We start from the raw sequence: 71,375 nt of genomic DNA, 5'->3' as shown, positions 1-71,375 counted from the left end.
CAATTATAAAAAAATGTTTTTCTTTGAACTCTTTCTGGCCTTTATAGTTTTTATTGAGATAACCCAGTATGTCTCATTTTTTTTAAAGACACTGCAGTACTAGGAGCTTTGGGCTGTATCTCTTGTGAATTATAAAGCAATTTGCTATTATAAAAAAAAAAAAAAAAAAGACTGCATCTTTGGAGATACGCTATAATAAGCAACCCTGTGTCTGCACTTAATCCTCATTTCTTGGTAGAAATAGATTAAATTTTACTGCATTTTCATTTGCTGGATTTACACTAGTTTAAATTATCAAAGTAATAAAAAGTTATTACCAGGTGTAATCATCCAGTAATATTTGATTCATTGTGGAATGCACACAACCATTGGCATTCCTATCATAAATGATGATAGTGCTGCAAGAACTATTTTAAGGGACAATATTTTAATTTCTTGCTTTCAGCCTATTCCCATTATTCAAAACAGTGAGTATTATCTTGGAAGTTCCAAAGAAATATTTTAATCTTAAAGTTTACATTGTTTCCCTTTGATGGTCATTCTTCCCAGCCCCCTCCACCAGGTTTCTAATGGAGCAATAACTTCATATGGAATTTGTTAACTTGCCTATGCACCTGCAGCAGTGATGATGTTACCAACTCACCACAGCCCTGGGAAATGGGTTTATTAATACAGTAGAAGCTGTCTTATCTGGCATGTTGGGGGAATGGAGGGTGCCGGTAAGTGAAAAATGCTGGTGAAGTAAGAGGGAGGGAGTTTGGGTGCGGGAGGGAGTGTGGGGCTGAGGTGCAAGCTCTGGGAGGGGGTTCAGGGCAGCAGGTTGGGGCGCAGGATCTGTGGTGCACTCACCTACACAGAGGCATGGCAGGCGGCTCTGTGCGCTGCCTCTGCCTGCAGGCGCTACCCCCGGGGCTCCCATTGGCCATGGTTCCCAGACAATGGGAGCTGCGGAGCTAGCACTCGAGGCAGGGCGGGGGCGTGTGGAGCTGCCTGCCACGCCTCCAGCTAGGAGCAGCCGGGACAGGTTGCTGCTTGCGGGGAGTGACCCAGAGGTGAGCGCCCCCCAGCTCCAGCACCCCCTCCCACGCCCCAACCCGCTGCCCTGAGCCCCCTCCCAGAGCTTGCGCCCCAGCTCTGCACTCCCTCCTGCACCCAAACTCCCTCCCTCTTAGTTCACCAGCATTTTTCATTTACCGGCACCCCCCATTCCCCCAACATGCCAGAGCCCGCACTCCACATCCCCTCCCACACTCCAACCCTCTGCTGGCCCAGTGCCAACTGGACTATAAACTGGAATTTCCATGAAGATCAGAAATGCCGGTTTATAGAGCTTTCTGCTTGGTGAAGTGCCAGATAAAACAGCTTTTACTGTACTGTATTATACTTGTGCTCCCTCTACTGGCTCTACTGCAGAAAACGCTATCATGATTTAAAAACAAATACTGCTAATGGCCAATTGAGGTGCTAGTACTTTAAATTTTGTTGAAGTGTTTCTGGAAAGTGATCTTGAGCAAGTCACATAATGTTTGTGTGGTTTGATTTCCCCACCTGTAAAATGGAAATAATAATTACCCACATTTGTAAAGCATCTTAAGATCAGTGAATGAAAGAATTCAGAGTAACAGCCGTGTTAGTCTGTATCCGCAAAAAGAAGAACAGGAGTACTTGTGGCACCTTAGAGACTAACAAATTTATTAGAGCATAAGCTTTCGTGGACTACAGCCCACTTCTTCGGATGCATATAGAATGGAACATATATATTCTATATGCATCCGAAGAAGTGGGCTGTAGTCCACGAAAGCTTATGCTCTAATAAATTTGTTAGTCTCTAAGGTGCCACAAGTACTCCTGTTCTTCTTTTTGAATGAAAGAAGTTATACAGTGCTAAGTGTTGCTTTGTCAGCAGCAAAGTGGAGCTATAATTTCAACAAAATGTCAGACAGGGAATGTCATCCAACTCGCAATCACAGACACTCTGGCAACCATTTTAGTCACTAAAGTACAGCAAGTGTTGCATAATGGCAAGTTCTATCATTGCTCTGCTCTTCCTCTGTTCTTGTCCGTAGGAAGGGAATTGGGAGTTTACAAGACTTTTAGGGAGAAGGAAGGAACAATGTGACGTGTATGCTAACATTAAACCCAGCATCCTGACACCTATACATTGGGATAACAATACTTGCCTAACAATGAGGGCTATATGGAGTAACTTTTATTTAAAAGTATTTTGAGACCCTCTACAAAATTCACGTTTATAAGAAAGATTCTCAAGTTGGACAGGTCTAAAATGTCCTTTATTTAAAGGGATTTGTAAAAAATTAGCTACAGAAGATTAAAATAATTACTTGTAATTACAGTTTATGGGGGTGGGGCATTTTCTGTTTATTTTTAAAACAAAACTCACCTGGAAAAATGACTGCATCAAATTCACCAACTTTCAGTTCAGCCAGATCTTCAATGTTGCCTCTTGCTAGTCTGGCACTTTCAACTAACACATTTCTCTTCTCTTCTGTTGGACTTCCTCTGAAATGATCCACTACATGCATCTGCTCTATGTTAGGTGCAAATATCCTTACCTAAAATATAGATACAGAACAAAATAGGTTGTATATAGAAACAAATTAAGTCTAGGAAAACATATTGTAGCTGCAAAGCTACAGGGATCATATCAATTCAACAACTTCACTAACAAACTAGAGACACTTACCCAAGAATGTTGGATTGGGAGAGAGACATGTCTGAGAATCAGACCACAAAAGCCAGCATGCTAGGTGGGGAAACACCTAAAATAGCCAATGGGTGATGCCAAGGACAGGGGTGTGTCCAAAACCCCAACCCTTTCACAAAGGTACTGGGCTTCAGGGAGCTGTCTCTCTCTGTTTGTGATCCACAGTTGGGAATCCTTTCCCAGAGACGGGCAGCTTAGGTGCCTGCCTCACTCCACACCAAATGGCAGGAGGAGGAAGAGAAGAAGGAGAAGTGGTCGTGGTGCCCAATTTATAACTTTTAACCCAGTGGTTAGAACAGTCACCTGTCATTGGACCACAGAGAATGGCTCTATAGCTGAGTGGTTAGGGCACCCACTTTTAAGAGGTGGGGGGACCCAGAGTCTAGTCTAGTCTTCGCACGGCTTCCTGCAGCTTCTATTGTCCGGGAATGGCGAACCGCGGCCACTGGGAGCTGCGGGGAGCCGTGCCTGCAGGCAGTCAACATAAACAAAATGTCTCGTGGCCCGCCAGCGGATTACCCTGATGGGCTGTGTGCCGAAGGTTGCCGACCCCTGTATTAGAGAAAATTTTTTAAAAATGTTTCTAGAAAGAGCAATTTTATTGGCTGATATTTTTCTGCTTTTCTCTGTCTGAAAATGTGCTTTCTACCTCACAGTCATAGCTCACTGCCACAGGAATTGCATTTTCATCCAGCAGCCTATCTTTTTGTTGAAAGATTAAAGAAGAAGAACAAAATGGTTTTAAAAGAACACATTTCTTCAACAAGCCTTTAGAAGTCAACATGAAAAACCATGAAGCCTCAAAAAAGTGACATATTTTTACATAACTGCTATTTACACCTTTGATCGGTTGCATTTATTGCATTTTGTACAACCGTGACAAATATCTAATTTTTAGTCCATTAATTGGTCTCAAATCTGTACCCAGGCCCCTGATTGTGATGGACTCCCAATGCTGTTGCCTAGGCCAGGTACTTTGTTATCTGTTATGCACAACTGAGATGGGGCCATTCTTTGCTGTCTGAATACAGCAGTGGGACCCAGGCACAAAATTTGGATCAGGTTCAAATGGCTCCCAATAAATCTGACTTAGCCCAAGATAAAGGCTAGCAGCAAAAATTGGATCCAAAGGGGGGGGAAGCAGGTATTTGGATCAGAGTTTTTAAACGCAGGCCCACCTCTACTTTTCACTCTCTTTCTGTCCCTGGGCTGGGAAGGGGGCCATGAGAGGAGGAGGCAGGTGGCAGACAGGGGGACTTTCACTGCAGTCCCCTGGCTCACCACAGCTGAGCGTCTGCAGCGTGCAGGGAAGGGTCCCTGTGCCAAAGGCCCCAGCCAGAAGTTACTTTGGACTGAGACACGAAGGGTCCCACCCGAGCTGCAGCAGCAGCAACTACCCCGGAGCTCCCGTGGGGATCAGGCCCCGCCAAGGGGCGGCGGCCGTTCCGGCGTAGCGGCCTGCAGCCCGGCCTCCCCCGCTGCGGGGCTGCTCCAGAGCCGGGGACCTGGCCCGGACAGCGCGGCTCCGCTCTCACCTGCGCTCCGCCCCTGCTGAGGTGAACCAGGGCGGCCGAGGCCTCGTGCACCTCGCTGCCATCAAACACCCCGCAGCCGGCCAGCACCAGGGCCACCCGCTTCCCCATGCCTCGCTCGGTCAGGGCTGCCCGGCTGCCTGCTCCGCGCCGCCAGCCACCCGCGCCTACTGCAGGCCGCTTCGGGAACTGCGGGCGCCGGAAACCTGGGACGACACGCCCGGCGGTGCAGGCAGCAGGTCCCGTGTACACACGCTGCTGCCCGATGGCCCTTGTGTTAAGCACTGCAGGGGCCCCCTCCAATCCGAGTCTCAGGGGCTGCGGGGACGGGCAGGGAGCGGGGATTTGTTGATTTGGAGTCAAGTCAATAGGAAAGGACCAACCATAATGTCCGTAAAGGGACTAAGCCTGTAAAGTGCTTCACCCGCTTCTGATTGTAATCACATTATCGTTTGTATTCCTGAAGCAGCTAGCAACGCCAAAGAGCAGGGCCCCATCGTGCCAGGCGCTGCGTAGAAAAGTAGCAAAGAAGCTGGTCCCCTACCCTAGAGAACGTATCATCTACATGTCATGCAGTGCTCAACAGATGGCCCTTAACACTGTTATTGGCGCTGTACGGTCTCTATCTCATGTTACACAAACTTGTTCCCTGAGACAAATTATGAGTATCCAGCTGCAGTTGATGCTCAGTAAATATGCATAAGCCAATTTTTCAAAGGGCTTCCAGTTTTCATGCACACACAATCCATGTTCATATTATGGCCCTGATCCTGCAGAGATTTATGCTCATACTGATTTCAATGGGACTACACAGTGCTTCAATTAAGCATGTACAGGAAACTTTACAGGATTAAGTCCTATATGTGCAAAACTGGGTCTTTCCAGTTATAAATCAAGTACCTGACTGCCTGATCTGCTACGGGACAAATGGGTTTTGCATGTGAAAGAGTGAGTTTTGTAAATGAGAAATCCTTTAGAAATATGCCCATAAAGTTCTTTTCCTGGTTACAAAATTAGAATTAAGGCAGGATGCAACCTGGTTTATAGTATTTAACCCTGAGCTAGGGTTACCATATAGCAGTCCTGGAAAAAGAGGACACTCCAAGGGCCCTCGGCCCTGTCCCAACTCCGCCCCTTCCCCAAAGTCCCCGCCACAACTCTGCCTCCTCCCCTGAATGCTGCTCCCCCCTGCTCCTCCCCCCCCCTGCTTCCCGCAAATCAAATGTTCGCGGGAAGCCTGAAACAGGCAGGCAGGCAGCAGGTAAGCTGGGGCAGCGGCGTGAGGAGGCGCGGCCCAGTCCGGCCCCCTGGCCAAGCGGCTCCCTCCGGCCAAGAGGCTCTGGCCCCGGCGGCTCCGGCCTGGCTTGGATCGGGCCCTGGCTGGGGCGCTGGCCCCGGCCAAGCACCCCTGGTCCCGGCCCTAGCGACTCCAGCTCGGCTCGGGTCCTGGGGCACAGCCCTGGCCCCAGGTGAGTGGCTCCGGCCCAGCCCCGGCCCTGGCCAAGCGGTGCCGGCCGGTGGCCAAGCACCCCCAGCCCTGGTCGCTCCGGCCCGGCCCAGTTCGGTCCTGGTTCCGGCTGAGCGGCTCCAGCCTGGCCACCGGCCAAGCACCCCCAGCCCCACCAGCCCTGGATGCAACCTGGTTTATAGTCTTTAACCCTGAGCTAGGCTGCCCAGCGGCCCTTGTGTTAAGCGCTGCAGGGGCCCCCTCCAATCCGAGCCTCAGGGGCTGCGGGGACGGGCAGGGAGCGGGGAGTCGGCGGCCGAGCACCCCCAGCCCCGGTCCCAGCAGCTCCGGCCGGGCTCGGCTCGGGCCCCAGTTCCGGCCGAGCGGCTCTGGCCCGGCCCCTGCCGGCGGCCAAGCACCCCCAGCCCCGGTTCCAGTGGCTCCGGCCCAGCTCAGGCCCCGGTTCCGGCTGCTGCGCTGGGGAGAGCGGCGGGAGCCGGGAAAGTTGGAGCCCGGGGAGGAGGCGGTGCCCTTACCATGCCTCCCTATTTTCCCGGACATTTTCCCGCTTTTTGGAAATTCCTCCCGGACGGGGATTTGAGGACCAAAAAGCCAGACATGTCCAGGAAAATCCGGACGTATGGTAACCCTATCCTGAGCCTCCATAGTGCTGGTGTCCGACGTGATGTCACTTTTCATTAAGATGATGCTGGCAGATTTAAATATTATACCTTTAATTACAGACTTTGTAGTCAAATTAAATTTCCATTCTACACGTGGCAACAAATAATTCTTACCATATGATTTTTCCACCTGCTGTGATGGAGTGAAAATAGAGAATAAATCCAGCTTTTTGTAAGAAAAAAAGAAATTATGCTCTCTTTTCCATTGCATTTATGTTCACACTTATAGAATAACTCTATCGGTATGATAAACTATTACCTGAATCAACTTAAATGTATGACTGGAAGGAGGTAATTAAACTCATAAAAGGATTGATCAGTATTGTCAACTAATGGGTTCTTTTTGTAGCCTATAGGAAATTTGCCTATAAATTAAATCATCTTTTCTTTGGCAGACATACTTTTCATGGTAAATCAACACACTTGTCCAAAGCATTCCAATCCTCCTGACCATGTTCTTATAATATTAAATAAAACTATGTATATAATAATGTGCATGATCCATGCACTGTAAATAGATCTCATTTTTTTACTTTTCTTTCTTTGTTTGGCTTATCACAATATACACAAAACGCTAAAGGATTTGTATTTTGATTAGCATGAGCAGTTTACATTACTACAATATGTACATGTAATATGTACATACTCAGGTGCTTTTCAGTGTGGCTCCACTACCAAAAACATAGATTCCTAATTTCAGTTCAGTTTGAGTTAATATAAATTGTCACTGGCAACTAGGACTGAATAGCTCCGGAATACCTGTTCCTTTGGTTCTATATGAGAAACACTTCCATCTTTATTTATTCTGCATTCCTTGTCCAACCTTCTCAATACAGTGGGGTGGTAGCACCACTAGAGTTAAGGCTGAGAACTTTTAACAATTTTTAGCCAGTTTTCCTAGGTGCTGTAAAATCCATATTATTATTTGGATTGTCTTGAAAATTGTGGTGCATCTTGAGGTCTGGGGTAGGGCTAGTGGCCCAAATTAGAGGTTATTTCTGAGATACAGCTCCAAGGTAAAACAAATTTGAGGCTCTCAAAACCAGGAATTACACAACAACTCCATGCCATAACCTTAACTCTGCCCTGCTGGAGCAATGCCCCAACCTGCCCCTGTCAGACATCCTTCTAGATATGAAGCACTGTGCAGACATAACACATAGGAGAAACTGTCAGACTGTGCCCTCACTAAGGCAAAAGTTGTCTGTAGAGTGGGCTTTGCAAACACCAGCTGGATATGCCTGGACTAATGTTGACGACTTCACCTACTCTTCACAAACCACCCAAGAGTCACCAGATGTTATGACTCCTTGACCATTGTCCTAAGGATTCCTTTTGGAACAACACCTGCACTTACACTTCTGCATCATAGTGCACTGTCAGGTGTGCTTCGAGGCTGCTACAATCCCCGTGGCAAGAATAGACTATTTTGCTCCCCTTCTTGCACAACCAACATAACTCAGCACAGAAACAAGAGGTTCATGACCCCTTTGGCTGCAGATGCACTTCTCATATCACTGTGGCAGGTAACCTGCTCCAGGTAATCCCTTTACCAGTCAATGCAGCTGTCCCTAACACAGTGAAGGGCCATTGGAATGCATGCAGAAGAATGAGAGAATACAATTCTGTAGGACACACCATACCACATAAAACAGCACATTTACTTAGTCATTCTTCACATCTGCTTATTATAGGGGATCCCTACCTGAAATATACCGGTACTTACAGTATACATCATTTAAGAACAGATTCTCAAAGGTAATTAGGCCTCTAAAGATGCAGATAGGTGTCTAGTGGAATTGTCAAAAACACTTAAGAAGGTTAAGCACTAACCCACTTAGGTGCTTTTGAAAATCCCAGTAGGTGTATATCTGCTTCTTTAGGCTACCTTTGAAAATCTGACCCTTCATCTCTTTATGCCTCAATTCTCCTCACCATTAGGATAATAATACTTTCCAACTCCTTGTCCATCTTGTCATATGTATTGTAAGCTTTTTGAGGCAGGGATTGTCTCTTACTATCTTGATACAGTGCCCAGTGCAATGCAATCTCAATTGGGGCCTTTAGAAGCTACTATAATATAAATAATAATACAAATAATATATTGAACTCACATTGCACTTTTCCTCCAAGTGTCTCGAAGCATTTACAAACATTAATGCAATACTCTCAACATCCTTCCGGGGCAGATAAATATTGCCACAGACTTCTTGCATGATCCTTGGGCAAGAACATCACTTAATCTCTCTGTGTATCAGTTTATCATCTATATAATGGAGTACTCTTACCTCCCATGGCCTCTCTTGACAGTTTAGATTGTAATCTCTTCACAGCAGGGACTCTCCCTCATTATCTGTATGCAGGGGACCTATCACAAAGAGACCCTGATCTTAGTTGGGCCATCTAGGCACTGCAGTAATACCAATGATAAATAACAAAATTACGGTAATATTTTACATGTGGGGAAACTGAAGCAAAGATTGGTTAAGGCTAACATTTTAAAACTTTTCTGCCCAGTTTCACATCTAAATCAGTAGTTGGATACCAGAATGAAAATAGGGCAGTATTCAAAGGAGTTGAGCTACTGTAGTTCCCATTGACTAAAGTGATAGCACCTCTCAAAATCAAGAATTCTTTCAGATGCTGAATCTGGGCTTATATTTCCCATCTTGTCTAGTCTCTTGTACTCCCCAATGGAGTTGTGTGTTTTGTTTAGTTTCTTTCTGTTCATTGGCAGCAATCCTGAAGAGTGTGCTTTAGAACAAGTCTTTTTTTAGACTTTCTGCTACTGGTATATCTTTACAGCTATCCAGCTATGTCCCTGACTACTGTAAATAAACTAGAAAGGGCTTGGTGTTGCATGATCGGGTAAGAGACTTCCCATCCTCTTTTATGTGATGGTATAATTTATTCTGGATTTATTTTACTGATTTTTCATGTTACTAAAAATATAAGACAGAAACATAGGTTTGACTTTTCCTCACCTAGCCTCCAAAGTTCTCTTTTGTGCACACATGCAACCTTATTTGCATATGCAAATACTGAATTCTGTAGTTCAGTAAAATAGGGTCACCCCAAACTGTATGTACATTTAGAGGCTAGGGACTGAAAACTTAGCACACAGCACAGTGCTAGGATTTTGGATCAGCAGCAACAAGCTGTCAAGACTCTGGCATGAAGAAGTGCGGACACCATAGAAAATGTGAGAGACTGGGAAAATGCAGAATGTGTATTATAGTGAAGAACAGTGAAATTTTGTTTTAGCCTAAAATTGTGTGCCCTGAGCATGCAAACATGGAGCCTTTTTTTAACAACATGCTTTCCGTGTTCTCTCATTTCTTTACAAACTATTTATTTAGTTAAGAAGTAATAACAGGTTTTATAAATCATTGCCATGTAACTATCAGAAACAAAACAAAACAATCACAAGAGTGACCTTATTTTTTGTTTCAAGAAACATTATTTTATAATATAATCATCTAATCTATTTAATGGGGTGTTACCATATTACAGAGTGAGCCTCTTTACCCCATGCATGATGTGTTGTTTCTGCTGATTTTATTAAATCGAGTGAAACTATTGACTCTACTCATATCAAATCAGGCATGTCTATCAAAGGTTAATATTTTAAAAAGTTGGACAGTTGTGTTGGGGTTTTTTTAAAGTAAAATGTACTTTTAGTACTGAAAAAATGGTAAACACATATCTAAGCATCTATTTGTCCTCTGTCTATTTTGCTGGGTATGTAACCACTGCAATAGTTTTTCTATAACAACCACCTCACATATGTTTTGGAACCATTCTTCTAGTTTTGGACTATTTATTTCCAATGAGAGCCTGTCACAAGTGCTCTCATTTCTTTTATCTGGCGACTTGAAGTCTCAGTCCTTCATTAAATCATTCACTTGGGAATAGTAATAACAAGCACCAAATGCAAACAGGCACATCTTATTTCCTTTGCTATATTACTTCAGTATTATAAGTGAAAATGTGTTGTAATCTGCATGGTTCTTGGAATCTTAGATCTGCTTTTATATAGCTGTAGAAGCTGTTGTGTATTTTCCCGAAATGAATCCAACTGAGCTTTGAATTAACTCCCATGGAACAATCTCTAAATAGGTCACTGTTTCAGTATAAGATGATGGGAGCAGTCAAACTACTGGCTATCAGATTCATCAGCTGTGATCCAGCTACACTCATAACTTTCTGATTGGATGACATATTGTCTGTTTATATGCTGACAGATGTGTACTTGAACATAAGTATCATGCAGAGATGTTTTTGCAAAGGCAGTTTTAATAACATAGCAGCTGTTGCTTCGTTATCAAGAGTCTCTTCTCTGTGACTATTAATGCATTTTTTCCCCCTGCGGCTTTATACGGTCACACCTCATCTAAGGATTCAGTTGCTGCAGAAGTTCTATCTTGCCTCTTTCTTTCTTTTTATTCCTTATAGCCTCTGGTCCTCTGTCATGCAGAAATGGGAAAGGTGCTGGTTTGTATTGATAAGTCACAGAACATCGATTAGAATTTCTTCAACAAAATTTTTAAATGTTATTAAGACACTTCCAGAGACTGAGATCAAAAGAGCAGTCTAACAAGCTCCCAGAAGCTGATCTCTATAGCTGCTCCCAGCCCTTCTGCATTGCTTGTCTGCTGACAGAGGACCTGATTCCACTCCATTTAAGTCAAAGGGAGTTGCATGGGGCCCTCAGTTAGGTTCAGACTAATTAACTAGACTCAGCTGCAGACTCAGCAATAGCCATTAACGTTGTAGTTCTTGGATTAAAATATTGTGTAAAGTACATACATGAAAAGGCAGAGCATGTAACTGTCAATGTTGTCTTGGACCTGACTTCAGTGCATTCTGTGCAACAATCCTGCTGCTGGGTAAGACTTTCAGTAGTCTTGCCATCTTATAGCTGTCTTTTAAGAACACCCTCAGCAGCTGTGTCTACTTAATTTTAATGTTACACTTGGTTATTATTTTGATTTGTAGACAATCCATGCTCACTTACTGTAGGGCAGAATGGCCTAGTAGATAAATCATTGGACTGAGACTCAATCAGGAGACTAGTTTTTTTAAATTTCTAGCTCTGCCAGTGACCCATTGTATGAGCTTGGGCATCTCACCTCTGTGCCTCAGTTTCCTCATCTGCAAAATGGGGGTGATGATGCCTACACCTTCCTTTGTAAAGCACTTTAAGATCTACAGAGAAAAGTGCGATACAAAAGCTAGGAATTAGTACATTCAATCAAAATATATGCCTTTCTGGACAAAGGAGTTAACATTTAATATTACAATACTAAATGCAAGGTAGGAAACAAATCTGAATAAAATAACAATTTATTTATAGCATCTAGCTACGAAAACAGGAGTTCCACAATAAAACACACACAGATACAAAGATTAAAAACATAAGATTAAAACACTAACAGTAAAATTGGTATCAACCTAAATATATCTGTATAAAACCAGAAATAAAATCAATGTGCCATGATGACGGCCTTCTGAAATCTGAACATTTTACAGAGGCACAGGATCGATCTGGGGACCAGTTACAGGATACAGACCCTTTCACCTCTAATTTGCTGATTTAAATTTAGCCCAAATTAGTAGCCATTCTAAATTGTCACCATCTAATGGTGCTTTGTGGTCTATGTGAAGAGATTTGGTAGTGTCCCTGTGGGTCCTGATGGACAAGGGTCCATTTTACAACACCACTGCAAGCATCACCAATTGGCAGTTTTACTAAAGAAGCCAAGGTCTGAAATGGCCTGGCCACTGAACTCAGGCTCGTGAGGCCTGCAGTTCACCCAGGCATTTCTGCAGACTCTAGAATGGGCAAAACTAGAGTCACTGTGGGCTTGTCTGCAGCTTTTACTGACAAGGCTGTGTTGAAGGGGCAGTTGGGGGGAGAGAGGGTACGAGGGGGCCCTGGCTGGGGCAGTTGTGGGGGCATGGGGGTCTGGCTGGTGAAGTGGGATGGAGGAAGCACATGGGGCCCTGGCTGGGGCAGTTGGGGGCGGGGCGCACAGGGGCCTTGGCTGTGACAGTTGGGGATGGGGGAAGTGCACGGGGGCCCTGGCTGTGACAGTTGGGGATGGGGGAAGTGCACGGGGGCCCTGACTGGGGCAGTTGGGGATGGGGGAAGTGCACGGGGGCCCTGGCTGGGGCAGTTGGGGATGGGGGAAGTGCATGGGGGCCCTGGCTGGGGCAGTTGGGGATGGGGGAAGCGCACGGAGGCCCTGGCTGGAACAGTTGGGGGGGGCACACCGGGGCCCTGGCTGGGGCAATTGGAGATGGGGGAAGCGTACAGGGGCCCTGGCTGGGGCAGTTGGGGGGGGCACACCGGGGCCCTGGCTGGGGCAGTTGGAGATGGGGAAGCGCATGGGGGCCCTGGCTGGGGCAGTTGGGGGCGGGGCGCACAGGGGCCTTGGCTGTGACAGTTGGGGATGGGGGAAGTGCACGGGGGCCCTGGCTGGGGCAGTTGGGGATGGGGGAAGCGCATGGGGGCCATGGTGGGGACAGCTGGGGATGGGGGAAGCACACGGTGGCCCTGGGTGGGGCAGCTGGGGAGATGGGGGGGGGGCATGTCTTTTGTTTTTATTTTTTCACTATCAATGCTGGTTCATACAGTGCCCCACCACCGACGAGCACTTATCCCTGATGAGGGCTAGTCTACACTGGCGACGTTAAAGCGCTGCCGCGGCAGTGCTTTAATGTGGCTTGTGTGGTCGGGGCAGAGCGCTGGGGGAGAGCTCTCCCAGTGCTCTAAAAAAACCACCTCCATGAGAGGCGTAGCTACCAGCGCTGGGAGCACGGCCAACACTGGCACTTTATAGCACTGAAACTTGCTGCGCTCAGGGGTGGTTTTTTTCCTCACACCCTTGAGCAAGAAAGTTGCAGCGCTGTAAATTGCCAGTGTAGACACTTGCCTGCTTGGCTCGGTCTGAGGCGGTAGGCCAGGGGCATCGCCGGTAAGGGTCAACAAGCTGTTTGCATGTAATCTGCGCTAGGTGCAGCATCGCCTCGTCTCCGCGGGTGGCTCTTCCCAACTTGCTGGGTCTTACGCACATGCCCGTTCAGAGCCTGCCTCCTGTGAGCGGCCCCAGGTGAGTTAGGAGCCTGAGACAAGCAGCTGGAGCCGGAAGTACTGGGGCGGAGCAAGCCTGCAGGTGCGTTTGGGCTCCTGGCCTCTTCCGACCAGGAAAACATCCTCAGCCTTTCGCATGAGAGAGGGAATCACTACTGCTTTGCAGCCCCGCATTGGCTCTGTGCAGCTGCTGCTGCTTCGCTGATATGCAGCCGCTGCTGCTGCCTTGCTGATATGCACCCTTCAATGTGAATTTTTAGCTATTTAATGGAGGGCAAAATCTGGTACCAGCCAACCCTGTTCCCTGTTATTCTGTACTTCTTGCTATTTTGGCTTAACCTCCAATTAACCTCCCCCCTCTCAAATGAGAAGGGGTGAGATTGGCCAGACACTTAATTTGCTATTGAGCCCCATGTGCCTTCACCCCAACTGCCCCTGCCAGGGCCCCACATGCCTCCTCCACCCCACTTTCCCAGCCAGACCCCCATGTCCACCTGCCAGACCCTTATGTGCCTCCACCCCAACTGCCCCAGCCAAGGCCCCATGCACCCCCAACTGCCCTCCCAGACCTCCATGTGCGTCCACTAGGGTTACCAACTTTCTAATTGCACAAAACTGAACACCCTAGCCCCGCCCCTCCCTGAGGCCACGCCCCCTGCACCAAGGCCCTTCCCCCTGCTCACTACATTACCCCTCCCCTACTTCCGCCCCCACTCCCACTTGCTTTCACTGGGCTGGTGTAGGGGGTGGAGAGGCAGGAGGGCTCTAACTGAGGGTGCGGGATCCAGGGTGGGGCCAGAAATGAGGGTTTCAGGGTGCGGGAAGGGGCTCCAGTCTGGGGTAGGGGTGGGGAGGGCTCCGTCTGGGGGTGCAGGCTCTGGGATAGAGCCAGGGACGAGGGGTTTGGGGTGCAGGAGGGGACTCCAAGCTGGGGGGTGGGGAAGAGGAGTTCAGAGTGTGGGAGGGTGATCTGGGTTTGAGGAGGCTCAGGGCTGGAGCAGGAGCGCAGGCTTACCTCCAGCAGCTTTAGGTCAGTGGCGCAGCAGGGGGGCTAAGGCAGGCTTCCTGTCTGTCCTGACTTCGCGCTGCGCCTGGAAGCAGCCAGCCGGTCCGGCTCTTAGGCAGAGGGGCGTGGGCCGCTCTGTGCGCTGCTCTCCCCCGCAGGCACCACCACCATAGTTCCTGCCCAATAGGAGTGTGGAGCTGGTGCGTGGGGCGGGGGCAGCGCGCAGAGCCCTGTGGCCCCCTGCGTAGGAGCCGGACCTGCTGCTGGCAGCTTCCAGGGCACAGTGCGGAGCCAGGACAGGTAGGGACTAGCCTGCCTTTGCGCCGCAGCACCGCCAACCAGACTTCTAACAGCCCAGCACCCCTGCCAGGGCCACCATAAACCCCCCAATGCCCAGCCAGACCCCCACATGTAATCCCCCCAGTGCGCTGCACTGTCCGTCCCCCAGGCTCCCCCTGCATTGCCTCAAAATGTAGATACCCCACCTACAGCCTTCATTAGACCAAGATTCTGCCCCCCCCCCCCTTCCCGCCCCCCCCCCCAACCGGGTCCTTTAGCCCCCCCCCCGGGATTTCCCCCATCACATTGCCTGGGCCTCCATATCCCCTCCCCCGCCCCACTCACTCTCTGAGGTCCCCCTTAGGCGACACCTCTCAGTGCCCCTCCCCACACAATCCCCCTCAAGTGTCCCCCCTCGCAGCCCCCGCTGGTGCAGGTGCACCACCACCAGAGATGCACCCCAACACCAAGAAAGAGGGACCCACACACAGCTGAGCTTTTAATAAAATACAAAATTATTATTATTATTAATAATAATAAAATAATAGTAATAAAGCGGCGCCCGGCCGACGCAAGGTACAGCCATAATACAACCAGACCCCCCCCCCCGGCTGGTGCATCACACCACCAGCCTGGATGCCCAAAGACTGACCAACAAGTTGGCAGGGGCACGGTGCCACTCCCCCCGCCCCCCGCTCTGCTCAGTCTGCTACCTCCCCGCCCAGTCCCCAAACCACAGCCCCGCCCCCCGACTTAGTCAGCCAGCCACGTGGTGGAGACGGGTAGCGGGCGGCAGCCTGAGCCTGGAGGAAGGAAAGGAACCCGAAAAAGAAAGGAAAATCGAGGCAGTGTAATTCCCCCGCCCTTGCCAGGGCTGAGTCACGGAGCCCATGTGACGGGCAGACTCCAGTCAGCTGCTTCATCCCCACCCGGGACAGCTTACTGTGGTCAGGCGTCCGGACCAGCGGCCAGGGGCTGTCGGCGGGGGCTGCGCTGAGGGATGAGGGTCGGTTGCCACCGGGAGCTGCTGTTGCTGCTGCTAGTGGTTGGGATGCCTGCCTCCCTTGCAGGATCCCAGCCCCAGCAACAACGCAAGTGGCCTGTGCCTTACAGGTGAGTTAGTAGCCTGCACAGGAAGCAAGGCTGGCTCACTGTGTGTGTGTGTATATATATCACTCCCACTTTGGGGTTTTAGACACTTAATTCAGAGCCTCTTTCCCTCTCCTCTTTGGGTGAGTGTGTGTAAACCAGAGATCATGTTAAAGCTTCCTTGTTCAGGGGATCACACGGTTAAAAAGGCCTAGGTTGAGTGTCAGCCTGCAGCACTACAGTGACCCCTGGATTTGATTGCAGAAGTGGCTAATCATAGATACACAGCCAGGAGGAGTCTCGGTCCAAGTAGCTCTTTTTGAAATCAAAGGGCTGACTTGTATCAGTAGGGACTATACAAGTGAGTAACATTTTGCAAGTTGCAGTTTTGGTCAAAGCCTTAAAAAACTTAAGAATGGCCATACTGGGTCAGACCAATGGTCCATCTAGCCCAGCATCCTGTCCTCCGACAGTGGCTGGTGTCAGGTGCTTCAGAGGGAATGAGCTAGTTGGGCTAGATCAGGGGTCGGCAACCTCTGGCACGCGGCTCGCCAGGGTAAGCACCCTGGTGGGGCGGGCCAGTTTGTTTGCCTGCCGGTTCGGCCGATCGCGGCTCCCACTGGCCGCGGTTTGCCACTCCAGGCCAATGGGGGTGGCAGGAAGCCGCGGTCAGCACATACCTCGCCCGCGCCGCTTCCCGCAGCCCCCATTGGCCTGGGACGACGAACCACAGCCAGTGGGAGCCGCGATCAGCTGAACCTGCCGATGTGGCAGGTAAACAAACTGGCCCAGCCCGCCAGGGTGCTTACCCTGGCGAGCCGCGTGCCAGAGGTTGCCGACCCCTGGGCTAGATGGACCATTGGTCTGATCCAGTATGGCCATTCTTATGTTTTTCTGTACAGCACATTATAAATCAAGCCATCTCTGAACTGTTTAAGCATAGAAACTGCAACTACTTCCCTTTTTCTGCCTATAAAAGGTAGCTTCTTAAACAAATACAAAAAACCAGGGGCAGTCTCTGAAAACAGGTTTCACAATTCCAGGAAGTCATTGGGCTTCACTGGTTTGAGTTGGCAAAAAGTTTTGTGAAATATTGTGTAACTAATTAAGATGGCTTTTTTGGTTTTTGCTTTCAAAATTCCAGTCCAGATTAGGAAGTTTGTAATGAGTCAAGAGCAAGCCTGAAAATTGCAGAGTGATGAAAGACGTTGAGGTCGCCATTGATTTCTTTTCTACAATGATTTTCCATCTTCTAAGGGTGTTGTTTAAGTGCCCTAAAAATTGGAGCATCTGTGTCAGGACTCCTTGAACCATTTTAGTAATTTTTTTACTAGTTCTAGTACATTATTAAATCTAGTTTGCCAAAGGACTGTTTAAGTGAGACACCTGCTTTTTTCTGATACCTGTTTTAGTTTGGTAGACTCCATCCTCACATTTCATTATTATACATAATGAGATGTTAATAGTGATAATAATAATTAAAGTTTGGGACTTCTTTTTTAAGTCATTCAGAGTAATTCCTTGTTTGTCAGTGGCATCATATCAAATTCTCAGTTTACAAGAGGATAGGTCCTGTATTCTTGACCTGGAATCTGAAAATCAAGCTGTGTTCTTTCTAACTGGTGGATCTTGGCCACAAACAGTAATAAGTGCCATAATTTTATAATTTAATTCTTATTGTAGTAAGCAGGAGGTGCCTGAGGCCTCAGAAAATCAGGTCAAAATATTTTGTAATTGTAACTTAGTTAACGGTCGTTATTGATGCATGAACCGATATAGAATCCTGTTCTATGGTTGTATGGAATTAACAGAAGTTAATTATGCCATAGAATATTTTTCTTTAATTTAAATTAAAATTAAATATTCAGTGTTATAAAGTGAGAAGATAAGATTCTGAATACACGCAGGGAGCTGATCTGTTGAAGGTGATATTTTTGCATAGCCATTTTTTGTTTTTCCTAGGTTGGCCTTTGAGCATCTGCAGCCGTTTTTGGTGAACCAAATATGTTAAATGTTTTCACACACGTGCTCTCTCTCTCTCTAATGCATGTAAGCTAATTAACTTTATTAAAGGTAGATACATAAGATTCCAGTCCTGCAAACACACATGCTTAACTTTAATGCCAGGAGTTGTCTCACTGATTTCATTGTATTAAGCTATATGCAGTCCACAGAACAAATTTTAATCTGGTTGATTTTTTTTTTATTTTAAATTAACAAATACGAAAGCCTCAAAGAAACTCTGCAATCAAAATTACAGTGGAAGAATATTTAGGACTCAATTTTGTATTTCTTTCCCTTCCTCTATAGCTGGAGCTTACTACTGAACACAGATGAAATTCTATGTCTGGTAGGAAGTTTCAATCCTGCTCCATAGCCTGTACATTTAATAAACAAATGGAATTGTGCATGTGATTGTAGGAGGATTTTGGGAGAAGGGATAGTAATACAAGTAGAAGTTTTGTCTGGCTTATGTGGGGAAGGACTTGCAGGAGGGGGTAGAGAGGGTTGTTAACTGTTACATCTAGTGAGTGTATGGGGGATGGACGTGGCAGTGTGTTCCTAGTATCAAAGACTGATTACTGAATGCTAGAAAGGAAACAAAACACATAGTAACTGAGGGATTGTTCCTCCATCCACTGAAGTCAGTGGGGGTTTGCCGTTGACTTCAGTGGGCGCAGAATTAGGCCCTATAATTTCAAACTTGTTGAAACAAAACCAACCCTTATAAAGCATATAGAGGCCTGATCATCTCATATCTTTATTGAAATAAGCATATTTAATATCTTGCTCTTGTAAGAGGGGGGAGAATATTTAAGTTGTGTGTTTGGATGCTGTTTATAATTTAATGTGAGGAGGAACAGGACCTAAGTGAAATATAGTGAATGAGTTAGAGTAGAATTTGAAGGTCGTTGGAGAACTTTTGCAGTGGAGAAATCATGGTTTTATGTTCTATATTGATAGTACTGTACATGTAGAGTCTGTTTTTTCAGTTATTTTGAAAACAAGGTATGATTACCTAGAATGAGGTTTAATGGGAGAGCTGAAAATCTCTGGAAGAAATGTGTGGATTTCAGATTCTTAGGCCTTCTTTATATGTGGGAAATTGACTGGCATCATTATTCCAGAATAGCTGTTGTGGTATAATTTAGCTGTTCCAAAATAACTCCCTTTTATCGACACTCTGCTTCAGAATAAAAGTGATCTAATTTCTGAATAATTACTCCACTTTGTGAGGAGAGTAATTATTTTGGAGTAAAGTCACTTTTATTCCAGAATAGTGTCTAAAGGGGTGCTATTCTGGAATACTTATTGCTGAATGGTTATTCCAGAATAGCTATTTCCTATGTAGAAAAGCCCTTGCGACCAAATTTTGAAACAGATTTTAAACCAACCTCTAATCTTGTGACCACAGTGAAGTGTGTGCAAGTTACTTGGGAGTGCAAGTACATTACAGTGCAATTAACATTGTTTCCCACATTAGACATCTAAATGTTATTATTTGCACTCACATATTGAAGATGCAATTTTAAGCCTCAGTCCTACAAACATGCACCTGAGTAATCCCATTAACTCATTTGTGTACGTGTTTTCAGGGTTGGGGTCTTATGACTTTTAAAGGTGCTGCACACCCATAGCTCCCATTGACTTGAAGGGGAGCTCTAGGTATTCAGAACTTCTAAAAATCAGGCCATTAGAGGCTGTTTTGGAAAGTGGCTCTTAAAATAAGTGTCTTTGTGGCATCCTACCTTTCCTCCGAAGCTACACAGAAAGTTTTCCATGCTTTTGTTTTTAAACGTAGGCGTTTTGATTACCGTCCGAAAACAGATCCCTATTGTCAAGCTCGTTACACTTTCTGTCCTACTGGCTGTCCCATTCCAGCAATGAAGGATGAGGATGTCATTGAAGTCTATCGATTACAAGCTCCAGTGTGGGAATTCAAATATGGGGATCTGCTTGGACATTTGGTAAGGTGATGTTTTCATTTAACAAAAATGTATTAGTTTCAAATCAGTTAAATTTAGCAGCAAATGTCAACAGTAGGACTTCATTCATTATAATATTTAAGCATAGTTGTGTGGAATATTGGAGGCTATGGGCTAGAAAACTGCTAACCTTGAAACAAGAGTTATGGGAATAATTCAAGACAGATTAGGAAAAGAACATGATGTGGTATTTTTGCCCTTACATACCAAGGATTGGAAATGTATTGTGTGTACGTTAACTTGTATTTATTTGCATTTTTGCATTGACTTTAACATCACTTACAAAGAACACTTTGAATTGGTCCTTTATGACAAAATATCTGGCTAGTGTGTAGGAAAGATCTTGTTAATCTTATACATCTACAGCTTTGTTTTTTAAAATGAAGAAGTAAGATCTCACAGTAAACAAAGTCTGATTTGAATTAAATTTTGTATGAACATGGATATCTGTCTGATCTGAAAAACAAGCTGCCCTGTGGATCACTCACTGACAGTGTTGCCAACTCTTTCGACTTCTATTACAAGTCTCACAATATATGGTGTTTCTCTTAAAGCCTCAGCTCCTGGAATCATGTGAATGCAACAGAATCTCAGCTGCTTTTTTTTAAAGTAAATATCTAGCCGTCATGGTTGCAGAGGGAAGCTTAAATGTGTGCACCCTAGAGCAGTGGTTCTCAAACTAGGTCCGCCGCTTGTTCAGGGAAACCCCCTGGCGGGACGGGCCGGTTTGTTTACCTGTCGCGTCCGCAGGTTTGGCTGATTGCGGCTCCCGTTTGCCGCTGCAGGAAGCGGCGTGGGCCGAGGGATGTGCTGGCCACCCTTCCTGCAGCCCCCATTGGCCTGGAGTGACGAACCGCGGCCAGTGGGAGCCGTGATCGGCCAAACCTGCGGACACGGCAGGTAAACAAACCGGCCCGGCCCGCCAGGGGCTTTCCCGTTTTACAGAACCCTATTTTCTAAACTACTGTACAATAGGTAAGTAATGCAAAGTGAAGTTGGCCCTACAAAACTGTTTTTCTTTGTGTTCATGACCTTTCCTCAGAATATTATGCATGATGCTGTTGGCTTCAAGAGCTCTCTAACTGGCAAAAACTACACAATGGAATGGTATGAACTCTTCCAGCTTGGGAATTGCACATTTCCACATCTCCGGCCTGACATGGATGCACCATTCTGGTGTAATCAGGGAGCTGCATGCTTTTATGAAGGAATAGATGATGTACACTGGAAGGAAAATGGGACCTTGGTTCTGGTGACCACTATATCAGGTAGATTTCAGAATCCTGTGGTGAGACTAATACCATAATGTACTAAGACAGGATCACATTCATGTCAGACAGTATCTTTCCGCTTACTTTTTGTGAGTCATTTGCAATGCAGAGTGATTAAAGCTGTTAATTTGAAATTGAAATATTACTCTTCTAATTTTCTTAATATAGGAAGTGATATGGTAATACTGTCCTTTGAACAAGCCATGCTAAAAAGATGCTGTTAAGTGAGAATTGCTTGGTATGTCACATGAGCACCTCTGCAAGAATAGTGGAGTGTAAAAATAGCCTCTTTTTATGCACTTGCGCTGGAACACAACCTCCTGCTGTGAAGTGACAGATGAATTTTTAAATGGAAAAAATTGAGAGAATTGTGTTGTGCTCTTGAACTGATAAGTAGGACATAACAGGAAATGCTCTCAAGAACAGCTACAGTCACTCATCTTTTTTTTTTTTTCCAACTGTTTTATCATAAAACTGCAAATAATCCCATTAGCAGTAATAGGCCTATCTATCACATATTGCAGGACAAGTGGTGTATTTATTATACTTAGTCTTTTTGTATAGCTCACCAAAATAGCTTCTTGGTTCAATCTACCCCATTATGGGCTCATCACAGCTCCTCAATGTGAAACTGAAATGCTAGAATAAATACTGAACAAATTGCATGCAAAGCTCATACAAGAATCTGCTGCCTTTTAAATAACATGTATAGAAGTATTCAGTATGTTCATCTAGCCTGCTAAGGCTCTGGCACACTCTACAGGCTGCTTTCCTTTCTAAGCAGCGAAAATCAGATTAAAACTACAGACCTATGTGTTTAAAATGCTAATGTGATGTGTTATTCTACCTAAGTTCCCTTCCATTTTCATCAGTTTGGCACCTCAACCTTTGAGTCTGCAGATTCCATCTGACTGATGCTGCTAAGAAATAAAAAGCAGCCCATATAACGTGACAGAGCCGTAACTTATTAAATACGTGGGCCTCCTCCATATTGATCAGACGTCCACACCAGTTCTTTCAGATCTGTTGGTAGCCTCTGGTACTGTTGATCATAATGTATTTTTGACCTTTCCTGTGGGTCCTAGCAGGAGTGGTTAGAATATTACTTGTGAGGTACTTTCCTCTTGGGGAGATGCTATAGTGTAGTTTTGGCAGGTTGCTCATTTTCCCAAGGGACTTTTGTGAAGTGTAATCCTTGACTCCATTCCATTTTCCCTGTTCTCTGGCACATATGTGAATCTGCTTGGGGAGAAAGTCAGATGGTTTGGGTTGTACTGCTGCAGCATGTTGATGACACTCATACATCTTTGACCTGAATCTCTCTTACCCTGTGTCTTGTATAATCATATGTACATGTGCAAATTGGGTGTAGATAGGAATTGCCAGACAGGATCAGGTCCATGGTCTATCTACTCCAATTTCCTATCTCTGACAATGGTCAGCAACAGGTGCTTCAGAAGCAGGTGCAAAAAACCTACAGTAGGGAGATGTGGGATAATCTGCCCCTCCTCCCCCGCCCATTGATGGCCTCTTACTTCCTAATTCAGGGATTGGCAACCTTTGGCACGTGGCTCGCCAGGGTAAGCACCCTCGTGGGCCGGGCCAGTTTGTTTACCTGCCGCGTTCACTGGTTCAGCCGATTGTGGCTCCCACTGGCCACGGTTCGCCGTCCCAGGCCAATGGGGGCTGCAGGAAGCTGCGCGGGCCGAGGGATATATTCCTTCTGAGACTCTGCTATTGTTTCCTTATGCCATATCTAAAGATTTAACTGCCTTTACTTTTGACTTTAGGGCATTTTTGACTAGTCTCCTCCTTTTTATTGAAATATTCCTTTCTAAAGTGTAGTGTAATTATGTTGGGTTTTGGTACCTGACTTCCCCATTGGATGTTGAATCTAATTGTATTGTGATCATTACTACTTAGTGCAGGGGAGGGCAAACTATGGCCCGCGGTCCGGATCCAGCCCATCAGGGCTTTCAATCCATCCTGCGGGACTGCCAGCCCCGTGGCGCAGCAAGGCTAAGCCAGGCTCCCTGCCTGCCCTGGCTCTGTGCCGCTCCCGGAAGCGGCCGACACCACGTCCCTGTGGTCCCTGGAGGAGGGGGGGCCGAGGGCTCTGCGCAGGCACTGCCCCCCGCAGCTCCCATTGGCCGGGAACGGGGAACAGTGGCCAATGGGAGCTTCGGGGGTGGTACCTGCAGGCGAGGGCAGCGTGCAGTTAAGCCCCACCCCCAGGAGCCACTTCCGGGAGTGATGCGGGGTCAGAGCAGGCAGGGAGCCTGTCTTAGCCCCGCTGTGCGCCGCTGCCACCCCGGAGTCGCTCAAGGTAAGCGGTACTGGGCTGGAACCTGCACCCCAAACCCCTCCTGCACCCCAACCCCCTGCCTTGAGCCCCGTCCTGCACCCCAGATGCTACCGGTGTGGTGCTCTGCTTTCTCCTGTTGATATCACTCGGCTGCGTGCGTGTGTTCCCTCTGTGTGCTGCCCCAGCTCTGTGCAGATAGCTGACCCAGCAGAGCCGAAGAGAACCCCCAATAACCACAGAGTCTAGTAAGATGCAAAGCCACGTCGAGTAGGTTTATTGCGATCTCGGACACAATGGCAGTTCCCTGTAGATTACTTAGTCTACCGGGCATACTACGAGAAAGTGCCTCTTGGCAAGGACCCAGCTCAGTGGCGGGACTTTCCACTGCCCCCGTGGCTGGACAAAGACACCACCCCAGGGATACATTCTTATACACAGGTATAAACAGGTTACACATCACTCCTGACGTATTGAGGTGCAACCCCTCTACGTAGCAAGGTACAACCCCTCTACTTAGTAAGGTGCCGCCTCTCACTTCGTACATGTTGGTTCAATCAAAACAACTCTATCCATCATTTTACCCTTTTGCCCCTGTCATTGGGATGGGTTGGCTTGTTCCTTGAGTGTGGAATGTACAAGTATGCGAATGTTCTGATATCTGGTGTTCAGTACCTTTTAGGTCTGTCTCTTTTTGCAGCATCATCCCTTTCCTTGCCAGCTTCTGTGAGCAGGGCCTGCCTCTGGCTCACGGCTTAACTTTGCTTTATGTTAGCAAAGTCATGACCATTACTTTAGTTCAGGCCTTAGGCCTCACACCGGGCCTCTGATACCAAGGTTTATATCTCAGGGCCTCCTCTTACTACAACCTGTCCTGAGTCCCCTGCCACACCCCTCCTGTACCACAACCCCCTACCCTGAGTCCCATTCCCCCCAACTCCCCCCCGCACCATATGCAGAACATTGCAGAATTTTAATTTTTTGGTGCAGAATTCCCTCAAGAGTACCAGGGTTCTGTGTGGCACAATCTGGGTGCAGGCAGCTCGGTGCGGGGTTCTGGATGCAGGTGGAATGGGACTCTGTAGGGGAGTCCAGGTGAAGGTGATTAGGGCTCAGTGTGTGTGTGGGGGGGAAGAGAGTGGCGCTTAGTGTGGGGGGGGTCAGGGTGCAGCTGTTCAGTGGGATGACCTGGACCCCCGCACCCAGACACACACACACCCAGAGCTTCCTGCAGCCAGGGGAAGTTTCTGGGGTTTGATCTGACCTAGACCCGGCTGCTCCGTGCAGGGAAGGGGGAACTGCATCTCCGTCCTTCCCCCACCTCCTCCCCCAGTTGAGACTAATGTCCCTGGGCGGCCAGGACATCCCAGATCCCCCCTTCTCCCAGTGACAGATCAGAGGCATCTGAGCTTCCAGGGAGGGATGAGTGAGTACTGGTGCAGCTTCTTTTTGCTTCCCCACAGAAACTATTTTCTGCAAGGAAGCAAAGAGAATCTGTGTGTGTGTGTGTGTGTGTGTGTGTGTGGATTTTTCTGCTGCGCCGCAGTTGTGCAGAACTTCCCCAGGACTATCAGTTCTTTCAACGTTTCTTCACAGATCAGGTTTTCTAAACCTTTTATCGTTTTCGTTGCTCTCTTTGGATTTTCTTCAATTTGTACATATCTATCTAAAGTGTGCTGCGCAAAACTGGAAGCAGTACTCCAGCTGAGGCCCCACCAGAGCTGAGTAGAATGGAACAATTACCTTCCAGGTCTTGTATATGACACCTTGTTAATATGTCCCAAAATTACATAATCTTTTTTTTGCAATTGTCCCATTGTTGATTTATATTCAGTTGTGATATAGTATAATCTCCAGCTCCTTGTCTGCCGTGTTATTGCCTACCCAGTTATTCCTCATTTTTGTATTTGTGAATTTGAATTGTGAAGTTTAGTACTTTGCACTTGTTTTTTTAGATAATTCCATCTTATTGATTTCAGACCAATTCTGCAATCTATCAGTATCATTTTTGAATTCTAATCCAGTCCTCCAAAATATTTACAACCCTTCCCCCTTGGTGCCAGCCACAAATTTTATAAGCATAATCTCCACTCCATCATCCAAATCATTAATGAAAATATTGAATAGTGTCAGACCCAGGACAGACCTCTGTAGGACCTTCTTGTAGGTTTTGGTCTTGATGACCTTGGGGCCCAATCCTGCAAAAACTAAGCAAATCAGCACTACCAAGAGTCTGCAGTTTTGGGCTCCTAACACCACAGAATTTCTTGTGCAATTGTGGCTTTCTGGTATTTTCACTGTGATAGGAGAATGCTCTGGAAATCACTTTCTTCCTTGCTCTGACGACAGTGTGTGTTGACCTTCAGAAAATACTGCATGGCACTTTTACTCCCTGAGACCTTAACTTAGTAAGAAACGTGTGTGGGTTGAATTTCTTCAGAGGGTAGGTTTGAACGTTTTTTGAGTAGCTTGTGCCAGTTTTGGTGATTTTACATTTTGTAATATTTGAAAATAATTTTAAAGGGGCACAGAGTTGTTAGTAAGGACATGTGTTTTGAAACATTAAAAAAGTAAAGAAGATAATTTTATAATTTCAATTGCATGCCCAGTTCGTGCATAATCTTTTAATAAGTTGTTTGTTGCAGCCAGTGTTTTTTATTTAACGATAAAAATCCCAGTCTTGTGTAGAGAAGGAAACGCTATCCCACGATATATACTGCAGTACACTCCAAGAATATGAAGTGTAATTAAAATTCCTCTCTGTGCAGCATACAATGGCAGGGTGGTTGTTAATACAGGATTTATGACTTGCTGTATTATGAACCTGAACATAGGCAGTTCCAAAAATTCAACCAACAGTGATAAAAGAATAGGATTGTTTTTGTTGTTTTTAATTGCAGCTATGGAGCCCCAGTTATGCCCCAGGAGGACCCCATTGCTATAGGTGCTGTACAGACACAGTACAAAAAGACAGTTCCTGCCCCAAAGAGCTTCCAATCTAAGTACAAACAGGAGAAAACAGGTGGATACAGACAGATGGGAGTACAAGGAAACAATGAGACAATATTGGTCAGTATGATAGGCAGTGGTCTCAGCAAACTGTTGTCAAGTTTGGGGCAAAGGTGCTTTTTTAAAGGAAGGATTTGAAGGAGAACAATGAAGTGGCTTTTTGGGTGTGTATGGGGAGCCCCTCTGAAACAGTGAGGGGCAGCATGGGAGAAAGCACAGGTGCTTATTTGAAAATTTAACAAGTAAGTGATGGATGCTGGCATCGTGGGCCAATTAGAGACTAGTGAATGACAGATGGCTAGGTAGAGTAGGGATAGACAGTTCAAGGCTTTACAAGTGAAAATCAGCAGCTTATATTTGATGCAATAGAGAAAGGGGATGCAGTGGAGGGATGGAAGAGAGAGGTGATGTCATCAAGGAACAGGCTAGGAAAAGGATCTTTTGAATAGATATGAGAAAGGCAAGACTGCAGCGGCAGCCGATTTAGCACAGTAGTGAAGACAAGCCCTTAGAGTTGTGTAAGGCATGTGACTTGGCACCATGTGACATTTTGATTAAAAACTAGAATGATATAAAATTAATGGGGCACACGTTAAATTGATTAGAAATTGTCTAGTTGATAGGTCTCAAAATATAATTATAAGCAGGAAATCATCATTGAGTGGGTCTGTTTCCAATTGGATACCACAGGGATAGGTTCATGGCCCTACACTATTTAATATTTTTATCAGTTACCTGGAAGAAAACATAAAATCATCACTGATAAAGTTTGTAGATGACACAAAAATAGCGGGAGTGATAAATAATGAAGACAGGTCACTGATTCAGACTGATCTGAATTGCTTAGTAAGGTGCGTGCAAGCAAATAATGTGTGTTTTAATATGGCTAAATGTAAATGTATACATCTAGGAACAAAGAATGGAGGCCGTACTTACATGATGAGGGAAGCGGTGACACTGGAAAAGATTTGGGGTCATGGTGGATAAACAGCTGAATGTGAGCTCCCCGTGTGATGCTGTGACCAAAAGAGCTAATGCAATCCTAAGATGAATAAATAGTGGAACCACTATTTTTATAACCCTATATTTTATCTCTGTCTATATCCCTGTATTCTATCTCTGTATTTGGCACTGGTCTGATCACTACTGGAATACTGTGTCCAGTTCTGGCACCCACAATTCAAGAAGGATGTCGACAAATTGGAGAGTTCAGAGAAGAGCCATGAGAATGATTAAAGGATTAGAAAACCTGCCTGATAGTAATAGACTCAAAAAGGTCAATCTATTTAGCTTAACAAAGAGAAAGTTAAGGGATGACAGGGGGAATAAATGTTTAATAACAGGCTCTTCAGTCTAGCAGAGAGAGGTGTAACATAATCCAATGGTTGGAAGTTTAAGTTAGACAATTTCAGACTGGAAATAAGGTGTAAATTTTTAACAGTGATGGTAATTAATAAGGCTAAGATTTTGTTATGAATATTTTTAGTAAAACTCACAGACAGGTCAGGGGCAATGAAGAAAAATTCACAGAAGCCCATGATCTGTCCCCTGACTGTTACTAAAAATATCCATGATAAAATGGGAAGGGGCTGGGCAGCTGTAGGGTGGCTAGGAGCTCTGGGACCCCACCACCCGTGGGGCAGAGAGCTGCAGGGTCCCCCTGTCCCCTCCCCAGCAGCGGGAAGCTGCGGGGTGCCCCCGCTGCCCATGGCGGCTCAGAGCTTGGGGACCCACTGCCTCAGGTGGTGAGAGTACCTCACAGCTCCCTGCCGCTGCGGGAGGCAGCAGGACCTTGCAGCTCCCAGACGTCAGGGCTGAAGTCATAGAGGTCTTTGGAAGTCAAGGATTCCATGACTTCTACAACCTCCATGACAAAATCATAGCTTTAGTAATTAACCATTGGAACAATTTACCAAGGGTTGTGGTGGATTCTCCAGCACTGGCCATTTTTAAATGACGTTTGGATGTTTTTCTAAAAGGCATGCTCATCGTGAATTATTTTGGGAAAGTTCTGTGGCCTGTGTTATACACGAGGTCAAACTAGATGATCACAAGGGTCCCTTCTAGCCTTGTAATCTATGAATTGTATGGATTTGCCAGTATTGTTTTCCATAATGCTTATGGACATATCCTATTTCTATTTTTTACAGGAACAATGTTTAACCAAATGGCAAAATGGGTACAATATGACAACGAAACTGGGATATACTATGAAACCTGGACAGTTCGAGCAAGTCCTGACAAGCATGCGGTAGTGTGGTTTGAATCTTATGAATGCTCGAAATTTATATTAAGAACATATCAGAAGTTGGCCGATTTAGGGGCTGTATTTAATAAGATACAAACAAATTATACCAGCATTACTTTGTTTACCGGAGAACCCATTTATTTGGGGAATGAAACATCTATTTTTGGACCTCTAGGAAACAAGACAGTGGCTGCAGCCATAAGAGATTTCTACTATCCATTCAAATCTCATCAGTCTATTGAAGAGTTCTTCTTAAATGTCTTAAAAATAGTAGATCAGGTTGTCTTAAACCACCAGTTTTACCTCTTTTACAACTTAGACTACTGGCTTTTACCTATAAAGTTTCCTTACATCAAAATAACTTATGAAGAGATCCCTTTACCTAATGAAGACAATACATGGGTTGGTTTGTAATTATTTCATTAGGTGTAGGTTCTGTGGATATTCATTGACTGTTCTGCCCTGCCTTGGGTGAAGAAAGAGTCCCCTTTCTTGCTAGCTGCATTACAGCCCCAGAATTCTCAAGGGGTTTGGACCTGTCATTGGCCACATGGTTGCAAGTCATCTGCTTCTTCTTAAAGAGGGGAGTCTACAGGAGCTGGTTACCAGCAGACACAGTGGCTTGCTAGCTTGACTCCATCAAAAATGTACCTTCTACCCATTGGAACACTGTACATTTCATATTTGATGGAACTGGGACCAGTTGTCCTGGAACATGATGAAGTCAGCAGACATGGAAATGGGTTGAGAGTTGTTGGTAGATTACAGCTGTCATGCTGATGACTCCTTTGTTAGAAGGTGGTGGCGGTGGTGTTGTTTATTTTTGTTTTGCTTTTGGACAGCCTGACACCTTACCAGAATTACTAAACAAAGCACAGATAAGGCTGGCTCCCCTCAGATCCAACTTAAGTCTCTTACACAAATTAAAGAAGGATTGGAACTGACTAGCCAACACAAATCATGCTAGGGCCCATAGTCAACATGGTTTCTGTAAAGGGAAATCGTGTCTTACTAATCTATTAGAGTTCTTTGAAGGGATCAACAAACATGTGGACAAGGGGGATCCACTGGACAGAGTGTACTTAGATTTCCAGAAAGCCTTTGACAAGGTCCCTCACCAAAGGCTCTTATGTAAATTAAGCTGTCATGGGATAAAAGGGAAGGTCCTTTCATGGATTAAGAACTGGTTAAAAGACAGGAAACAAAGGGTAGGAATTAATGGTAAATTCTCAGAATGGAGAGGGGTAACTAGTGGTGATCCCCAAGGGTCAGTCCTTGGACCAAACCTATTCAACTTATTGATAAATGATCTGGAGAAAGGGGGTAAACAGTGAGGTGGCAAAGTTTGCAGATGAGATGAAACTGCTCAAGATAGTTAAGACCAAAGCAGACTGTGACGAACTTCGAAAAGATCTCACAAAACTAAGTGATTGGGCAACAAAATGACAAATGAAATTTAATGTAGATAAATGTAAAGTAATGCACATTGGAAAAAATAACCCTAACTATACATAGAATATGATGGGGGCTAATTTAGCTACAAGTCAGGAAAAAGATCTTGGAGTTATCGTGGATAGTTCTCTGAAGATGTCCACGCAGTGTGCAGAGGCAGTCAAAAAAGCAAACAGGATGTTAGGAATGTTAGGAATCATTAAAAAGGGGATAGAGAATAAGACTGAGAATATATTATTGCCCTTATATAAAATCGATGGTACGCCCAGATCTCGAATACTGCGTACAGATGTGGTTTCATCTCAAAAAAGATATACTGGCACTAGAAAAGGTTCAGAAAAGGGCAACTAAAATGATTAGGGGTTTGGAACGGGTCCCATCTGAGGAGAGATTAAAGAGGCTAGGACTCTTCAGCTTGGAAAAGAGGAGACTAAAGGGGGATATGATAGAGGTATATAAAATCATGAGTGATGTGGAGAAAGTGGATAAGGAAAAGTTATTTACTTATTCCCATAATACAAGAACTAGGGGTCACCAAATGAAATTAATAGGCAGCAGGTTTAAAACAAATACAAGGAAGTTCTTTTTCATGCAGCGCACAGTCAACTTGTGGAACTCCTTACCTGAGGAAGTTGTGAAGGCTAGGACTATAACAGCATTTAAAAGAGAAAACTGGATAAATTCATGGTGGTTAAGTCCATTAATGGCTATTAGCTAGGATGGGTAAGGAATGGTGTCCCTAGCCTCTGTTTGTCAGAGGATGGAGATGGATGGCAGGAGAGAGATCACTTGATCATTGCCTGTTAGGTCCACTCCCTCTGGGGCACCTGGCATTGGCCACCGTCAGTAGACAGGATACTGGGCTAGATGGACCTTTGGTCTGACCCGGTACGGCCGTTCTTATGCTCTGGGGAATGAGGAGGGCCACCGAGGCCATAGCCCAACCACTTTTGGCTAGACCAAATGTGAGTGGCCAAGTCACAACTCCACTCGCTCATGATGGGGGGGTGGCTGGGCTGCACATGAATGGAGCTGCGACCTTACACACAGGGTCTCAATGCTATTCACTCAGATTGGACAGGGTGGGGATCATGGTTCAGTGTGATAAGGCGGGAGGTGGGGGGAGGGGAAAGAGTAGGTAGAGGGGCACCTGAGAGGGGAGAAATCTCTGACACCCCCCACATACACACTTTAAATGGTACTCCATGGCTCCTGCTAGGATCCTTCACTATCAAAAGGCTACAGTAATGATTATTTTCTTCTCAATTTAACCCAAAGTAAATGAGATTTTTCAGGTCTGTGCTTGAGATTTATTTCCACTTAAGCTTGCTGTTTGTGAAGGAATTTGGCCAGCTGTGATGCCTTCAAAAATCCATATTCACAGAGTTAAAAAATATGAAACAAAAGAGCATTAATTCATTTTTGTAAAAGAACCCACAACACCTTCAAGAATAGGTACAGTTATTAGTGGCTGTCAGAGTACTGCTAGAAGTCTTAATTCATAATCTTACTACTTAAATTCTAACATAACTCTTAAAAAAAAAAAAAAAAAAAAAAAAAGCCTGATTTAGGCATAAATAAGATCAATGTACCATAGTCCTAAGGACCACAGCACTTGTATGGCTTTTTTAAAGGTATTATACTTAAGTATTTTTCATATGCAAGAGATGGATTCTCTTGAAGAGAGCTGTAGGAGCTATATTTAGCTAAAATATTGATAAATCTTATTTAACATTATTTTTTATAAGTATTAAAGGTACTAGTGCTTTTTAATAGCCTGCTTAATATGCATGTCACTGACTACACAGGCTGCAGTGGACAGATACCTGCATTAAAAGTACCATTCCAGTTAGAGCAGTGAGTATTAAATGGGAACAGACCATTATTTTGGGATATCCAGCAGTAGGTCCTCTGCAGCTCTGGATTTGCCAGTGACTGTAGAGAAGCTTTTACAGCTGTAATTCTTTAATAGCTAGGGCATTGTTTCCAGTCTAACACCTTGCAGCTGCATCATCTTTTTTAAGTGTGCAAAATCTGACTGGTTCTAGGGAGTTAGCGGCTGAATACTTGGCTGTTGGTAACCTGCTGAGGTGATGGGTATTGATGGAAGAGGAATAAGCACATCTAATTTGAGCTTGCAGTCGGTTTGTGTAGTACTAGGATTTTATGGTTGTATTTTGTATAATTTAGAATGAAGGATAAAGCATGTATTATATGTATTGATGCATGATATGATTTGGTTATATTCTGCCAGCCACCCTTTCTGAAACCAGAAAGGAATGGCCTAGTGTGCCATTGGTAAAGATGCATCAGCCAGAATCTTGTGTCTGAAGCTGATTTCAAGGCAGTACTAGACCTTTAGGGTCACCACTTTGTTGTAGGTTTAAAATTAGTATTTTGAAATAAGTAAAAGAATGCAATGATTGTTTTCTCTTGCATTGCAATTTGATGTTCCTGTTCAAATGTTCTGTGTAAATCAATCCTGTTTTGTGTGTGAATGAGGAAAGTGTGTGTTAGAAGGTAAGTGTGAAGGCCATCACCAGACCAGATGTTCTTGGGAGGAACCAAGAACAGATGTAAAGGTGCCAGGAGATTGCAACACGCCCCTATTGAGATGTCAAAGGAGGGCAGATTGATAGGTGCCTGCTTCATCTTTAGAGTCGTCAATTGGGACAAGATAGCTATGATCAAAACCAGCATGGGGTAACTCCCCCAGAGACTGATGAAGGAACCAAGATAAAGATGAGAAGAACAGTTTAAGAAAACAAGCACTCGTCAAACGGCGATAGAGTACAGCATGACGGTGCAAAACTCATTGGTCCCAATGAAGAAATATTATTATATAAACAGGGTGCTTTGCCATGAAACTTTGGGTTCGTCCTGCCAAGACTTCCCCAGAGGATCGTGTTGCAACCAACAGAACCCAGCTCCTCCCTACCCGTCATCAACCTAGCTGGCCGCTAGGTTGCTCCGGACTCTGGACTGGTAACTATAACATCGACTGGCGGGAGAGAGAGTGTGAGTGTGATTGAATGCATATGCTAATTGTATCTCCAATAAACGCAGAGTATTGCCTTTTCCCCTGAAAAAGATCCTGGGTGCTTCTTATAAGCATAACATTTGGAACAAGTGACTGATTACAGAAACAACATCAAAACTTGTAAATTGTTAATAAATATTAAAATATTTGGTTTAATAACAGTGGGTAGCATTATTCCTTTCATGTAAATGAACACTCTGCTATGGAATATGCTAACATAGCAGTGGTGGTAGAGCTGCCAGGGTATGATTTTAAGAGCTCCTGTTAGACCTGAATTATACAGCACCGTCTCCCTCTGACTGCTACAATTACTACACTTTCCCCTAACATTCAGTATATTTTACATTGTAGAAGACCTAGAAAATTTAAGGCAATTAGTGAAATGTATTACAGAACTTGCCAAGTAAAAACTAGAGACTGATAGCTAGAATTTTTGGCCCATAGGAGGAAGTTGCAAGCCCAAGGTAGTTGATGTTTGGTACATGGAAGCACTGCATTTTGGGGGGGGGGGCAGGTTTGGAGTGGGGCATGTTGATTCCAAAGTAGCTGCTTCACTCAGTATCTGCCACTGCCTCCAATAATAGTACAGTTAGCTTGATGATTCTACTCTAGAGACTAGCAAATAAAAGTTAGTGGTGTCAACTACGTTCAGTAGACTCTAGCATGAATAGGAGCAATTTTAGAGCTATTGTCTAAAGCTATACATAGAAATAATTACATTGGGTAACATTTTGAAGGTTATCTTTTAAACTATAAGATAATGTTTTCAAATTGCGGCATGAAGGCCACAATCAGGTGGGACATCATTTGGTTTAAAGTAGCTGTGTCCAGTCCATTGCCCACTGAGGGTGACAGTTTAAGAAGAAAATATGTATTTAAGGATGAATATAAAGTGTGTTCCTTGAGCAGTACACTATTACTTTTAAACTCTTATATTTAAATCAGGTGTGTTACTAGGGGGAGGAACAGCAGACATCTCTCCTCACTTCCATTGCTTACCAGCCTATAGGAGCCTCAAGGAGAACAGCTTGACTGGCTCTGCCTGAGCTTAAGGGAGCTTCTAGCAAAGGATGGCTTCCTTCTGTATGGAACTGCCCAGGAAAGGGGAGAGGTTGAGAACCAACAACCAGTTATAGATGACTCCCACATTATCCACCCCTGCCTTTCCTCTCCTTTGATCTTTCAATTTGTCTCCTTTGTTTAGGCCTGAAGGGTGATTAGTACTAATTTCAGCAATATAGGAACGTAGTATAACAATATAGTTGTCAGACTAGTGGTCCACCTCATCCAGTCACTTTAAAGGCTAGTCCCAGATGCTTCAGAGACACCCTGCAGCAGGCAGCTATAGGATAACCAGCTTCCTGGAAAATTCATTCTCCCCTTGAGAGGCCTAAAGCGTGAGGATTTAAATCTCCTTGATTAAACAGTAGCATTTACTGTAACTACTCTGCATATTCCTGTGAGCCACATAAATCCTGATCCTGTGTCCAACAAGCTGTGTTTCATCAATGCAAAACCCTATTGTGGATAAAGGCCAAGATTAAAAAATAATGGGAGCCTAAACATAGGCTTCTAAATAACACACATGATTTTCCTCCCCTGCCCATCAATTAAACAAAAGCCAACAACATACCTGGCCAAGGAAAGCTTGAAATATGGGGTATACTCTGCCAGTGAAGATCATGGGATTGTTCTGAGCTGAGGGGTGAAAACAAGAAGTAGCAGCAGCACAGCTACACCACTTATTGAAATTAGGCTAGATAAGACCTTACTTCAGTTTAGTGAACTGAATCTTTAGTGAATACTTTCTTTTGTTTGTAGGCAAACACCAAGAATTCACCAGTTTGAAACTCTACTTTTGCCTCCCTGCCTTTCATTAAGTCTGGTTTGAGCAGGTTAGGCTGGGAACGTGAACATTTCCCTTGGAGTAAGGAAGGTCACAGATCCATGATGGTGGGAGGGTCTCTGCTTTATGCAGCTTTGGAGGAATATCTGACCGTTCAGTTAGTGGCAGGGCAAACCTGCCAGCTGAGATGTTTCCACAGCCTAGACAATATCTAACGACTCTATATTTCGCCATGTCTGCACTACAAACTTTGGTTGATACAAGTTACATTGGTGTACAGCTGCCAAAGTTAGTCTAGAGCTTATTGGTGTGCATGCTTGGCTGATTGCATCGACACAAGCACTCCTGGTAAGTACATGCGGTGCTGAGCCAAAGTGTGATGCACCATGGGTAGGTAGCCCAGTGTGTCATGTGCCACCATTTGGCACAATGCATGGCAATTGCACTCTGGAAGCTTTGAACGCTGGCTTGCTTTACTGAGATATAGTCCAAAATGACCAAAGCTTTGCTTTGCTTCATTAACTAGACCTACTGAAAATACAAAGAGGGCAAGTTTAATGCTGTTAATTCCAGCAAAGTAAATGGAGTTGGTGAATTTAGCTAACATGTCCAAAACCTTCAAGTTACAGATAATAGTGATATGACAATGTAAGAGACATTTTAGTGTTGCTACAAATTGACCTAGATTACTTAATATGCTAGCATTTGAGTATATGCAACTTGTTTGTAAATTAAACAAATGTTTGAAGCATTTAAGTCAACTCCTACAAAAAGTAAACTTGAGGTAGAAGTTTGAAGTAGTCACAGACACTTTGAAAGTAGCAGAAAATGAGCCTCAATATTGCTTAAACCAGATTATAAACATCTTCAAAGGGAGTAGGGCTTGTCTTCCAGGAAGTCTACTGGAAATGTCGCTACTGATTTTATATTGAGGTATGGTGTTTTTTTTGTTTTTAAATGAGTTGATGTTTCAGGTGGGTGTGTTTTGGGGGTAAAAGTGTGGGTAAATATGTGAATTTCATACTTATGGGGGAAGACTGTTTTGAAAATGAAAGTTTTAGTGTTTCCTGAAGACAACCAATCAGGGAGCCAAACGTGGCTCAGATGTAACTGAGACTGTTTTGTCACCACTTTGACTGCGGGCTGAACATTTTCAGTAGAAGCCCTTGTCTACTTCAAAGTGTTTCCCTTTTTTGACCAACATTGCTTTAAGATTGATACTATTACAATACTAAAATACTATTCATCATTTTTATACCAATACTGTTTGATTTTGATAGAGATAGGACACTATCTGGAGTGGTTTTTGTATGCATTGTTTTATCCACCTTCATTTAAACAAAACCACCCCTCCCCCCCCATTTCACACTTCTCTTTGTAATTGCATAGGATGAAAAATTAACTCAGCTTGGAGGCAATTCACTTTTAATTATACTTTTGGAGCCTCCCTCTGCTTCAGGGGTGGGCAAACTTTTTGGCCCGAGGGCCACATTGGTGTTGCAAAACTGTATGGAGGGCTGGGTAAGGAAGGCTGTGCCTCCTCAAGCACCCTGGCCCCCCAACCCCTTCCACTTCCCACCTCAGAACCTCCTACCCATCCAACCCCCCCTGCTCCTTGTCCCCTAACCAACCGTGCCCCCTGCTCCCAGTCCCCTGACTGCTGCCCCCTATCCACACCTCTGCCCCTTGATAGCCCTCCCACCCCCAGGACTCCCACGCTTATCCAATCCCCCCCATCTCACCACCCCCTGCTCCCGGACTGCCCCCACCCCTTATCCAACCCCCCTGGCCCCTTTACCATGCCGCTCAGAGCAGTATATCTGGCAGCCACGCCGTGCGGCCGGAGCCAGCCACGCTGCCAGACAGGAGCGCGCAACTGCGCTGCCCACGCAGCAGCAAAGCTGCGGGGGAGGGTATGGGGCCAACCTCCCTGTCTGGGAGCTCAAGGGCCAGACAGGACGGTCTCGCTGGATGTGGCCCTCGGGCCGTACTTTGTCCACCTCTGCTCTACTTGCATCTTTTCTCCTCAGGATCCAATAGTCAACAGCACGTATGAAGCAGAATGATGAAGCTCAAATGGATAAATTCCTAGTGATGAGGCAACACTTTGAGGTGACTGGGGAGTAAGTTAATTGCTTTACTTTCCACAGAGAGGTATTCTCAGCCAATGCAGTAAGTAGTGGCCAATACCGCTTATCATAGTCATACAATACCAGCAGGATTTGGCCCTACTCCTGCATTGCTAACCTCCCCAAACATGGCTGTAGTCACATTACTGGAAGAGATTCTGCCACATGCATGCTTGAAGTAATCACTAGTAACAATTATTCTCTAGAAAAATCTTGTAATGGCATTCTAGGATCACCGTTCAGACTGTGACCATGTGAAGTACCAGTGTCAAAGACCATTTACACAAATAAATGCAAAAAAAATCAAAGTATTAAAACACCAAACTTAACATGTTCTTTTACAAAGACTAAAGTATATTGACACCTTTGTACAAATAAAAGCAATTTTAGTGCTATATTTTAACAAATTCTAATACAAAAAAATTGCCTACTCAATAGAATGATTCTTAATCACAAGCCTCTACAGAAACATATAGCTTTACTGTTAAGATGTCAGTCCACTGAGTAATGCTTGCTCAAAAACATTATAAAGTTAAATATGCCCATATTATAAATTTTACAGTTTATCCTCAAAGTATACATTTTGTGATAAAGTTCCTCCTCTATCTTGGTGGGTCCTGCGCTTATTGGCGGATTTTCTTGCCTCAGAGATTCACCATGTGGGTTGGGGAATAGCCCAGAGACCTGCCCCTCTGGGATAACCCATAGTCCAGGTCAATTGGGAGGTTTGGGGGGAATCCGGGCCCACCCTCTACTCCGGGTTCCAGCCCAGGGCCCTGTGGACTGCAGCTGTCTATAGTGCCTCCTGTAACAGCTGCATGACAGCTATAACTTAGGGTTACCATCCGTCCGGGTTTCCCCGGACATGTCTGGCTTTTTTAAGCTTTAAATGGCCGTCTGGGGGGGATTTCTAATAAGGTAGAAATGTCTGGGATTTCCCCCTTCCCCTCATGCAGAGTGCGGCGCGGCTGACTGGACGGCTGTGCCTGATTGAAAGCCGCTCGCAGCCACTGGGGCCTCTAGCAGCCAGAGTCCTTCCCCCTGCCCCGCAGAGCAGCGCCCTGCACGTGGAGCCCGCAGGTCTCCCTCGGTCTGGTGGGGGGGCAGGCAAGGGCCAGGGAACAGGGGGAGGGGGTTAGATTGGTCGGGGGTTCTCGGGGGTCTGTCGGGAGAAGTGGGTGTAGAGAGTGGTTGGGGCAGTCGGGACAGGGAGCAGGGAGACTTAGATGGGGGTGGGGTCCTGGCAGCATTTGGGGGGGGCAAGTAGGGGGTAGGGGTTGGGGTGGGGCTAGGGCTGCACCCCATGTCCTCTTTGATTGTTGAAACATGGTAACCCTACTACAACTCCCTGGGCTACTTCCCCATGGCCTCCTCTAAACACCTTCCTTATTCTCACCACAGGACCTTCCTCCTGGTGTCTGATAACGCTTGTGCTCCTCAGTCCTCCAGCAGCACACCCTCACACTCGCACCACAAACTGAAGTGAGCGTCTTTTTAAAACCCAGGTGCCCTGATTAGCCTGCCTTAATTGATTCTAGCAGCTTCTTAATTGGCTCCAGGTGTCCAAATTAGCCTGCCTGCCTTAACTGGTTCTAGCAGGTTCCTGATTACTCTAGTGCAGCCCCTGCTCTGGTCACTCAGGGAACAGAAAACTACTCATCCAGTGACCAGTATATTTGCCCTCTACCAGACTCCTGTACCCCACTGTTCTGGGTCTGTCACAATTTGGAGCAAACTAAACATTAGAAGTAAACAAAATCTACTTAATTTATTAAAAGAACTAACTGTACAACCCAAAAATGGAAAGCATGCCACCAGCGAAGTTCACTGTAGGCTAACATTTTCTTTGATCAAGACAATTTATAAGTTGTACTTTTGTGAAATTGTACATCTAATTTCTGCATATTGCTCTATTTCACACAGGTTTGATGTTCTGAGTTTTAAATATGAAATGATCTGAAACTAGTTGAAATAAAGGAATACAAAAAATGGATAGCTATCAAACATTCACTTCATATATGAACATTTCTGAAGCTAGATTGACAGAATAGCAATTTATATAGTTTAGGCAATTTAGTTACAAAGCCATTTTTCTCTTAAATTTGCAAGCAGTTAATGGGTCTTCTATGATTTTTTTTTTTTTTTGGTCAAATGGCTCCTTAGACTCCTTTTAAAAAGTTCAGTGTTCACTCCACTCTATTTTCTTTACTTAAACAGCCATTATTACATTCAACATTTCTCTGCACATTTTTAGCTTCCTCTTATCTAGAAATATATACAGTACTCCAGCTAATCAAATGCTGTAAGGCTGGTTTTAACTTTTGAGAAAAGCCCGTCAATTCCAACCAGTGTCAAAATATAGTACATCTACAATTTCTTCCAGAATGCTTCAGCTTTCTGAGCTGTAATTAATATTTTAAAACAAGTTTAGAAATGGCTCTGAAGACCCTAGAAATGTCAAGTTTACAGTAGAAAAATGAATAGAGGAAAAAAGCTTTTGGTAACCCTCATCTATAAAATATATCATGTGCAAATTACTAATCAGAAATTAAATAAATAGCTAATTTAATATTTTTAAAGTTTCTAAACAATACTTCTGTTGTCTTGCCTCTTAATTTACTACTATGTAATGTATGAGTTTCATAGCCTACTAAATGCTCCATGTAATCTTAAAATTCTGTAGTTCAGGCAGTTCATGTCATTTAAACACTAGGTAACTGCTATAATTTGCAGTAAAAGCATTCAATCTCACCTCCCTTTGTAAGTCAATACAAATCAGTCTGTTCACTATTAATATCTATATCAAAGTAACAGATAAAATATTGTAATTCGGAGCTAATATTTTGCAACCACAACTTTTAAATATGTCAAGGTTTTCAAATTTTATTATTTACATAAATTTAGGGTCATTGTCAATGGCAAAGTGAGAAAACCTAAAACAGACTAATTTTATTAGAATGAAAGTGGTTTCTGGAATATCCAGATTTAAGCATAGAAAATGTGGATTTCAGAAATTAGTGCTAAACATGGCATCAATTTTCTAATCAATTGAGTGACATTACAATACAAATTATAATATTAAATAAGCTTGTGATAAGTTGCAATATGGTATTCTCAAATGTAAGGTGCTATTTCACATGCCCTGAAGTCTTTAAGGACTTTACCATGTGGGCATCATGTCTGGGAACCAGACTCTACCAAGATGCTTTGACACTTCCCAATGAATCTGCTCCAAGCTGTACTTCTGATCAGGAATCAAGACTTCTTCCATTATAGACAGCTGAGAGAGGCGGCCACCACACATCTTCACAAACTCAACAAAGGCACTGCACGAGACTTCACACTCCCCTAGGCCAATAGCTGACAGATTCTTACAGCGTTCCGCAATACGAATAAGCTCTTCATCTAGTGGCCGTAATCCATTGGCGCACACAACCAGTTCAACTAATCGAGGACATGACATTCCAACACGACCAAGTACATCTTTGCTTACTGACCTCCCAAAGTAAAGGTGGGTGACAGGGGTTTCATAACGGAAGAATGGGTCAAACTCCTCTTCGTATAAGAAAAAGTACATGACTAAGTTTACTTTGGGAGAATGCTTGATGAAAGCATCCCAGCTGCTCTTCTGAATTGTGTGGAAGTGAGTCTGTCCAGGATTCTCACTGACTACATCAATGCGCAAATGTTCTAATCTGACATGTTTCTCAGAAGATAAAGCAAGCAGAAGCTCATCACTCAAGAGATGGTAGTTCAGTGCCAACTCACGTAAACCATGACAATGGTCAGCCACACAAAGGATACCTTGAAAAAAACAAAGTGTTAATTTGTATTCATGGAAAATGTCTTATAAATCAAAGCGAGTTTTCTTGAATTTAACCTCAAACAAAAATTAGCTTTTGCATGTCTAAAAGAAGCAGGCGTTCTGAAATGCAAAATCCAGAGTAACCTAGAATATCTATATTATGAGTTACAGACACTGAAATAAAATGATCTTAGATAGGATGCTGATAAGCATCCTTGTGCGTTATTCATTAATCTCAAACCCCAGCCATAAATCCTTTTCATGATTGTATTATAATGTATTCTCTGTACATATACAGTAAGGCATATATGCACTAATGACTGAACATCTGCTTTCTTTTACACTTGCAAATCATTCTTTACTACACCAAATTGTATGTTTTGTTGTAACATGCAATTTCAGTGTGTCTAATGCATTCATATTATGTACTGATGTTTGCTCTATGCAGTGTCAAAAGTTCAAGAAAAAAGGTACAGTAAGTCTGAACAGATGGATTATCAAGAATAAAATGATGTCCACAGCTCCATAACATGTGCTCTGAAATGACTACTGCACTTCTCCCTGGCCTCTGACATCTCAAGTAGTAATACATTTCTACATGGAATTTGACTTTGTCCTGCCAAATTGCTGTATGTTGTGGGAAGGAGGGTGGAGGAAGCACTGAGGTCAACGTACTCACCCCTAATGCCCTCAGTGGAGGTGGGGGGAAAAAAGAAAGAATCTTTCCAGGCAGACAGATGTTAACCAGGAAAGAATTTTAAAAAGACATCAACACACAGTAGAAAACAATTCTCCCTATTAGTTTACACAGTTGTCAGCCAGGTAATGTAGCTTGTTGGCTGAAGAGTCTCTCCTTTCACCTCCAGCAATCACTGAGTGTTTTGGGATAGTTTCCTAAACAAAAACAATGGAAATATGGAGCTCACAACCAGCTTTAGAAAGACAATTGGGAGGCATGAAGTCTGCTTTCTGCAGGATTTGGGAGTATCAAGTTCCTAGTGAAGAGCTAGGTTGTTAGGGGATTTTTTTTTTTTTTTTTCTTCTTCAGTGTAAGACACCTGTTTCACACTCTGTCCACTTAGGACATTACTACAGCCCTTCCAAGCCTGAATAGCTGTAGCAGTGTAGAAAGTAGGGAACTGAAAATTGAAGCCAGCAACTTCCAGAGTGGCTGTTTTACTGAGATTTTTTTGGGGGGCGGGCTGCAGAGTTCTCACTTCTTCCTATAAAGCAGCAGCCTTGCCTAGTGGTTAAGTAGTATGCAGACAGTGCCAATAAAAAAAAAACAAAAAAAAACCCACATCTTTATCACCACCCCATGATATATGAGGTATTCCCTATACTTTGTATTTGCAGTCCCATTCTATGGTAAATTTAAACTACTACAGTTGGTAAGGATCTTTTTTGTTTTGTTTTGCCCCCCCCCCCCCTCCAATTCCCACTATATACAGCCTTCTGAGTTTTGCATGCCGCAGAATGCAGCCTAAAGTTTAGGCTGGGTATGGTTCAGTTTTGTTTACTTACAGGAAACACTTAATTCAGAACTGAAAATTTTAGCTGAAAAATGAAGCTACAAATTTGCAATAATTGGAAAAAAAAAAAAAAAAAACCACAGTCAAACCGCTAAAGAATTTTCATTTAAGCGCTACTTACTCAAAACATTGATCCTAAAAATGTAATGATTTCTTCAACAAAACTACAACCTCAGGATCAGAAACATTAAATGTAAAACAGTTTTCATTATTTCAATAATATTCTCCAATCTGTCACTTTAATGCTGCATTTAGTGTATACCAGTTACATTCATTTCAATATCTTACCATTTAATTCTGTTGCATAACTAAAGTGTCTTTTCTATTTAATTTCCTGTACAAATAATGAAAATATGAACATTGATTTTGAGAAAAAAAGACGACAATTTTAAGATTAAACTTGAGTGAAATTCTTCAGCTTCCTAAAGACTGAAGTACAAAGTAAAGAAACCCAAAAGCTTAATTACTGAATTCCAGAATATTATGCAATTTACACACTGAAATAGAGGTGTCAGATGTCCTCTTCCCCAGTAACCCTGTGGAAAAACTGAAGTGATACGTACAGAGATACAACAAGACTTGGGAGTAAAAATTGTTCATGGTAACATTACAAGTGTTCATATTTTTGTTAAAAAGGAAAATGTTTCCTAAAACAGCACTCAGTGAAATGTAATCCTTTCTGAAGTATTACTTTTGAAAGGAAAATATGAAAATCATAATAAAAACTCTAGGTGACTGGTAACTATGATGGTCAGGTGACTCACTGTAATTCAAACAATATAAACTGCAGAACTCAACCGAAGAGCTGTGACTGGTGCCTCCATAATAAATCAGAGAGGAAGGAAGGTCCAGGGGCTAGAGCACTAGCCTGCAACGTAGGAGATCCCTACTCCGCCACAAACATCCTGTGTGACTCTAGGCAAGTCACTTAGGATTGAATGCTCAAAAGGAATTAGGCACTGTGAATTCAAGTTTTTTCAAGTTTATAGCAATCTGGTAAGTGGAACGCTTTCATGCACAAAAACAAACAAACAGTAAGCCTGAGTACTCAAAGTTTTCTTATTTTCTTCCACATATTCTTGCTTCTGTTGTCGTTTCCCTGCTTTGGAACTCAAACATAACATGAAGCCAACTGTCTACATGCTAGCTCATTTCCAGTCTGTTCCACTCTTTGTTTTCTCTAGCCAGCCACACCAGACCTCAGCTATGGCTCTCAGCTGAGTTCTTTTCCCACTTGCTTAGCACAGTCCATTGTTTTGTCACTATTTCATTTTGCTCTATTCTACCACCTCACAAAAAGGGCAACAGTAGTTTTCTCTATTTCTTAAGGAAATGCCATTTTCCACCTAAAATCTTTAAATTTAAACCAGGCCATTATAATATAAATTGGCACAACATGATTTTCTATGTTCATGAAAGCAAAGTATTGTCAAATACCAACTACTACAAACTTAAGCAGTAAACCAGGGGGAGGGAAGGGAAGAAAAACTGAGTTATTTTAGTTCTATGATAGTGTACAAGTCAATGTCTTGTTGAAAGTAATTGTGATTAAAATGTTTTAAAGATACCAGCACTCCACTTAGCATTCCACAGATTTCTCCATGTTAAAACAATATATACCCTTATTTGTGAAAAGCTACACATCCAAATACCACCAAGTAAATTTATTAGTGTGTGAGTTCTCATCATTCTTACATCTTTACTCAGCATTGTGCTGCTAATTTTTATATATAATTATTAAAATTACTGTTTCATTCAGGTTTTTACATTATATGTATCACTCTGGTGTCCAACTATCTTCCAAAGATAAATTAAAGAAAATGAATAGATCTCATGTTTGGTTCCTGCGATTTTCTTTTCCTCTGGGAAACGTATGTGTCATTTTTAAGCTGATGTGCTGTTATTTGTGAAAGCAAGCTCAAATCATGCATTGCTTTTGGGACAGAATATAGTGAAATGTAAGGTAGTTCTACGGTCTTGAACCAGCTTGAGAATGCTCTGTTTACTGCACAAACTAGCTTCACCCTTGCCACAGACCCTTTCATTGTGTTAGAGAAGTAGAACTGTCAGTGACAGAAGATGTGTTGTACAGCTCAGGTCCTTCACCCCTTTGATGTTGTGTTGTCTATTTTCTTGTTTTCAATTCAAGTAAAGGATAAAATTGCTCTTTCAGAACAAGGAAATCAGCCACTCCATTATCCATGGCACTCCATAATTCAAGTCATAGTCATAATGAACTGCTTTGGAGAAACTTACATTCTGAAATACCTGAGAATGTATTCTACTTCCAGTGAAGCACAAGAGAGTTGTCAACCCATTTTAAGCCATCAAATTGGATTCAGCCTTTTAAAAGGGATTCCTCCATCCCCACCCCACCCATCCTCCTCCAGGGTGGACTGATTTAAATCAACAAGTAGAAAACGGAATTTAAAATCACCGGGTTTTAATTTTGTTGTGTATTTATACTTGTTATTTTCTTAAAGAAAAGTTTATTCTCATTAGTTGGTAGCCATTAAAACATGTTGATTTGCAACTATATAAAAACTTTACAACAAATTTGGTACTTTTGATTATCAGGAGGATCACTATAGCTATGCACATTTATTTCAGCAATTATATAGCATATATAGATTCTTAATTTTTACTTTATGTTAGAGAATGGTGAATGATGTTCTTATTTACTAGATTAACTTTTTATTTGTATCATGCTCTATTTGGATGGAAATTGGAGTTTATTTAAAAAACACTAAAACAGCATTTTAAATTTGTATTGGTTAAATGAAACTGCCTTTATGTGATGGAAACACAAACTTAAATGCAAAATATTTTTGATAAAAACTGATTTATTAAACAAAGGATGCATCATCTGTAGTTAATGAACTAAACTGATTGTTTCTGGTCACCATGTCTTTTAAAATTTTAGAATTAGTCGATCTCATTGGCTCACACTTTGTTTTTATTCTTAGACTGGAAAAGGAAAACAATTCTGTTTTTTTCAACTCCAAATAGGGTTTTTAACTTTGAATGAACTAATCATTGAACTGAACAAACTGGAATAAACAAAATATTTATTCTGCACTTGCAGAAGAGGATACCCCTGTCAAAAGCTGGTTTAGCACTTCAACACACTCTGGTTTTAGGTGCTTAGCCAGTTTAACTTTCTTTAAAGCTGTAGCAGGAAACAGATACTGCTTATGTTTAAAAAAAAAAGTTAAAATAAATTTTCATCGGTCCCCCCCCCCCCCCAATTTTTTTTTTTTGTCCATGATGGTCAAAGACTATGTTTCAGTACTAGTCAAAATAATTCTAGGCATACAGTTTTAATATTCTTATGAAACAAAGACAGTGGAACAAGTATTAAAACGTCAGAGGCTGTAAATACTAGCCAAAACCCCCAATTTTTCAGAAGCTTGCTGGAAAGTTCACACTGTGTAACCAAAAAAACCCCAAAACAAACCCACAACAAACACACCCACCACACATTTTTAAACACACACAGGGTAGCTCACCTGCAGGAGAAACATGAGGACAACTGCTCATTTTTAACAGCTTGAGTGTATCACTGTTGTTAGCCACTAGTACTTTCAGGGATGGATCATCTACTGGTGTATCATCTATTTTAAGTGAAGAGAGGGATTTGGAGTTTACAAACACCACTGTCAGTGCAGAGATAAAATGTGACTGCAGAAAGGAGAAAAACAGTAACAGTGAAACAGGGATGTGAAATATTCCAAATAGATTTTCAAAACCAATGTTTCCTTACATCTTCACATATAGATAGTCTACACCAGGGATCGGCAACTTTTGGCACATGGCTCGCCAGGGTAAGTCCCCTAGGGGGCCGGGATGGTTTGTTTACCTGTTGCGTCCGCAGGTTCGGCCGATCGCGGCTCCCACTGGCCGCGGTTCGCCACTCCAGGCCAATGGGGGTGGCGGAGAGCAGCGGCCAGCACATTCTTCAGCCCGCGCCGCTTCCCGCAGCCCCCATTGGCCTGGAGCGGCAAACCGCGGCCAGTGGGAGCTGCGATCGGCCAAACCTGCGGCTGCAGCAGGTAAACAAACTGGCCTGGACCGCCAAGGTGCTTACCCAGGCGAGCTGCATGCCAAAGGTCTATACCTTCCTTTAGTCTAACACCTACTGCAATAGTCAACATTACTGTATCCATTTTATCTCAACTAGACAGTAAAACATTTGACCAAGTGTGCTTTATTTATTTTAAAAAGATCAAGTATTTCGTTTTTGTTATAAATCCTTGTCTATGAATCGTCATTGATAATATTCAACATTAACAGAAACTCAGGAACTGGGACAAAAAAAATGCAGTGCTCTAAAAGTCACAATATCCTATACAAGTGCACAAATTGACTAGTGAACCTAAAAGTAAGCTCTGAAGATTACTTGCAAATTGCACTTCCAAGGCAACATCCTCCAGACTCAGACATGAGGGTAAACTGCAATATGTAAAATCTGTTCTAAACACTTTATCTACATACAAAGACTAAGTTTAGCAAAAATGCAAGTCTGAAATTTAATCAAAATTATTAAAATAAGAAGATGCCTAAGAGGAGGAGCCCTTTCAGCTTTTAAAGATCAGTGGTCATCTCATTTCTTATAGGCACCAGTGAATGGGAACTGTGTCTCCCTCTCAGAAATTCTTCTAGGAGAAGAGATGGCATGGTCTGCAGGAGCATTCATAGATGGGGTTGATCCACCCAGTGAGTGTATCAATGGCTGGGCTCAGAGGGAGGATGCAAGACAGCCTCCATTATGATGCGGTGAAGGCTTACCTCTGTCTTTTTTAGTATGGGGCTTGAAATCTCTACAAACTTGGCACCGGTGAGAAAGGGGCCCTCACTCAGACACTTCAGGCACAGAGAATGAGTATCACTAACGAACTTTGGACTTCCTGCTTTCAGCACAGGTCTTAAAACCTGGGGACTGAGGCATACCCCACAGTACCAAGTGTTTGCGCCTTAGTGTCAGATCTCTTCTTATGAAATAAGTCTAAAGACAGGGGAAAAAAAAAAAAAAAAACCCACTATACAATAAACTACGAGTACTATTATGCTAACAAATATAAATTAGCTGTTCACAAAGGAGAAACTTGTGCACACAAGCACAGACAGTCCAATTAATGATCAAGGGCAGTTAAAAGGAACAGAGAGGTTGGGGTGGCCACACCCCATTATACTGCAGCTGGTAGCACAACAACAGGTACAGCTATGTGAAAAACATCTCCAGCTCTGGTGTATTATATGCACACAGACCTGAAGTGTAATGGACACGTGCAATCACTTGAAGAACCAGGTATAATCCAAAGAGTGCTGCATTCCTAAATCTGCAGACAGCTCCAGTACCTTTGCTTATCAAGCAGCAGAATGAAAACTGACTAGTCTTCTCAGTTTTCACTGCTGTTATTGAGAACCCTGTGAGCAGCCATGGAAACAAAACAAGATTCAGATTACTTTTAGTATGCTGCTGCAACACCACAATCAGATAGTAATGCTGTTCACTGAAGAGGAAGACCTACCTGACACTGAGGAAGGATAGATTAGCTAACATCCATACAAAGAAACTGCCAGAAAAAAAAATTAACTTTAGCAAAACTATGTATTTTTCCTTAACCTTCTCAGGACAGTTTTTTGTTGAATCTTTCAAAAAGAGATTCAGCTGAAGAGCAAGCATGGGTATTTTCAGCCCAAACAATTAGTTTGGCAAAAGTTATAAGTAAATAAACATAGGTTTCAGAGTAGCAGCCTTGTTAGTCTGAATCCGCAAAAAAGAACAGGAGTACTTGTGACACGTTCGAGACTAACAAATTTATTAGAGCATAAGATTTCGTGGGCTACAGCCCACTTCTTCGGATGCATATAGAATGGAACATATATTGAGGAGATATGTATACACACACATTTTGAAGTGATAATCAAGATAGCGCAGTACAGATAGTTTGATGAGAAGTGTGAGAATACTTACAAGGGTAGATAGATTCAATGTTTGTTATGGCTCAGTCCTTATTCAATCCACCTGTTCATGGTGGGTGGGTGGGTGTGGGTGTGCGCGCGTGCGCTCAATATATGTTCCATTCTATATGCATCCGAAGAAGCGGGCTGTAACCCACAAAAGCTTATGCTCTAATAAATTTGTTAGTCTCTAAGGTGCCACAAGTACTCCTGTTCTTTTTCAAGAAACATAGTAGATCAAAACAGAAGTTTTAGGCAACTTTATCTGTAGGAATCATTACCAGTGCCATTTAGCTACTGAATACCTCTGCCTTTTATGCATTTTATATTATATATGCGTGCGAATACATTTGTTCTTTTTTTTGGGGGGGGGGGGAAGAGGGGGAAGGGAGAAGGATGATGTAGACACATCTACCAGTCAGAAAGTAGTAAGTAAGTAGGAAGGAACTACCAAAGTTAAACATTTAAAACTCTCGTGTCAAAGTTATCTGTTCTTAGATGTTAAAAGATTTGGCTGAGGAGCTCCAACTCATTGATGCTGATATTTAACAAGTCTTGAAACACTTGCAAAATTCCAGAAGAACGAGCTAGTCTAGTGCCTGTATTTTATAAAATGTGCACAGGATGGATGGCTCAGGTAAAAATAGGCCAGACAGTCCTGGGCAAAGTCAGAGAAAGCCTGATGAAGTACATAATCAGAATTAAAGGATGGTTGCATAATAAATGCCTTTTTTTTTTTTTAATAAAGTTACTGTGATGTTGCAGTCTATATTGTTTCATAAAAATATGATAAGTGAATATAATGTAACTGTAACAAAGATTGTAGGTCCCAAAGATGGGGGACTGTATCTAAGTAAAAAGAACAGGAGTACTTGTGGCACCTTAGAGACTAAGTCTCTAAGGTGCCACAAGTACTCCTGTTCTTTTTGCGGATACACACTAACACGGCTGCTACTCTGATATGTATCTAAGTAATGAATGAGACTGAATGGTGCCAACACAAGCTCCCAGTAAAAATAGATGATCTGTGAATGTATAAGCAGGAGAATTCAGAGTAGATGAAAGGACAAATCATCATCATTATATATGGCATTAATAAGGCTGTGAATCTGCGATGGAGGTCACGGATGCTGTGACTTCCATGGCTGCAGCAGCTGGTACAGCTGACCCCAGGACCAGTCCAGCACCAACTACTGTTCAGGCCCCACAGGGGCAGCAGCACCTTAGTCGGGGTATTTATAGTGAAAGTCATGGACAGGTCATAGGCCGTGCATTTTCATTTATTGCCTGTAACCTGTCCATAAGTTTTAGTAAAAATGCCCATGCCTAAATCTTAGCCTTAAGCATTAGTGACACGGTTACTGATGTATTATGTCCACTTCTTCTGGTGTTCATCCTTCAAAAACGGTGCTGAAAATCTGGAAAGGGGTCAGAAAAGAGCCATAAAAATGATTCAAGGTCTGGAAAATCCACTTTATAGTAACATACTAAAGAGTTTGATCTAAGAAAAGGCCAAGATGTGACTCTGATCACTGTCTATAACAGGGGTGGGCAAACTTTGTGGCCCAAGGGCCACATCTGGGTGGGGAAATTGTATGCAGGGCCATGAATGTAGGGCTGGGGCAGGGGGTGTGGTGTGCAGGAAGAGGCTCAGGGCAAGGGGTTGGGGTGCAAGAGGGGTGTGGGTGGGCAGGGGCTCAGGGTTCCCTATTCCCAGCCAATGGGAGCTGTGGGGGGTGGTGCCTGCAGACGAGGGCAGTGCACAGAGCCCTCTGCTCACCCCTACCCCGGGCCACAGCGATGTGGTGCTGGCTGCTTCTGGAAGTGGCGCAGGGCCAGGGCAGGCAGGGAGCTTGCCTTAGCCCCGCTGCTCCATTAGGCTGACAATACTGCAGGCTGGATCGAAAGCCCTGATGGGCCGTATCCGGCCTGCGAGCCGTAGTTTGCCCTCCCTGGTCTATAAGCATCCCTATGGATGGGGAGATTTCCAGTAATGGAAGCTCTTTAATTTAGCAGAGGCACAACAAAATCCAATAGCTGGAAACTGAAGCTAGACCAAGTCACACTAGAAATAAGGTGCAAAGTTTTAACAGTGATGGCCATTAATCATTGGAACAACTTATTTAGGGACGCAATAGACTCTCCATTGCTTCAAGTTATGACATCAAAATCAGATATATTTCTACAAAATATGTTCTAGCTCAACCAGAAGTTATTGGCTTGATGCAGGAATTACTGAGTGAAATTCTATGTCCTGTATTATGCAGGTGGTCAAACTAGATGATCAGAATGCTCCTTGCTGATCTTAGATCTATTTTATATACAGACTGCGCACGTGCGCACACACACCACACACACAAATATTTCACACTGAAGCCAATGTATGTTGGGAAAAGATTTGGGAAGTTAAGCAAGTACTGTAAACACCCACAAGTTCTAGTCAAATTTAAGTACTGAGTCTCAGTGCCTACATGTTAAGAGCTCCCAGGAGCAGATGAAGCCACAGAGAACCTACTGCTTTAAATCTATATACTTTCTAAATTATATCAGTATCATGCTTACCACTGCAATCATTCAATAAATAAATTAAAACATGCACAAGCTACCTTAGGTAAATCCATGAAGCTTGGTCGAGCGGTTGAAATCAGTCCAAGAGTTTTTAAAGAGCAATTCACAAGTTGTGATAAAATATCACAAGCTGCTTCTGCTGATTCCTTGCTGCTGTCCACCTTAAATGGAAACAAACCATTTACTAGTCCAGGAAAATACCACATCAAGCCAAACAACTTTGCAATAAAGAGGTCAAACAGAACAGCTTTCCTTTAATTGCAGTTCTACTCTGAAAAAAGTGTAAAAATCTGTGTGGGGTCCCATGTGTGTCTTACTAAATCTACACTGAACATTCTCAATGTCTTAAAAAAGGTGCTTATCAAAGTTTCAGTCATAGAATCACAAGAGTGGAAGGGACCTTGAGAGGTCATCTAGTCCAGTCCCCGGCACGCATGGCAGGGCTAAGTATTATCTAGACCAGTGGTCCCCAACCTTTTTCATCTGGTGGGCACCAGACGAGACACAAAGGACCGTGGCGGCGGACAAGCATCTGCCGAAATGCTGCAGACAAGTGGCAACGTCAATAGGCGTCGCCGCCAAAATGCCGCCGACAAGCAGCAGCACCATCCAGAAGCATCGCCGCTGAAATGCTGCCGATTTTCACGGCGATGCCTCTGGATGACGCTGCTTGTCGATGGCATTTCGGCGGATGCTCGTCCGCCGGCCAGTACATGGGCACTGCGTTGGGGACCCCTCATCTAGACCATCCCTGACAGGTGTTTGTCTAACCTACTCTTAGACATTTCCAATGATGGAGATTTCACAACCTCCCTAGGCAATTTATTCCAGTGCTTAACCACCCTGACACTTAGGAAGTTTTTCCTAACGCCCAACCTAAACCTCCCTCGCTGCAAGTTAAGCCCATTGTTTCTTGCCCTATCCTCAGAGATTAAGGAATAATTTTTCTACCTTTTATGTATTTGAAAACTATTATGTCCCCTCTCAGCCTTCTCTTTTCCAGACTCAACAAGCCCAATTTTTCAGTCTTCCCTCATAGATCATGTTTTCTAGAGCTTTAAATCATTTTTGTTGCTCTTCTCTGGACTTTCTCCAATTTGTCCACATCTTTCCTGAAATGTGGCACCCAGAACTGGACACAATATTCCAGTTGAGACTTAATCAGCGTGGAGTATAGCGGAAGAATTACTTCTCGTGTCTTGATTACAACACTCCTGCTAATACATCCCAGAATGATGTTCGCTTTTTTTGGAACAGCGTTACACTGTTGACTCATATTTAGCTGGTGGTCCACTACGACTCCCAGATCCCTTTCCACAGTAGTACTTCCTAGGTATTTTGTATGTGTGCAACTGATTACTCCAGTTAGGATGGAACACTTTGCATTTGTCCTTATTGAATTTCATCCTATTTACTTCAGATAATTTGTCCATATCATTTTGAATTATAATCCTATGCTCCAAAGCACTTGCAACCCCTCCCAGCTTGGTATCATCTGCAAATTTTATAAAAGTGTACTCTCTAGGCCATTATCTAAGTCATTGATGAAGATATTGAACAGAACAGGACCCAGAACTGATCCCTGTGGGACCCTACTAGTTATGTCCTTCCAACATGACTGTGAAACACTGATCATTACTTGCCATTACATGGAAACTTAGTCAATACAATAAAGCACCCAAGCCAGTCTATTCTCTTACAAATTCAACTTGCATCAAGTAATAAACAAGCCAATACCCATACAGCCTCAAATCCTATCCCATTTCCTTTATATTCTCCTCCTCATGGAAATTCCTAGAAAACATATGAGTCTGACAGCATGCCACAAAGTCCAACAGATGTGGGCTATTTCAGATCCAGGGATTAGAGCCACAAAAAAAGGAAAAGAATTCCAAATCTGAAGGTGTGCCTCATTGTGAATGTCCTACTGGTAGCTCTCTCCCATGATTACAAAAGGAGAGAGTCAGTCTGAGCACCTCTGCTGATCTCATCCGTGGGAGTACTGCTTCATTTCAATTGGGCAGATATCAGGGTCAGTTAGGACCTTGCAGGATGAAATCCAACACCTAAATTGTACTTGAAAGTCAGCTAGCAAGTAGCGTGGATAATACTGGGGTCAAATCCTCCTGCCAACGCCACCATTTAGTAAGTGGGTAGTTGTATTATGTGACCGTTTCATCTTCCAAAAGAGACTTATATTGCAGTGGTTTTCAAACTTTTTTTCCTGGAGAAAACTGATACCCGTGACCCAACGGAGCTGGGGATGAGGGGTTTCGGGTGTGGGAGGGGGCTCTGGGCTGAGGCAGGGGGTTGGGATGCAGGAGGGGGTGAGGGCTGCGGGGTGGGGATGCAGGCTCTAGGATGGGGGTGGAGATGAGGAGTTTGGGTGCAGGACGGGCTCTGGATGGGGGGGGGGGGAGAGACTCAGGGCCGGAGCAGGGGATTGGGGCACAGACTTACCACCGGCAGCTCCTAGTCAGTGGCGCAGAGGCAGGCTTCCTGCTTGTCCTGACAGCTCAGACCATGCTGCGCCTGAAGCAGCCAGCAGCAGGTCTGGTGCCTAAGCGGCGGCGCACAAGCAGCTCCGTGTGTCTCTCGCTTGCAGGCACTGCCTCCCAGCTCCCATGGGCTGGGAACTGATCAATGGGAGTGTGGAGCTGGTGTTCAGGGTGGGGGCAGCGTGTGGAACCCCGTGGCTCCCCTGCCTAGAAGCTGGACCTGCTGCTGGCTGCTTCAGGGGCACAGCATGGTGTCGGAACAGGTAGGCACTAGCCTGGCTTAGCTGGGAAGCACCACCGACGGGACTTTTAACGTCCCGGTCGGCAATGCTGACCAGAGTGATCCAGTGCCTTACATGCCACGACCCAGTACTGCGTCGTGACCCAAACTTTGAAAAAAAATGCTGTTATATCATAAGACCAATCTAGAGAACACTACAGTAATCTTACTTCCAAGTAACAGACATAATATCAAGAACTGCATGTGAAAGAAGAATGGATCCTCTGTCAAGTGTAGATAGGAAAAAGCTCTCCTGGCCACAACTGCTATTTGATCATCTAGATGTAGCTGCTGGTCTCACCAAATTCTTAAATTAAGAATTTGAAAAACAATGGGCACACATCCTCAAATTAACCAAGCTGATAAGACTATAGCTTTCATCCCCCTCCCCCAACCTATCCACATCAGTATCTTATCTGTATTAGTCCCATTTTGTTCTTCTGCATGCCATCAGACACTGGGTAAGAGACTCAGTCTCCTTTGTCTGAGATCAAGTAAGATGGAGACAAAGTTGACTATAAACACTAACCCATACCTCAGCCTCTCAATAGCCCTATACACACACCCCTCTTTTTAGTATGTGTGTATAACAAGATAAAAAACTGTGGCACCTCTGGTGAGAGGACCCTCATACATTTACCCAGTACAACCACCTGGGACCTCTCAGCCATGAAGGAACCAAGCCAAACAAGTGCTGACCTACCCATCCCTGCATGTTGCCTGAGCTAAGGCAGCTCCACCCATCAAGCAAAGTAGTAATTACATCAGACACACGTTCATTATCCACAGCTAGGAGAATATAGGATCAGGGAAATGTACAGCTGGAAAGGACAATTCATTTGGTCTACCCGCCTCAGCTAAGGCAGGATCAAGTATACCTAGACCGTTCCAGACAGATGTTTGTCTAAACTGTTCTTAAAAACCTCCAAAGACAGAGATTTCGCCCCATGTAACCTGTTGCAATGCTTGATTATTCTTATAGTTGGAAAGCTTTTCCTAACATCCAGCCTAAATCTCCCTTACTGCACCCTAGACCCCGGGTGGGCAAACTTTTTGGCCCGAGGGCCACATCGGGGTTGCGCAACTATATGTAGGGCCAGGTAGGGAAGGCTGTGCCTCCCCAAACAGCCTGGCCCCCGCCCCCTCCCACTTCTCGCCTCCTGACTGCCTCCCTCAGAACCTCCAACCCCACCCCCGCTCCTTGCCCCCTGACCGCCCCCTCCCAGGGCTCCTGCCCCCTATCCAACTCCTGTCCCCTGACTGCCCCAACCCCTATCCACACCCCTGCCTTAAAATGCCCAGTTCTCTCTCAACTTTTCCTCAGATGTTTTCTTAACTTCTTATTTTTGGACTTTCAGTTTGTTCACTTTTCTTACAGTGTGGTGTCGAAAACTGGACATAGTACATCTGAATCCTCACTAGTGCCAATCAGAGTGGCAACAATTGCCTCCTGTTTCTTACATACAACACTCCTGTTAATACATCTCAGAATTAAACTGGGATTTTGGAATGATTTGTTCTTGACAAATCCATGTTGTCTATTCCCTATCACTTTATTATGCTCTAGTTTTGAACAGAGATGGTCAACAAATGTAACAAGTAGGTTTGTATATCTTTATTTGCATACCAGGCCATCAACCTACGTGGCAGTTTACAAAGCACATTAAAACAAGTTAAAAGACAGTCCTTACCCCAAAGACCTTGCAATTTAAACTGACTAGAAAAACATACAGAAACACAAAGAAGAGGAGCGTTCCCACTCATTAAGCCTCTCCCCCAGTACAAAGAAGAGATGTATAACCATTAACCCTCTCCCTTAATAAACAAAGATTTCAGATACAGGTTATGTCTACAGTTCAGTCAACTTAATGAACTCGACGATCATCCACCACTGTAATTAAACTACTTTTGTATGTCCACACAATGCTCCTTGTGATGGCAGAGCGCATCCACCGTTGGTGCTCTTGCATCGAGAGAGCAGCGCACCATTGGTAGCTATCCCATTGTGCAATTCACCACCATCTGCCGCTGGATGCTCTGGGAAGGGAATCACAGTGCCTCATGGGGGCAGGTTTACCATCCCATGATGCAGTTTTTGCCATCCCATCATTCTATGGGCTTCTATGTTTTGCGCTGTTTTTCAACCCCAGTAAATTGTGTGCCCATTATCTGTCTGAAAGCATGGATCCCGCACAGCTCTCCTATCTTGTGATGAGCGTCAACGCAACACAGCTGATCCTGCATTATTTCATGAGCTGCAAGTCAGATGATGACGACGACACAGTGGTGTCTGCCTTGCTGCATGCAATGGAAAGAAACAATTCAAGATTGCTGTTGGCATTCAAGGAGCAGATGCACATGGTGGACCATTGGTACGGGGCTTGGAAAATAAGCTCCGAGTGGTGGGATTGCATCGTAATGCAGGTATGGGATGATCAGCAGTGGCTGCAGAACTTTCAGATGAGCAAAATTACCTTCCGGGAACTGTATGCTGAGCTCACTCCTGCCTTCTGGCCCAAGGACACCAAAATGAGAGCTGCCCTCACTGCGGAGAAGCGAGTGATGATCACTGTGTGGAAGCTGGCAACTCCTGACTGTTACTGATCACTCGCAAAGTCCATCATGAGGGTTGCAGTGATGCAAGTGTGCAGCACCATTAATTGCCTCCTGCTCAGAGTCACAGTCCTTCTTAGCAATGTACAGGAAATAGTGGATGGCTTTGTGGCAATGGGATTCCCTAACTGCAGGAGTGCAATAGATGGCACACAGATCCCCATTTTGGTCCCAGACCGGCTTGCTAACACAAAGAGGGCTACTTTTCTATGATATTGCAAGTGCTGGTGGATGACCATGGTTGTTTTGCCAGCATCAATGCGGGATGGTCAGGGAAGATGCATGACGCACACATCTTCAGGAACACTGGCCCGTATAGAAAGCTGCAAGCAGGAACTTTCCAGACCAGAAGATTCCAGTTGTGATGCTGGGAGACCCAGTCTACCTCTTGCTGCCATGGCTCATGAAGCCTTACATCAGAAACCTTGACTGCAACAAGCAGCGCTTCAACAACAGGCTCAGCAGGTACAGAATGACCGTTGAATGGGCCTTTGGCAGATAGATACCACGGCTGTTAGTTAGGGTTACCATATTTCAACATTGAAAAAAAGGACACTCCACGGGGGCCCTGGCCCTGCCCCAACTCCGCTCCTTCCCCACCCTCGGCCCCCCCCCCACTCCCCCCCCCCCCCCCCCCCTCCCCCCAGTCCTCTGAGTACCCTGCATTCCCCCTCCTCCCTCCCGCTCTGATCTTGGTTGGGGGTTGCTAAGTGCTTCCCTGCTCCCCATTCGCCCCGCAACCCCCCCCGCCTGCTCTGCCCCTGCACCCCCCCACCCCTGCAGCCTCTACGTCCCCACCTGCCCTGCTCCCCCGGCAGCCTCTGCCTGCTGGGGGCTTCAGACGCTCGGCAGCGCCGGTCCCTGCAGCCCCGGCCGCAGCTTCCTTCCTGCTGCCGAGCATGTTCACCGGCCTGTCTGTCCTCACCGGAAACAGCTCCCGCGGCGCCGGGTTCCAAGCTGCGTAGGGCAACAGGAAGGGTCCCCCAGTGCCCCCGCCCGCGAGGGAAGCCCGAGCCCCCCACCTGAGCATTGTAGCTGGGGCGGCTGGGCTGCGCACCCGGTGGATCGTGCTGGGTGGACCCTGGCTTATGCCTCCCTATTTCCCCGGACATGTCCGGCTCTTTGGAAATTCCCCCCGGACGGGGACTTGAGCACCAAAAAGCCGGACATGTCCGTGGAAATCCGGATGTATGGTAACCCTATGTTAGTGGGCCTCAACAGGGGGCTACTCGAATCAGGGAGGCTTTGAAGGAGCATTCTGACAATGTGTCTTTTTGTAATGCTTTAATCCAGGCATTGCTTTCTTGCACTGTAGTATGACCCTTGAAATGACTGCTATATGTGTGTTAATTTTACTGTGCAAATGCACCGATTGCTACTGAAATTCATATACAGTGGCAACCACCATGTGTAAGAGACAAAGATTCATTTTCTTTTTATAAGTTAATAAAAATGTAACAGCTATACAAATATTTCTATTTTCTACAAGGAACATGAAAATGAAGAGCACTTTTTGAAATGAGGGTCTCACAGCTGGGTATATGTCCAGTTGTAATTCTGAAACGTGTCCCTAAGGGTGGAGTGCAACAGCCCTGAAACATGCAAGGAATGTGTGGGGGGATTTGGGAAGGGCATGGAAAGCAGTTCTGCATGGGCTACCTGGGGAGGGGCAAGCAAAGAGGTGTTCCACCTGCAGCACAATCAGGGAACACTCGTCCAGGTGTGTGTGTGTGTGTGTGTGTGTGTGTGTGTTTTTTAAATGTTGGCATAGGAGAGTTAAATCGGCAGGAGAAGCATTGCAGTACACCTTCACTGTTTTGTTGACAAAACTGTAGTGTACACACTGCCATAGACCATTCTATAGCTGATCTCTCCTCATTCTCAAAGGAAAGAGGAGCCTGGGAGCTTAAATTCATAACTTTGTCTCTATTTAGTCCATGATTTTTAGTGTCTAGCATTGTTGTAGTAAGCCATAAATCCCATTTATAAACTCCTACTAACCCCCAATCTGTCTTCTCTCCCCTCCCTATGACTGGAGGAGGGTTACCTTTATTTTTGCAGATAGCTAACTGCACTTCCTGCCAGGATGCTAATACATACTCTCAAAAGAACTCCTGTATATGGTCTGGGAAAGACCATATAAGAAGTGTTTACCAGTAACCGTAAAACTGATATTTAACAGATAGGACAGCAGCATGTAAACAGAGGGAAGGGGGAAGAAGAGGGAGGCCTGAATATTTTTTGGTAGTGTTATTCAGTTCAATAAAAAAAAAATAGCTAGGGAAGCAAAAAAAAAAAAAAAAAAAAGCTCTTGCTAGCTTTTTGTAAGAATATTTTAATAAAATGAGCATGTGCTATTTAAAGGTTGTCTATCACATACAGTACTTTTTCAAAATTGGCTCAAATTTCTTGAAAATGACTAATGTCCCTTTAACTCAGCATGACTGCTTAGCGACCTCTAAATCGGAGAAGCCTAGCATAGATATAGCCAGGGGTTGCCAGACAAGATTGATACACAACAGAAAAGTAAGCAAGAATTGCCTACTCCCCCCCACCTCCACCCCCCCTTTTTTTTTTTTAAATTAGTGTTGAAAATGCAATTATTCTAATCACCAGTTGTCTAGTTTTCCCAACTAATCTCACATTTTTGTTTTTTGGAATATCACTTAGATGATCCTTCTGCTTTCACTATTTGACTATTAGTGGTCTTTACCTAAGCTACAGCCACAGCTTCAAACACAGTCCAACGGGTACAGTGCATGTGACTAACTAGTCTTCCTTAATTCTCCTTAGCCTTATTTGGAAAGAATGCAGGCAGGCAAGAAAAACAGCAATCTCCCATGGATTCAGAGCTTGGGCTCTCAAGAGGTAAAATCATCATCATCATCATCTGGGAATACATTAGTGGCGCAAATTAAAACACTGGCCTTTGCTTTTGCCCATTTAAATTAAACTCAAATACGAGTGGCTGTTAATTGTCATTTTGGTGACAAACTACAGAGCAAATATGTAGTGATAAATGTATTATACAGGCTAGAGCAGGGATACATAGCCAAAGTTTGAGCAAGTTTCCTCCTGGTACTCTGCCAATACATCACAATTTTGACTTGGAACCGTGCTATGTTCCAATTCATATACACCTCTACCCTGATATAACACGACCCGATATAAACACTAATTTAGATATAACGTGGTAAAGCAGTGCTCCGGGGGAGTGTGTGTGTGTGGGGGGGCTGCGCACTCTGGCAGATCAAAGCAAGTTCAATATAACACAGTTTCACCTATAACGCGGTAAGATTTTTTGGCTCCCGTGGACAGCGTTATATCGGGGTAGAGGTGTACCACAGCAGAAACTGCAAATACTGAACTGAGCCGAATTGGGTGTTTTGGTTACTACCCCAATCTAGGTCAAAAATTTACTCAGTGCCAAGTTTTTAAATTTTATTTGTATGAAAAGAAGGAGAGGCAAACTACACACAAACACATCCACATGCCATTTTGAATGGGATTGGGGAAGAGAAATATGCCAAAATTTTAGGCAAAAGATTTGAGTTTCTTGTGGCTACCAATCCAGTTAATCTTCTGTAGATATATCTCCATCCTAAGACTATTATGGTTACTAAAGGAAAACTAAGGCTGCACTCTTAGACTATACCTACACTAGCAAGCTTACAGCAGCACAGCTGTACTGCTACGGTTGTGTCGCTGTAAGATTTCTTGTTTAGCTGCTCTATGCCGACAAGAGACAGCTCTCCCATCGACATAATAAAAATACCTCCCTGAGCAGCGGTAGCTATGTTGGCAGGAGAAGCTCTCTCCCATCGACACAACCCTGTCCACACCAGCACTTCTGTTGGTGTAACTTATGGTGCTCAGCAGAGTGTTTTTTCACACCCTGGGCAACATAAGTTACACCAACAAAAGTCGCAGTGTAGACATGACCTACAGTGGCACTGCTGTAATGCTGCTGTGTAGACACTCACTACAGCAACAGCAGGGGGTTCTCCCATAGCTGTAGTTAACCAACCTCCCAGAGAGCGGTAGCTAGGTTGATGGAAGAATTCTTCCATTGACCTAGTGTGGTCTACAGTGGGGGTTTGGTCAGCATTGCTATGTCTCAGGGAGGTGGATTTTGCACACCTCTCTCACCTAGCCATGATAATATAAGGTTTTAGTGTCGACTAGCCCTAAGTAATTCCTCTGTTTTTGATTCACCTCTCCAATTTCTAGGTCTTCCCCTTTCTTTTATATTTCATTCCTGACACCTTTTCTGCCAGTCTCTCACTCATTTTTGCATTTTACTGCCAAATCCCCTATTTCACTCTGTTCCTTTTTCCATTCTCATTTTCCCCATCTGTACGCATTTTTCTTTCTGTTTCAGCCACCCTCCTTTTCACGCTCTGTCATATGCTTCTTCCTTTCCCTGTTCATCTATTCATTCACCTCAATAGGTCAATATATCTGCTACTGTCCAAGCACTTCCTGCTTGGGCTAGGTCCCAGAAGAAACATTATATGCAGAAACCCAAGTGTGATTTTCTGTGGCCGCAGGCCAGAAAATAAGGGGGGGGGGGGGAAAGAGAGGAATACATATTCTGATAAATCCACCAATTACTCCTTGCCAATTCTCCACACCAAATAATCTCCTCCCTGTAATACCACTACAGAAACTACACCTTTCATTTGACAAGTCAGTATATACTTTATGTTATTAATCCTTTTCCACTCATGTTCTTTTCTTCAGAATGTTTCCTTGTAGAACAGACACATAAAAATCACAACTACTCATACCACTTTATACTGACAATATTCTGATTAGGATGGTCTTTTAACTTTGCACTTACAGGCATTTAAAATAGAAGTTGCTCTTTTAAGTGAATTAGGAAAAGTCATTATGCTAAAATGCTTTGTTTACAACTATGTATAGTCATTGTTCACTTAATCAATAATGCTAAGTTTTTTCAATTATTGCTTCTTGGATAAATGAAATCTCTTACAACTCATACTATAAAATTTATCTAGATAGCTTTCATAGTTATCTTGGAGTATTAAAGAAATACTATTTTGTTATCTTCAACCATGTCATAGAAATAAAAAGGAGTTTTAAGAATTCTTTAAATTAAATAGAACTGCAGTAAACTTGTTCAATTTCAAACCTTATTTGAAATGCAAATCAATTTTTTTTAAAAATTTACTCATTTTCAAAGATAAGAATGTAAAAGATGTTACCTTGAAGCTAACATACTGTAGATGATTGGAATGCCTTTTAATAATCTGATTGATAAGCTCAGGATGCGTAGCCCTCAAATAAGATGTAGCTGGTTGATTCAGTTCAAATTCAAAACATCTCCAGAGATCAGGCATATGAAACACCTGATTCCATCTTCGGCAGACTTGTGATGCATGAGCACGATCAAGAAGAGGCAAGTACTGAAACACCTGCAGGATAATGTCTGGAAGGAGGTTACCCCAATCAGGACTCAGAGAGATTTCAGTGGATTCTTCATCTGCAATCTTTTGTTTCTTAGATTCTCCTCCAATCTCTTCCTCTGATGAACTATTGTTAGTCTCACTACTTTTTCTTCCTCGTTTCATTCTATCAAAATAAGAAAAATGTATTACTCTACAGCCATAGAATATAAAGACATTAAGTACTTACAGCACAATGGGGTCCTGGTCCCAGGCACCATGAAAATACAAATCACAGGATATAATTTTCACCAGATAATAGTTTCATCCTACATCAATACGAAGACAAAAACTAAAAAAATGTGGAAAATGCTAAGGTGAAACTGAATTTTTTTTTTCAAAATAGGAGCTATCAATCCTGTGACAGCTTATTTCTATGCTACCTAATGAGGCTTCTTTTCTTTTGTAAGCCTGAAAGAGAAGTCATCTTGAATATTATCTTACCATATGAAAGCATTGTACCTTCTACTGTTATAAGTAACATTAAAAAGTAACGAAAAGATTAGAGAAAAAACTCTTTTCAAAGTGTTTAATTCTGGGTTTGATAGCTAATTTCCCCATTTTGTGAAAGGTAAGTTGCGCTTTATGTCTCACTACTAGCATGAAGACATTATGTGTGTACACTTCCTCAGACCCTACAAGAGACACTTTATCAGCAAGAGCTGTTGCTCTTGCAGATCCCCTCCCACATCAACGAGTCTCAATCCTGACTTCACCAACACATTTTAGGGTGAAAAAAATAGTTCTGGTTCCAGGTCCATTCAATTGCCACCTTCTTTACTGAGACTAAGAAGGGTGACAATTAGTGCTAACTTCTAAACTGCTAAATAGCTACATTTCATGAATACTAGTGAAGTTTAATTCTTGGGCTAAACATCTGGATAAGCATCACAGTTTATATTCCAATTAGATCTTCAAAATTGGATTCTATTAAGTTGAATAAATGTGATATGGCAAACAGGTACCCAACTCTCAACTGTATGCATTTCTTCTAAAACATGGAGTTATACAAGTTCTACCTTGCTTTGCCTATTATGGGGGAAAATAATAAATTAAGAAAATAAGTTGTTATGGACAGGGATAAAATTTAGGGTCAGATTTTGTAAAGCCCTTTTAAAATGAAGATAACATTTAGGATGTTTTTATGAGTTAGAAATGTCAGCTTCAAAACCAAAATTAAAACCGTTTGTGCCCATAAATCCTTTACTTTTACTTTAGTGCTTTGATGTATTAGGGTAGCATAATGAAGTTAAAAACACACACACACACACACACACACACACACACACCCCAAGCATTTGTCACAAATATCAAGTCCTGACTTCAGCAGTCTTTCAAAGACTTGGAACATGAGATCACAGTAAACTTACACAGCTTCGTATAATATCCCATTCCTAGTCCTCCATATACAGGGGCAGTCCTACAGGAAGAACTTGGTATTTATAACCTAAAAAACCCCAAACCCAAAACTTTCTGTAAAAAGGACAGACATCTTCATTCAGAAAATGAATATTTAGGTAGTATGGCTAAAGTCAATAATATATTGTCAGTTTGAAGCTTGTAAAGTTACTTGTGCAGTTCCCAACACATTTTCATTTGCTAAATGTTTCACCAAACTGCATTATAGAAGAGCATTATAGCTGACAAAAAAAGTGAAACATTTATCACAGTTGCTAGATGCCATATTTTACTTTATTAATCCTTTTGTGCTAAGGAATATTCATCGCTCCCTTAACTACATTTCCTAGCTAATCATAACCCTATTATTCATATAGTTATTTTTGAGCATGAGTCAAAGTAACAGAGAGAAAGTATGGTCAGATGCTCTATTTGTAATATGAAATAATCAAATTTGAACACATACTGACAATTAGCGTTTCCATGTCCTTATCCTTTCAATGTCCCTGTTCTATCCCAGAACTGGCAGCATTCACAGCACAAGCTTATTTTGATAAAGCATCGCTGCATGAGAATGTGTGTGTACTTATTTAATTTATCCATAAACTCATGAATATAAGCGTGCAGAAAGTCATTACTATTATGCTGCAATAGGCTATTCACCTGAAATTTCTGACCAAGCTGCAGATAGCTTTTAACTGTACAGAAGGAAGCAGCATAAATGAATAATGTATTGGCATCCAATCCATAGGGGAGCAAAAACTTGCATTCTGCAACTGTATAGACAGGTTAATTAAAATTCAGGTCCAATCAAGGTTAGATTAACTGCCACAGAAGTATCACATAGTCAACAAGGCACTTCTACTAGATTGCCTGAAGTACCTCTATATAGAGAATATGGTTGAGTGCCAATCTACTCACTGGAGGGGCTGATGGTGCTCTGATTCTCTATTTTCCAGCCACAAGTGTACACTTGAATCTATATGCCAAAGACAGGAGTGGCAAAAGGAAACAAAATTAAATTCTGAAAACTCTCAATTACTAAAATCTATGGTGCACACAGAACTGAACATAGACAGTAATCATGATTTTGCACTTGAGCACACAGTTCATTAAAAGAATATTTTTTGAAACAGAATGTAGGAACAGATATAATTTTCATTTTACACATGATTAAGATATCAGGACTTTAAGTAAGTGTAGGCTGCAAAATGGAGACCAGTTCCAACAATAAATTAATTAAAAAAAAAAAAAAAGGTAATTTATCCACAAAAAAGATCCAAAGCCAAAGAGGATGCCATTAAGGAAAACAAGGCCATTCTTCCTGCAGACTAAATTAAAAAAAAAAAAATTAAAATAGTCAGGTAATTAACCAAACTTTGCCTTGTGTTTCTGAAATACCAAACATTCCACCATATTGAATCCTGAAACAATTACAGATAACAGCAAACAGTGAAAGGCAACAGTGGACACAGCAGACAACATTTTCACGATAAAAAAAAAAAAAAAAAAAAAACGCAACATGGGTGTCAGTCACCATTTGACTATACATTAATAGATGAACATTTTCCATATGCTTAAAGTACCAAACCTTACTAATAATACTCTCCAGCTTGCCTAGGACACAATATGTCACTGACAAGTTCTTTCCAAATCATAGCCTGTAATGAACTTGGCTGAAAAAGATACACCTCTACCCCAATATAACGCTGTCCTCGGGGGCCAAAAAAAAAAAAAAATCTTACTGCGTTATAGGTGAAACCACATTATAATCGAACTTGCTTTGATCCGCCGGAGTGCGCAGCCCCGCCTCCCTGGAGCGCTGCTTTACCGCGTTATATCTGAATTCATGTTATATCGGGTTGCTTTAAATCGGGGTAGAGGTGTATATAGTATAAAACCAGCCATAACAAAGTGCAGCTATAGAAGAAATTTAACTTCATTTAATACTTTTCTGCTTATCTGATTCATCAAGAGATTTTCTCAAGAGATTTCTCAATATAGATTAGTTTATTTGGCACCCGCGATTTTCCCAAACGTCAAGTTTGGGCATATCCTACAATGACTTGCTTGCAATGCAATCATACTCCAAAACAATTATGCAGTTCAATCATTAATTCAGATGAGAAATAAGTAGATGTTTAACTTTCAAGTTCTGAATGTTGGGAAAGGTACAGACACAGTACAAGCCGACCAACGATAGTTAACGTTTTAATGCAAGACTACTTCTTTCATATGAACAAACCGAACAGATGCTCAGCCGGCTGTTTTGCCTGCATTTGGGATGAAGCATTAAGAGTGCGTGGAAGAGAAACAGAACAAGGGCTGGTGCGCTAACGTCTGGGTCCCGACAGTCAGGGCTTCATCTCTTAGGCCTAGTCTTCACTTACCGGCTGGTCCGGAGGCACGCCATCGATGTTCTGGGATCGATCCCGGAAGTGCTCACAATCGACGCCGGTACTCCAGCTCGCCGAGAGGAGTACGCGGCGTCGACGGGGGGAGACTTCCGGCCGGGGCTGGACCGCGGTAAGTCCGGAGTAAGGTACTTCGAATTCAGCTACGTTATTAACGTAGCTGAATTTGCGTACCTTAGTCCGAAGTCCGGACTAAGTGTAGACCAGCCCTTAGAGCACCTACAACTACAGCTAGGGAAGAGCAACAGAGGGTCCTGTGGCACCTTTGAGACTAACAGAAGTACTGGGAGCATAAGCTTTCGTGGGTCAGAACCTCATTTCTTCAGATGCAAGTAATGGAAATCTCCAGAGGCAGGTATATATCAGTGTGGAGATAACGAGGTTAGTTCAATCAGGGAGGGTGAGGTGCTCTGCTAGCAGTTGAGGTGTGAACACCAAGGGAGGAGAAACTGTTTCTGTAGTTGGATAGCCATTCACAGTCTTTGTTTAATCCTGATCTGATGGTGTCAAATTTGCAGATGAACTGAAGCTCAGCAGTTTCTCTTTGGAGTCTGGTCCTGAAGTTTTTTTGCTGTAAGATGGCTACCTTAACATCTGCTATTGTGTGGCCAGGGAGGTTGAAGTGTTCTCCTACAGGTTTTTGTATATTGCCATTCCTGATATCTGACTTGTGTCCATTTATCCTCTTGCGTAGTGACTGTCCAGTTTGGCCAATGTACATAGCAGAGGGGCATTGCTGGCATATGATGGCATATATAACATTGGTGGACGTGCAGGTGAATGAGCCGGTGATGTTGTAGCTGATCTGGTTAGGTCCAGTGATGGTGTTGCTGGTGTAGATATGTGGGCAGAGTTGGCATCAAGGTTTGTTGCATGGGTTGGTTCCTGAGTTAGAGTTGTTATGGTGCGATGCGTGATTGCTGGTGAGAATATGCTTAAGGTTGGCAGGTTGTCTGTGGGCGAGGACTGGCCTGCCTCCCAAGGTCTGTGAAAGTGAGGGATCATTGTCCAGGATGGGTTGTAGATCACTGATGATGCGTTGGAGAGGTTTAAGCTGAGGACTGTAGGTGATGGCCAGTGGAGTTCTGTTGGTTTCTCTTCTGGGCCTGTCTTGTAGCAGGAGTCTTCTGGGTACACGTCTGGCTCTGTTGATTTGTTTCTTTATTTCCTTGTGTGGGTATCGTAGTTTTGAAAATGCTTGGTGAAGATCTTGTAGGTGTTGGTCTCTGTCTGAGGGGTTGGAGCAGATGCGATTGTACCTCAGTGCTTGGCTGTAGACGATGGATCGTGTGGTGTGACCGGGGGTGGAAGCTGGAGGCATGAAGGTAGGTGTAGCGGTCGGTGGGTTTTCGGTATAGGGTGGTGTTAATGTGGCCATCGCTTATTTGTATGGTGGTGTCCAGGAAGTGGACCTCCCGTGTAGATTGGTCCAGGCTGAGGTTGATGGTGGGGTGGAAGCTGTTGAAAGCATGGTGGAATTCTTCCAGGGCCTCCTTCCCATGGGTCCAGATGATGAAGATGTCATCAATATAGCGTAGGTAGAGAAGGGGCATGAGTGGACGAGAGCTGAGGAAGCGTTGTTCCAGGTCAGCCATAAAAATGTTGGCATATTGTGGGGCCATGCGGGTGCCCATAGCGGTGCCACTGGTCTGGAGGTATATATTGTCACCAAATTTGAAATAATTGTGCGTGAGGATAAAGTCACAGAGCTCAGCAATAAGTTGTGCTGTGTCATCATCAGGGATACTGTTCCTGACAGCTTGTATTCCATCTGTATGTGGGATGTTTGTGTAGAGAGCCTCTACATCCATGGTGGCTAGGATGGTGTTTTCTGGGAGGTCACCAATGCATTGTAGTTTTCTCAGGAAATCTGTGGTGTCACGGAGATAGCTGGGAGTGCTGGTGGCGTAGGGTCTGAGTAGGGAGTCCACATATCCAGACAGTCCTTCAGTGAGAGTGCCAATGCCCGAGATGATGGGGTGTCCAGGATTTCCAGGTTTGTGGATCTTAGGTAGTAGAGACCTCAACTGCTAGCAGAGCATCTCACCCTCCCTGATTGAACTAACCTCGTTATCTCCACACTGATATATACCTTCCTCTGGAGATTTCCATTACTTGCATCTGAAGAAGTGAAGTTCTTACCCACAAAAGCTTATGCTCCCAGTACTTCTGTTAGTCTCAAAGGTGCCACAGGACCCTCTGTTGCTTTTTACAGATTCAGACTAACATGGCTACCCCTCTGATACTTGACATACAGCTAGGGAAGTTTATTGTTGTTCTTCAATAGGAAGCAACATCAGTGTACGGGACGCTTTGCAAATAAACAGAAAAGGGGCTCTGCCTCAGCTCGCTTATAACAGCTTCTAGCCGGGCTGGCGGCCCACAGGTGTCCGTGTGCATCACCGGGATGCGCGTGTTAGGTACGGCCAAGCGCGCCCCGAAGTCCCTCTGGCTGAAGGCAGGACGGACCGACTGACAGCGAGCCCGGGGGGGGGGCGGGCCGACCAAGCTACGCTGCGCCAACTACGCTGCATCTCTGCTATGTGCGGACTCACACTCGGGGGGCGGGCAGAAAAGGGACCTGCCAGCACCGAGGTCTGGCTCGCTCTACCCCCTTCACTGCCCTGGGCAGCTGGGAGAAGAGACAGCTCCATCACCCTCCCCCATCGCCTGCCCCTCCCCTCAGGGCCCCAGCCCCTCACCTGGCGGCGGCGGCGGCGGCTCCTCCCTGCTGCGTTTCACGCTAACCCGGGCCCGGGCCACACTGGCGCCTCCGCGCCCACCACATCAGCGGCTCTGGCAAGCAGCGTCGCCCCGCCGAACAGGCGTCCCGCCCCCTTGTTTATTTCACGGCAGCGGAAGCTGCTCCACACGGAACCCAAAATGGCGGCGGCTTGCCCTAGTTGCCTTGCGCGGCCTCGCGAGCGCGCCTGGCAACAAGCCCCACCCCCCGGGGTGCTGTGGAGGAGCGAGCAAGAGAGAAAGCCGGCGGGTGTCTGTCGGTGGGCGCGTCACTCCCTTCCAACGGCCGCTGACGAGCCGTTGCCCGGGTAGCGGTCTGACTTCGCTGTCGCTGCCAGTCCCTTGGCCGAGGAGCCCGGCTTGGCCAGGGGCTGAGCTGTGGCCTCCCCTATAATGACCCCTTGGGGTTTATAACCAAACCGCCCTGCAGGCCGCCAGAAGCCATGAGCTGGGCCTGGAAGCTGGGGAATTGGCTTGTGCTGCAGTTTTGCTCTCGCCCTTATCATCTGAACCACTTCTCCTGGGTGTTGACAACGGCGTCACCCACAGAATCTACGGGACGTGACCAGACAGTGCCAGAGCGGCAAGGGTGCGCCCCGGCTGGGGTGGTGCGTGCGAGGCGATTTGGGGCGTCACTTTGAAGAGTGCGCTGCCCTGCACCTGCCGGAGTGGTGGTTGTGGTGGTCTCTGCGTGTGATCACAAAGACACATTTCGTCTCACTACTGGGCAGGAGACAAACCATAAAAAGACAGGATGGTCCAGCTTAAAACCAAACCAATGGTCCGCTGCCAGTGCGTGCACCTGTGGAGTGAGGTGGTTCTGAGTCTTGCTGCAGGAGTTTTCCTACCTGTCCCCCATAGCTCACGGCCCAGCAATTGATTCTGCCTTGAAACCCCAAATTAAGCACTATTATCGGTATGCTAGTAGTGCCGCTGAGGAGGCCCAGTCATAGATGAAGTCCCCATTGTGCTAGGTGCTGTACAAACAGAACAAAGGCACAAGCCCTGCCTCAAAGAGCTTCCAGTCCAAGATGAGAAGACAGATGCAGGCAGGCAGATAGGTGAGCATAAGAAAACAGTAGAATAATACTGGTGAGAGGGCATGGTTACAGCAGCCAATCCTGCCCCCTTCTCCCACCATGCCCCTCCTGGGGCTTTCACCCTACCTGTACCAGGCTGGGGGAAGGGCTTAGGAGCCATCCTGTTGGTTGTGAGTGGGGGAGAAGGGAACAGAGTTACCCTGAGCTGCTGGGCTCTTCCTGCTTGGTTTAGAAAAAGGGGTAAACTATGAGAAGGCAAAGTTTGCTGATGATACAAAATTAAGATAGTTAAGTCTAAAGTAACTATGAAGAGTTACAAAGGGATCTCACAAACTGGATGAGTGGGCAAAAAATGGGAGATGACAATCAATGTTGATAAATGCAAAGTAATACACATTGGAAAATATAATCCCAACTATATATAAAAAATGATGGGGTCTAAATTAGCTGTTACTACTCAAGAAAGAGATCTTGGAGTCATTGTGGATAGTTCTCTGAAAACATCGGCTCACTGTGCAGCAGCAGTCAAAAAGCTAACAATGTTAGGAACCATTGGGAAAGGGACAGATAAACATAATGCCACTACATAAATCCATGGTATGCCCACACTTGAATACTGCATGCAGTTCTGGTCACTCCATCTAAAATAAAAATGGAAATGGAAAAGGTACAGAGAATGGTAACAAAAATTATTAAGGGTATAGAATAGCTTGTATAAGAGGAGAGATTAAAATAATTGGGACTATTCAGATTGGAAAAGAGACCACCAAGCGGGGATATGATAGCAGTCTATAAAATCATGAATGGTGTGGAGAAAGTGAATAAGGAAGTGTTATTTACCCCTTCACATAGTACAAGAAACAAGGGTCACCCAAAATGAAATTAATAGGCAGTAGGTTTAAAGCAGACAAAAGGATGCACACACAATGCACAGTCAATCTGCGGAACTTGTTGCCAGCGGATGTTGTGAAGGCCAAAATTATAACTCTATTAAAAAAGAATTAGATAAGTTCATGGTGGATAGGTTCATTAGTGGCTATTAGCCAAGATGGTCAGTGATGCAACTCCATGCTCTAACTGTCTTTTCTTTTTATTCAGCGATTAGCATGCACTTGCCACTGTTGCACTGCACAAATATGGAGGTCTGCAGTGGGTGGCAGACTGCAAGAGGAAAGGAGCACGTATGGGGATGGAAGTATTCAGGAGGGAAAGGGATTACCACAGGGGTGGAAGTAAACGGGGTAGATTTGCCCTGTCTAGCTGCTGATAAGTTGCAGTTGCATGAGACACCCAACTATGGAATTGTCCAACATGTTCCGGTTATGTGGTGCATGTTACTGTGGAGGGGAATCAGGCCATTAGCAAAAGCAGCCATTCAAACAAGTCTTTCTGCTGTGCTCTGTCCTCCTCTGTATACTGATGTTCCTGTTCCAAGAACTACAATGTAAGTGTCTGATCTAATGCTACAGTTCTGTCCTGGAGCTCTGCAGCCTGCTTGTTTCTCCACTTGCTGTGAAACCTCTCGATATTGTATGCACTTGTTGGCTTTGTCCAGAGTTTCAACCATAAATTCATGGACCAGTCAGTTATGATACTGAGACCCAGCCTTCAGCTGGAACGTGTGCAAACTGCCAAGATACAATAGCCTGTGGAGGTGCCTGCAAGCTGACATGAAACAGAACATTATTGTCTCAGTACTTCTCAAATGATTCAGTGCATGAGCACCAAAAAAAAAAATCTTTGTGGAATTTCAAGGACAAAAAAATTATACTTTGTAAAATTGAACTTCGGTATATTGTGAGAAGAACGCTTCAGCTCCTAGAAGCTCTAGGGACACAGCTGGATTAATTGCAGTGAAAAGAATATATGGAGAATGGCAAGTTAAAAAAGACAATTTTATTTAAAAGTTACAG

General features: G+C 44.0%; 3 protein-coding genes across 11 annotated transcripts in view; 1 reads left to right on the top strand and 2 right to left on the bottom strand.

The window, feature by feature from the left end:
* LOC117870882 (glutamine amidotransferase-like class 1 domain-containing protein 3A, mitochondrial) overlaps positions 1-4,487 on the bottom strand; it is a 7,440-nt gene extending 2,953 nt beyond the window's left edge. The window contains exons 1-2 of one of the 2 annotated variants that reach the window (XM_034758316.1): positions 4,261-4,487; positions 2,402-2,573 (exon numbers count right to left, since the gene is read on the bottom strand). In XM_034758316.1, coding sequence (XP_034614207.1) covers positions 2,402-2,573; positions 4,261-4,368 — 280 coding nt within the window. In that variant the 5' untranslated portion in view covers positions 4,369-4,487. Of the gene's footprint in view, positions 1-2,401; positions 2,574-2,704; positions 2,842-4,260 lie in introns of those variants that run through there. The other variant, XM_034758317.1, reaches the window with a different exon arrangement.
* Positions 4,488-15,544: 11,057 nt separating this feature from the next.
* CLN5 (CLN5 intracellular trafficking protein) lies at positions 15,545-29,770 on the top strand. Its single transcript, XM_034758315.1, has 4 exons — positions 15,545-15,881; positions 19,660-19,825; positions 20,886-21,111; positions 28,576-29,770. Exons 1-4 carry the CDS (start codon positions 15,769-15,771, stop codon positions 29,085-29,087), a joined length of 1,017 nt encoding a protein of 338 aa, XP_034614206.1. The 5' UTR covers positions 15,545-15,768; the 3' UTR covers positions 29,088-29,770.
* A 9,500-nt stretch (positions 29,771-39,270) lies between these two features.
* On the bottom strand, positions 39,271-68,568 carry FBXL3 (F-box and leucine rich repeat protein 3). 8 transcript variants are annotated; one of them, XM_034758309.1, is made up of 6 exons: positions 68,383-68,568; positions 64,188-64,245; positions 61,629-61,995; positions 51,045-51,170; positions 45,987-46,158; positions 39,271-40,944 (listed from the first exon to the last, which is right to left on the bottom strand). In XM_034758309.1, exons 3-6 carry the CDS (start codon positions 61,992-61,994, stop codon positions 40,301-40,303), a joined length of 1,308 nt encoding a protein of 435 aa, XP_034614200.1. In that variant the 5' UTR covers position 61,995; positions 64,188-64,245; positions 68,383-68,568; the 3' UTR covers positions 39,271-40,300. The 8 variants fall into 8 exon arrangements, with proteins under 8 accessions (XP_034614200.1, XP_034614201.1, XP_034614198.1 ...); XM_034758310.1 differs by having other exon boundaries at positions 64,188-64,247; positions 68,391-68,568; XM_034758307.1 differs by having other exon boundaries at positions 64,188-64,247; positions 68,394-68,568.
* Between the last annotated feature and the right edge of the window lie 2,807 nt (positions 68,569-71,375).

This window comes from Trachemys scripta, chromosome 1 (genome assembly GCF_013100865.1).
Source record: "Trachemys scripta elegans isolate TJP31775 chromosome 1, CAS_Tse_1.0, whole genome shotgun sequence".
NCBI lineage: Eukaryota > Metazoa > Chordata > Testudines > Emydidae > Trachemys > Trachemys scripta.
This window is presented reverse-complemented; position numbering and strand designations above follow the sequence as displayed.

What these genes read in the sequence shown, in the direction of transcription:
- CLN5 (XM_034758315.1), top strand. Translation starts at nt 15,769, where the DNA reads ATGAGGGTCGGTTGCCACCGGGAGCTGCTGTTGCTGCTGCTAGTGGTT. An exon ending in GGGATCTGCTTGGACATTTG is followed by an intron (nt 19,826 to 20,885) that starts GTAAGGTGATGT and finishes ACCTTTCCTCAG; the next exon opens with AATATTATGCATGATGCTGT. An exon ending in TCTGGTGACCACTATATCAG is followed by an intron (nt 21,112 to 28,575) that starts GTAGATTTCAGA and finishes TATTTTTTACAG; the next exon opens with GAACAATGTTTAACCAAATG.
- FBXL3 (XM_034758309.1), bottom strand. Translation starts at nt 61,994, where the DNA reads ATGAAACGAGGAAGAAAAAGTAGTGAGACTAACAATAGTTCATCAGAG. An exon ending in TCATGGATTTACCTAAGGTA is followed by an intron (nt 46,159 to 51,044) that starts GCTTGTGCATGT and finishes TCCTTTCTGCAG; the next exon opens with TCACATTTTATCTCTGCACT. An exon ending in TCCTCATGTTTCTCCTGCAG is followed by an intron (nt 40,945 to 45,986) that starts GTGAGCTACCCT and finishes GTTTTTTTCAAG; the next exon opens with GTATCCTTTGTGTGGCTGAC.